The sequence below is a fragment of the Ranitomeya variabilis genome, chromosome 1 (assembly GCF_051348905.1).
Source record: "Ranitomeya variabilis isolate aRanVar5 chromosome 1, aRanVar5.hap1, whole genome shotgun sequence".
Taxonomy (NCBI): domain Eukaryota; kingdom Metazoa; phylum Chordata; class Amphibia; order Anura; family Dendrobatidae; genus Ranitomeya; species Ranitomeya variabilis.
The window spans coordinates 224,436,023-224,508,111 of NC_135232.1; the positions used below are offsets into that span (position 1 = coordinate 224,436,023).

Here is a 72,089-nt window from a genome sequence, read left to right on the forward strand (position 1 = left end):
CGCCATTTTTCTGCAACTCTGGTTTCCACCCTCGTATTTCCTCGGGACATGTGGAGCCTTCTGACTGTCCTGGGGTAGATTCTGTGGTGGATAGGTTGCAGCAGATCTGGAATCATGTGGTGGACAACTTAAAGTTGTCACAGGAGAAGGCTCAGCGTTTTGCCAACCGCCGCCGCGGTGTGGGTCCCCGACTTCGTGTTGGGGATTTGGTATGGCTGTCTTCTCGATTTGTTCCGATGAAGGTCTCCTCTCCTAAATTTAAGCCTCGCTTCATCGGTCCTTACAAGATATTGGAAATCCTTAATCCTGTGTCCTTTCGCTTGGATCTTCCGGTGTCGTTTGCCATTCACAACGTGTTCCATAGGTCTTTGTTGCGGCGGTACGTTGTACCTGTGGTTCCTCCTGTTGAGCCTCCTGCTCCGGTGTTGGTCGAGGGCGAGTTGGAGTACGTGGTGGAGAAGATCTTGGATTCTCGTCTCTCCAGACGGAGGCTTCAGTATCTGGTCAAGTGGAAGGGCTATGGTCAGGAGGATAATTCCTGGGTGGTTGCCTCTGATGTGCATGCGGCCGATTTAGTTCGTGCCTTTCACGGTGCTCATCCGGATCGCCCTGGTGGTCTTGGTGAGGGTTCGGTGACCCCTCCTTAAGGGGGGGGTACTGTTGTGAATTAGACTTTTTGGCTCCCTCTTGTGGTTACTAGTGATATGACTCTGGGATTGTCTTTCCTCAGTTTGGCACCCACCTGGGTCGTTAGTCCAGGGGAGTTGCTATATAAGCTTCCTGGATCCTTAGTCCAGTGCCTGGCATCATTGTAATCAGATCCTTTCTGTTTGCTCCTGTCTGCTGGTCCGGGTTCGTGCAAAATTAAGCTAAGTCCTGCTTCTTTGTTTTTTGGTTATTTGCTTGCTCTCATTTTTGTCCAGCTTGTACTAAATGTGATTCCTGACCTTGCTGGAAGCTCTAGGGGGCTGGTGTTCTCCTCCCGGGCCGTTAGACGGTTCGGGGGTTCTTGAATATCCAGCGTGGATATTTTGATAGGGTTTTTGCTGACCATATAAGTCATCTTACTATATTCTGCTATTAGCTAGTGGGCCTCTCTTTGCTAAATACCTAGCTCATTCTTTCGTTTGTCTTTTCCTCTTACCTCACCGTTATTATTTGTTGGGGGCTTGTATCCAACTTTTGGGGTCTTTTCTCTGGAGGCAAGAAAGGTCTTTCTTTTCCCTTCTAGGGTTAGGTAGTTCTCCGGCTGGCGCGAGACGTCTAGAACCAACGTAGGCACGTTCCCCGGCTGCTGCTATTTGTGGTGCTAGAATTAGATATATGGTCAGCTCAGTTACCACTGCCCTATGAGATGGTTTTTTGTGTTTGCAGACTTAGTAATTATTTCTGAGACCCTCTGCCATTGGGGTCATAACACTAGCCCCCTTAATCCTGGCAAACAAATCGGAAAGCAAAGGTAAAGGGTATTGAAACTTGACCGTGATCTTATTCAAGAGGCGATAATCAATACAGGGTCTCAAAGAGCCATCCTTCTTAGCAACAAAAAAAATCCCGCTCCCAACGGTGAAGAAGATGGCCGAATATGCCCTTTCTCCAAAGACTCCTTAACATAACTCCGCATGGCGGTATGTTCCGGCACAGACAGGTTGAAAAGTCGGCCCTTAGAAAACTTACAGCCTGGAATCAAGTCAATAGCACAATCACAGTCCCTATGCGGTGGAAGGGAACTGGACTTGGGCTCATCGAATACATCCTGAAAATCAGACAAAAACTCTGGAACTTCAGAAGAGGAGGAAGAGGAGATTGACATCACAGGAACGTCATTATGAACCCCCTGACAACCCCAACTAGTCACAGACATAGACTTCCAATCCAACACAGGATTATGTATCTGCAACCATGGAAAACCCAGCACAATAGCATCATGCAAATTATGCAACACCAGAAAATGACAATCTTCCTGATGGGCTGGCGCCATGCACATGGTCACCTGTGTCCAAAACTGGGGTTTATTTTTAGCCAAAGGTGTAGCATCAATGCCCCTTAAAGGAATAGGGTTCTGCAAAGACTGCAAGGGGAAACCACAACGCCTGGCAAATTCAAAGTCCATTAAGTTCAATGGGGCGCCTGAATCCACAAACGCCATGACAGAAAATGACGACAATGAGCAGATCAAGGTCACAGATAACAGAAATTTAGGTTGTACAGTTCCGATGGTAACCGAACTAGCGATTCTCTTTGTATGCTTTGGGCAGACTGAAATGACATGAGAAGCATCGCCACAATAAAAACACAACCTATTCTGACGTCTGAATCCTTGCCGTTCCGTTCCAGACAGAAACCTATCACACTGCATAGGCTCAGGCATCTGCTCTGAGGACAACGCCACAGCGCGCACAGTTCTGCGCTCCCGCAAGCGCCGATCGATCTGAATGGCCAGAGACATAGAATCACTCAGACCAACAGGCGTGGGAAACCCCACCATAACATCTTTAACAGATTCAGAAAGACCCTTTCTGAAAATTGCCGCCAAAGCATCCTCATTCCATTTAGTCAGCACAGACCATTTTCTAAATTTCTGACAATACAATTCTGCCGCTTCTTGACCCTGAGACAGGGCCAACAAGGTCTTCTCCGCTTGATCCACAGAATTTGGTTCATCATATAATAATCCTAGAGCCTGAAAAAAGGCATCTACATTAAGCAAGGCCGGATTCCCAGATTCCAGGGAAAATGCCCAATCCTGAGGGTCGACACGCAGCAGGGAGATGACAATTTTAATCTGCTGAATGGGATCACCAGAGGAACGAGGCTTCAGAGCAAAAAATAGTTTACAGTTGTTTTTAAAACTCAAAAATTTGGACCTGTCCCCAAAAAACAAATCAGAAGTAGGAATCCTAGGCTCTAAAAGCGGAGTCTGAGCAATATAATCAGAAATACCCTATACCCTAGCAGCAAGCTGGTCTACACGAGAAACTAATCCCTGAACATCCATGCTAGCACAAGACTCCTCAGTCACCCAGAGGAAAAGAGGGAAGAAAAGACAAAGCAGGCTACAGAAAAAAAAAGGCTATTTCTTCCCTTCTTCTGAGATGCATTTAACTCATTGTTGGCCAGTTGTACTGTTATGATCTGGTAACCTTGGAGCCGCATGAGAGACTTTCTCAGGAGTAGGTGGTACCTGTACTGACCGCAAACCCTAAACAGTCACCGCAACTAGAAGTAGCCGTGGGATGTACCTAACACGTCCTAGACATCTCGACACAGCCGGAGGACTAAATACCCCTATAGATGGAATTGGGAATTCTATCTTGCCTCAGAGCAGAACCCCATAGGATAGGCAGCCCCCCACAAATATTGACTGTGAGTATAAGAGGAAAGACACACGCAGGCAGAAAAACAGGATTTAGCAAAAGAGGCACTTCTAGCTAAATAGAAATGGATAGGACAGAATTCTAAGCGGTCAGTATTAAAATCCTAAAAATATCCACAGCAGACAATACAAATATTCCACATCTAACTAAAGACATAGAAAGTATATCTGCATCTCCTGAGAATCCAGCATGACTGAAAAATCCAAACAAAGTCTAAGCTGGACAAAAACACAATAAATTGCACTGAATTGCAAAGCACACTGCATGTGTGCACAGAGACAAAAAACCAGACACTTATCTTAGTTGAATTGGCAGCAGGGCATGAGGAGCCAGAGAGAGATGCAATCCCTCCAAGTACAATGGACAACTGGCACAGACTCATGGATCCTGCACACCTAAATACCTAATAGAGCTGCAATCAGCAGAAACACCTGCCCGGATTACAACCCCAAGACAACTGCACTACCACCAACAACCACCGGAGGGAGCCCAAGAGCAGAATTCACAACAGCAAGCGCTGCATCAAGTGGCCTTTCATCCTCTTCCTCCACCTTAACATCACACACAGTACAATCCTCAGAGGTGGCAGCCCAATTATCATTGTTTCCCTCCATTTCACAACTCTCCAACCGGCCAACTGACTGTGGTGAACCACAGATAAGTTTGCAGAGCTGTTAACACATTCTATTCCATTGCATCAGAGGTCTGGTCCAAAGATTCGAAGATTCCACAGGAGGAAAGCATCCGCACCAATGGCCAACATTTTTTCCTGTAGGATCTGGGGCCAGGCGAAGTAGGGTCTGAGCAGAATCCAGACCCTCATCACCAGACGTTAACTCCCAGGGATGGGAGTGATCCTCATGACACTCAGATACCTGAGGCGCACATGGACTGTACTCTGCTGTCAGTGTAGGAAGAGGAGGAGGGATACTGATAATGTCTGTAAAGAGATGCGGAATATTTTAGCGCTCTATAAAAATAAAGATTATTATTATTATACTCGCAAGCAAAGAGTGGGAGAACAGAGAGAGGATGACGATGAGGTTGTAGATCCCTCTTGGTGTGAACCCAGAGGCACACAGCAGAGGTGGAGGAGGAAGATGAGGAGGTTATGTTGTGTCTTCACGCACAGACATGGAGTGATGCAACCACAACAAGCACTGCATCCTTAGCCACAACTCTGGCTGTGTCCAGTAGCCTTCACAAGTCTGCAGTTTGCAGGGGCAGCAAGGGTTGCCCAGCTTGGGCCTTTATTTTTTTTTATAGTGCAGAGGATAACCAAGCTCACATTATCTGTCAACTTTGCAAAAAATGACTCAGTAGAGGCAGAAATTGCAATAATTTCACTACTACATGCATTAACCACACATGCGTGATCAACATGCGTTAGTCTGGGAATCTCACTGCACAAAAATGCAAACTAGAACGCATGAAAAAATGGAGTTCCGTACACGAGAAAATGTTTTTCAGTTTTAAAAATTAGTATATTTTATTATAAATACTGTTAACATAATTAAATTACAAAATAATGCAAAGAATATAACAAAGACGAAGGCCCAAGTTTAGAACTGAGCAAATCCCTGGTACAAACAGTGTATTAACCATGGTACTAATAACACTCCGCTATGTGTAATGTAATGTGTAATAGCTATCTGACACCCAATCCATATAGTATACACATGACCTCAGTGTGAATTTTAAAGTATTGGTTGCCCGTAAAGGAGTGCCCAACCTCAGGGCTTGTAAAAAATGACGTGCCCATATAAGGAAAGGGAAACAGTAGCGGTAAATCTAGTAATAGAATATCTTACCCATGGTGAGTGTAGTCATGTACCAGGGAACCCGATCAACCCCCTGACGCGCGTTTCGCATAGGCTTTGTCAAAAAGAGGGAATGTCAAAGCCTACGCGAAACGCACGTCAGGGGGTTGATCGGGTTCCCTGGTACATGACTACACTCACCATGGGTAAGATATTCTATTACTAGATTTACCGCTACTGTTTCCCTTTCCTTATATGGGCATTAGTCATTTTTTACAAGCCCTGAGGTTGGGCACTTCTTTACGGGCATCCAATACTTTAAAATTCACACTGAGGTCATGTGTATACTATATGGATTGGGTGTCAGATAGCTAATATTACATATAGCGGAGTGTTATTAGTACCATGGTTAATACACTGTTTGTACCAGGGATTTACTCAGTTCTAAACTGGGGCCTTCGTCTTTGTTATATTCTTTGCATTATTTTGTAATTTAATTATGTTAATAGTATTTATAATAAAATATACTAATTTTTAAAACTGAATAACATTTTCTCATGTATGGAACTCCATTTTTTCATGCGTTCTAATGTGTATCAGGAGTATACACCTACTATTCAGTTACTTTATGGGTAATTACATGAAGCTACTGTGGCATTACTTACGATTATATGGGACCCATATTTTTTCTGTGAGTTTGATTGTATTACAAAAATGCAAACTAGTGGGCCTCGCCAACCAGCAGCCATCCCATCAAACGCAGCTACTGCTTCTTCCTCCTCCATCACTGTGGCAAGTGTTCTCTCACAGATCTCCGGCCCCAGAACCTCCACTTGTTTACCCCCTACAGTCGGGGTGAGTGAGAGCCCATCAGCTATTACAGAAGTGGGGATACCTGCTGTTTCCTCCTGCACATGCCAAAGCTAAGAGCTTGAACTCCACCATCTCTAATCTGTTGGCCACGGAAATGCTGAATATCCCCCTGGTGGAAACAGATAGCTTCCGAAAAGCTGATGGCCATCGCAGTCCTGCAGTACCAGTTGTCTAGTCTCGATTACTTCTCTAAGAAAGCTGGGCCCGCGCTACACCAGCATGTCGCAGACAACATCACCCATTCCTTGAAAAAAATCTATGTCTACCAGGGTGCATTTCACTACTGACACCTGGAAGAGCAAACATGGCCAGGGGCGCTACATCTCACTGACTTGGCACTGGGTGACTCTGGTGGCTGTGAGGGCAGGCAGCAAGGGGCTGCTCCCCAAGTCTTGGAATCCTCAAGGCTTGCAGGACAAAGCTCGGTATTTAACGCTTCCTCCACTGCTTCTGCCTCCTCCACCTCCTGTAGGGCATCCAACTGCGCCCTCAACCTGTCCCTTAATGATACACGCATTCCAACAGTGCAAAGATAATTCTCTCCCACCTCCTTACTGCACAGCCAGACCTCACCTCAATTAGGCGGTGTTTAAATAAGTATGCCTTGGAGTTGGCAGTCACACAGCTTAAGAGTTGTGGACAGCTATCCAGGCAGAGTTTGAGCAATAGCTGTCTCCACTGTACCTGGAGCCAATGAAGGTAGTGTGTGACAACGGTGCGAACCTTGTGGCGGCCATACTCCAGGGCAGCCTCACACACATGCCTTGCATGGCTCACGTCCTCAACCTGGTGGGACAGCAATTTCTATGCCACTATTCCAGCCTGGATGCAATTCTGTAGAAAGCATGGTCGCTGTGTGCTCACTTCCACCCTGCAGGTCATCGACTTGAATCATAACAGAGGACTTTTGGCCTACTGGTTAACCATTTGATTTGCGATGTGCCAACATGGTGGAATTCCACTCTGCACATGTTGCAGCAACTGTGGCAGCAGCGATGAGCCATGGTGCAGTATGTTCTTTTGCATAGCCTGGGATAACGCATTACGGACGTGGTGCAAATCATGCTTGCAGAGTGGGCACAGTTGAAGGACTTCTGCACAAGGTCAAAATGGCTACTAAGATGGTTAGCGCTGACAAAGCCATCATCAGCATCACTATTCTGTTCATCTACATGCTGCAGCACACTTTGAATAGTCTGTGGGAGAAGGTGGTGGTCCCAGAGAAAGAGGTAGAAGCAGAGTAGGATGTGGAAAGGATAACAATATCTCTAAGTTCTTGACAGTCATAGCACAGGCAGGTGCCATGGGATGGTGGATTACAGCATTCGATGGGGCTCATGTTACCAGAGAAACTTACTGAAGGTGCAGGAACCGAAAACAAATGGAGGAGGAAGACGTGATGAAGAGGCTAATGATCCCCTCTCTGTTGTCCGTGTTTGGTGGGAGGGGACAGAGGAAGCAAGCTTGAGTGTTACCCCGCCACCAACACACCATGGACTTGGACCTCATGGAAGCACCCAACACATGAGCGCATTCTTGCTGCACTACCTGCAACATGATGCCTATATTGTTAGGATTAGAAATAGTGCTGACTACTGAGTTGCCACTCTGCTAGATCCACGGTACAAGAGCAAAGTTTGCCAGATGCTTCCCTCCTGGAAAGGGACGCATGCATGCTGTGTAGATAATCTTAACCCCTTAAACGCCAGGGGTATTTCCATTTTTGCGTTTACATTGTTTGCTCCCCTTCTTCCCAGAGCCATAACTTTTTTATTTTTTGGTCAATATGGCCATGTGAGGGCTTTTTTTTACGGGGCGAGTTTCACTTTTGAACAACACCATTGTTTTTATCATATTGTGTACTAAAAAACGGGAAAAAAGAGCAGTGAAATTGCCAAAAGTGCAATTCCACAATTGTTTTCTTGGGGGTTTATTTTACCATATACACTAAATGCTAAAACTGACCTTATGATTCCCCGGGTCATTATGGGTTTGTAGATACTAAACAGATTCTATTTTATTTAAGTGGTGAAAATAAAATCCAAAGTTTGTAAAAAAAAAAAAAGTTGCCATTTTCCGAAACCCGTAATGTTTCAATTTTTTGGGATCTGGGTCTGGGTTTGGGCTTATGTTTTTTGCGCCGAGCAGACATTTTTACTGGTACCATTTTGGGATAGATAGATACAATGCTTTGATTGCTCGTTATTGCATTTTATTGCAATGTTGCAGCGACCAAAAAAACATAATTCTGGCGTGTAGATTTTTTTTTCTTGTTACGCCGTTTACTGATTGGATGAATTTTTGTATCATGTTAGATTGGGCATTTCTGAACACGGTGATACCAAATATGTGTATTTTTTTAGTTTATTTAATTTTTACTTGCTTCAATAGTTTAGTATAGAAGCTGCAATCTTCTGATCCCTTGTATTACACATACACCGGGCAGCGCTCATAGCAGTTCGTCAATGACAACCACAGAGGTCTGCAGACCCCAGGTGGTCATGCCAAACTATTGGTGCCCTGCTATTATGTGACAGGGGTGCCGATGGGCGGAGCTGAGATGCGCATCTGGTTTGCGCGAGTTAAATGCCGCTGTCAGAGATTGACAGCTGCATTTAACTAGTTAACAGCCGTGTTAGGGGCACATGACAGCTGATCATATCACCTGTCATGAGCCGGAAAAGGTGTGGGCTCAGAGCCGAAGCCCACACCAAAGAGGGGTAAGCGACCTATGATGGATATACACGTCATAGGTCGTTAAAGGATTAAGAGTGGTTTTCACCAAGGCAGCAGTGAGGCATATAGTATGCATCGCAATTGTAGACTTCCAACCTTGGGAACATCAAGTTGTCAACGCAAAAAGATTAGCAGCAGCAGTGTAAGTGGCATAAGAAATTTCTCTGAGTCGTTTCAAATTTTTTTTAAACCAGCCCGTGCACCAGCAGAAGAGTACAAGTCTGACACGTTGTGAACGACTGGAGAGGATGGTGCAGGAGTATCTCGAGCTCAATATCAATGCCATCAGGGGGGAATTTGGACCTTTTAGCATTTTGGTCTTCAAAAAATGTATGAGTGGTCTGAGCTAGCCTGTTACGCTTTGGAGGTTTTGTCATGCCAGGCAGCAAGTGTTCTCTCAGAACGTGTCTTCTGCACTGCTGGTGGTGTCCTGAGCCTGACGGATAAGCGCATCTGTCTGTCCCCTGAAAGAGGCAGACCACCTCACTTTCATCAAGATGAACAAGTCATTAATTTGTGGCTGAACCCCAGTTGCAGACTGGGCAGACTAGGCGATGGTGTTGTTTTTAGTGTGATGCATTGATCTTGCTTTATTGCAGTCTGTGACACCTTTGTCATGGCTTTTGTGCCTGCTGTGCTACTGCTGCTAATCTTACAAACATTTTTTTTGAAATGTGGAGACTCCATCTGGTGAATTGCCTATAGTGGAAGGTGTCTCAGAGCACCATTATGCTATTTCTACTTTGGGTCAATTGATGCAACTTGTCCTCATGTCTACCCCTAATTTGAACTGTTTGGGAAGCTTTTTGGCCCAACTTAAAGTGTTGTCTATGCATTTGCTTTTGCCTCCCATTGAATTCCATGGGGCCCAGGTATGTTTGGCGAAATGTTCAACGAACATCAGGACATTCGCCGAACCTTGAAAGGCTTGCTCATCTCTGTATCTATCAAGTTTTCACAATGCTTTATGGCTTGTCGTAAAAAAAAACCTCATAAGCATGGTGGTTCAGTGGATAGCACTGCAGCCTTGCAGCACTGGAGTCCTGGGTTCAAATCCCACCAAGGACAATATCTGCAAGGAGTTTATATGTTCTCCCCGTGCTTCCGTGGGTTTCCTCCGGGTACTCTGGTTTCCTCCCACATTCCAAAGACATACTGATAGTGATTCTAGATTGTGAACCCCAATAGGGACAGTAAATAATGTTTGTAAAGCATTAATGGCGCTATATAAATGTGTAAAATAAATGAATAACTGGTAGGATGCCACACATTTATTCACAACCTGCTCAGAGACTTTTTATTTATGCTGTGATTTTAAGGGCAAAAAAATAAAGTAATGGCATTTTTTTTACAAACAAGAAAACAAAAACACCTAAAGGAAGAAAAAAGGAAGCTTTAAAAATTTTCTAGAATGGTTTGAGGCTCATGATAAAGAGATAAAAGGTGTCGACTTGAACAAGCATCTCTGAAATGTGATGGACAAACCAAATCCAATGCATGAGGCCTCACCTTGGAATCTACAGAAATTGAAATATCTGCTGTTAATGTCTAGGTGCCAGGGGATACTTTGATGTACTGTGGCCAAAAGTCCTAAAGGCTGAGATTTTGCCTGAGCATATATGAACTTTTAGCATTTTCTTGTTATCCTGGCTTCTGGATCAGTTAATTTGTAGCTTTGTTTTAAATCCTTATGCAAATCACAATGTGCTGTGTACATAGAGCCTGTACAGCTGCCCTCAGAGTCCCTCCAGCTCTGTACTACTCAACTCTTGCCTAGTGTTTATTTTGTTTTGTTTTTTTGCTTCATTCATTTACGGTGCAAAAGTTTTAAGAAGGGTTTGAACAAATGCTGCAAGGAATGGTTTTAAAAATAGAAGTGTTAATGTATTATACAAAATGCAAAGTGAATGAACAAAAGAGAAATCCAAATCTAAACAATATTTGGTGTGACCATCCTTTTCCTTCAAAACAGTATCAAAGCACCAGTTCTTTTCGGTACACTTGCACAGAGGTTTTTGAGGAACTCGGCAGGGAGCTTGTTACAAACATCTTGGGGAAAGAAAACCCACAAATCTTCTATGGACGTAGGCTTGTTCAAATCCTTCTGTCTCATCATGTAATCCCACACATACTCAATGATGTTGAGGTAGGGGCTCTGGGGGGGCCATTATCATCACTTCCAGGATGCCTTGTTATTCTTTATGCTGAAGATAGCGCTTAATGACATTGGTTCCTAATTTTTTCTGTAGCAACAGCCAATCAGATGCTATTCTGATGATATTACATGATGTATCAGTATCTGCCTGCCTTTATCAGCATTGATAATACCAAAAACTGGGCAACATTGAGAGCCGAAGATGCACTGGTTGGCCAAGTAAACATCAAGCTTACTTCCCTTCAAAATCAGGAGGTATCCAGTAGTGCCATCAGTTCTGAACTGACAGCAATTGGTGGGACCCAGCCAACCACATATGCAGTTTGGAGAAGCTTGGCCAGAAGTGGTCTGCTTGGAAAAACTGCTAGCAAAAGGAATACATTGGACCAGAAACAAGTTTTAGTGAATTAATTATGCACAAAAACATAGGAATTGGGTACAGAAAAATGTCAGCATGTGATCTGGACTCAAGTCAAAATGTGAAAGATTTAGCCATAGCAAAAGGCAGGATATTACAGTTAAATAATAGGTATCTGCAGGCAGCAGCGAAGCATGGTGGAGGTTCTTTGCAAGTTTGGGGCTGCATATCAGCAAATGGAGTCAGGAATTTGATCAGGGCCCACGTGGTTTTTAAAAGAAAAATTAAATAATTTAAAAAAAAAAATTGAGGTTCCTCCCATTTTTGACAACCAGCCAAGCTAAAGCAAACTGCTGGGGCTGGTATTCTCAGACTGCTAAGGGGCCATAGATATTGCCCACTCAGCCGAAAAATAGCAACCCACAGCCACCCCAGAAAAGGCATATTTATTTGATGTGCCAATTCTGGCGCTTTTCCTGGCTCTTCCCACCCACCCTGGTGCGGTGGCAAGTGGGATAATATAAGACACCCCCATTACTAACTCCATAGTTAGACTGTAAAAAAGACACAACTAAAATAAAATCCTTTAATTAAAATAATGGCATAGATGCCTGTATTTGAAATATAAAGCACAGTTATACTCACCTTTATACCTAATCCATTGAAGCCCATGTCACCTCTAAAGACAGAAAATAAACAACCATAATAGTCACCTTCACGCCTAATCCACAGATGCCCATGTCCCCTGGAAAAGAAGAAAAATAGTAAACAACCATATAACTCACCTCTCTGACGTGAAGATAGTTGACACTGTCCCACGACGGTCTGGGTGATTTGGATAGTGGTCACATCAGTGATGCGACCGCTATCCCCGCAAGTCGGAACACGTTGACACAGGAGCGTAGCGAGAAAGTTCACCAGAGTTCAAAGCAGATGAATCATTGTGACCTCACTTACGGCACCACTCACTTCGTGTTATCAGCAACAGCAGGCATAGTTTGATGTAAGTAGTACTCTCTCATCAGCCGACGCCTGTGGCTGGCGGTAACCTTTTTACCGTCAGTCATTTGACAGCATGAGAACGCAGCCCTCTGATTGGCGGTAATGATCCTGCCGCCATTCAGAGCCCATGTTTGCTACGCTGTCATACAGATGACATCATGGAAAATAACGGATGTTCTGGCCCCCCTCTGAATGGGGTCTGGGTTCGAGTACCGTTCTGATACCTGAACCAAACTTCTTTTTTTTTTTAGATGTTCGGCTGAACCTGCTGGACCTGAGCATCCACAGGTTTGCCCATCACTAGTGGTTAGTTCTCCAAAATATTTGAATCAGCCTCCCTGCTGATTTCTTTTAATAACTGTATGTAATTGTAATTACAAGAATTATTAATTATTGGATGCTTTTTGGAAGACAAAGGGCAGTCACCAAATATTGATATGATTTAGATTTCTCTTTTGTTCATTTTGTATTTTATTGATGAAAAACAACTATTGACATTTCTACTTTTCAAAGCATTCTTATCGTGCAGCATTTTTTTCTATAGCTGCCTAAAACTTTCACAGTACTGTATAACTGAAGTATAGAGGTACGGTAGTGGCCAGCATGGGTGTGCAATCAGAGGTGTAATGCAATCATGTACATCAGGCTTTAAGCTGAGATATGGCAGTGGACACAAGCCTGTGGCTCAGATGCTGCTTTTTGTGTCCTGTACATTTCTCTTCAAAAAAAAAAATAAAATACTACAGACCAAGTACACCTCTTCATAGCAGCAGAATTCCCCAATTTTAGCAGCACAATGCTTCTCAACACGCTGTGAAGGCAATGCCTATGCCAAGTTTGTAAAAAAAATAAAAATACTGTAAATGTTCTTTCACTAAACCCAATCAATTATAATAGACTATGGTTTCATGGATGGAAATAATGTGTGTAAAAATGCAAAAATATCTTCACTGGTGTTTTACATCAGCATGCATCTGCATCTGACCACAGCACGTAAGAATAGGATAAGATTAACATTTCCATTTAAAGTCCAGCACATCACAAAACCTCAATGAATCCTTAAGTGATGTAACATTTCTAAGTTTCTCAATCTGATGCCATATATAAAAGCTTCTTTGCTACCGGATGCATCATTTGAAAGGAGTTGTCGCTGAAGAGTCCATCTTCGTCATGAATAGCAGCTGCTGCATTTTTGAGGAACCCATCATGGATGTTGTTCTACCTCCCTTGCTTCTTGTGGAGTTCATCTGTGGCATAATTGGTAATTGTATTGGCCTGTGGATGATTTACAAGGAGATGAAGTCCTGGAAACCAAACTCGGTGTACATGCTGAGCTTAACTTTGGCAGACTTTGTGGTTCTCCTGTGTGTGCTGTTACGTGCAGATTATTACATCCGTCAAAGAAACTGGATCTATGGAGATATCCCTTGCAGACTAATGCTCTACATCATCGCCGTTGCCAGAGCCGCCGCCATGATTTTCCTATCACTCATTGCTCTCACTCGTTATTATCGAATCCTTTTCCCATTTCACAAAGTGAATAACATCACTATAAAGCAGGCGGCCTATATCTGCAGTACTCTGTGGGTATGTATTTTCATACTGCACTCATACATATTACCTAATCCACACTTTTTCTACCTTAATAATGCAATACAGTGTGAAAGCTTCACGGTGTGCCCACACGCCTCCATTGCCTGGCAGGATGTGTTCTACGTCTCATTGTCATTCCTGTCCCTGCTGACTATCTCATACTGCACAGTCCGCATTGCTTTCCACCTAAAGTACAATGCTATTGATACCAATGGAAAGGTAGGCAGAGCAATGAGATTCCTTACATTCATCGCAACTGTCTTCAATGTGTGTTACCTGCCCGGCGCTTCCGTCAGAGTTGGCATCTGGGTATTGAAGACCATGAACTATGAAGATTGTATGCACTTTAGATTGTCCAACCTTGCCTTCTTCCTCACTATTTGCCTTACGTACTTCTACAGTGCAATCAATCCCGTATTATATTATTTTTCAAGCCCATCTTCACATAAGTTATTTCCATGTCTGTGTAAAGACTCTACATATAAGGAGAGTGAAGCCCAGTAAGTACCGTATATCGGACCGCATCGAAAAAAATCATAGGGTCCCATTCATGATTGCATTTCTACCTTTTTTTTTTAGTTGTTTTCCACCTGTTTTTATTTACACCTTATTCTTTACATTTGTGCCTTTTTTTAAAGTCTATTGTATATGTATTTGCCGGTTTGTTTTTTATCTTTGTCATTGTGGGCAGGCTTTGGAGCTTCCCCTTTTTCAGCTGATTCATCAATTGCAATTTTTTTTTAAACCCTTTCACCACCTTGGGATTTTCTGTCTGTGCATTTCCGTTTTTCGCTCCCCTTCTTCCCAAAGCCATAACTTTTTTCCTTGTATCAGTCAATATGGCCGTGTGAGTTGTACCTTTTGAATTACACCATTGGTTTTACCATATCTTGGGAAAAAACTGTAAAGTGTGGTCAAATTGCAAAAAAAGTGCACTTCCACAATTTTTTTTTTACCATGTTTAATAAATGCTAAAACTGACCTGCCATTATGATTCTCCAGATCATTACGAGTTCACAGATACCAAACATGTACAGTTTTTTTTTTTTTATACAAGATTTGGATTATTTTTCACCACTTAAATAAAAAAAAGTGTAATTTTTCGAGACCCGTGTCGTCTCTATTTGTCAGGACCTGTGGCTGGATGAGGGCTTATTGATACCATTTTGGGGTAAATATGATGTTTTGATCGCCTGTTTTGCATTTTATTACAAGACTACAGCGACCAAAAAAAGAACGTAATTCAGGCAGTTTTATTTTTTTTCTCATTACGCCATTGGATTAATCCTTTTTATCTCTTGATGGATTGGGCGTTTTTGAACGCAGCATTACCAAATTTTAAATGGGGCAAATGCAGAGTGCTTTTAAAAATATTTAAAAAATATACCGTAATAGTTAAAAACTTTTTTTTTTTTTACTGGCTTCAATAATCTCCATAGGAGACTTAAAGCTGCTATCATCCGATCACTTTTGTTGCACATAGCAGGGCATCAGCCCTGCTATGTGTAGCTAAAATGATCATCTGCTATGAACGCCAGCATCGGGCCGGCACTCATAAATCGGCAATGACAACCACAGTGGTCTCCTGTAGACACCGGGATGCTATGCCAACCCATCAGCACCATGCAATCATGTGACAGGGGTGCTGACGGGCGGGAATAGTGATGGCGTGCTCATGTTAAATGCTGCTGTCAGACCGCGGCATTTAACATGTTAACAGTTGCGGGTGGATTGCGATTCCACCCACGGCTGTTAGGGGCACATGACAGTTGATCAAATCAGCAGTCATTTACCGGAAAAGATGTGGATTCAGCACCGGAGCCCGCACCAAAGGGGATACACGATCTACGACGTATATATAGGTCGTGAAGCCGTTAAAAAGGCAATCCATTTTGGTGTAAATATATTCCTGTAGTCCCCAGGAGTGATTTGTAGTGATAGTGATTATGTACGCTAGATACGTTGGAATAAATTTTGTGACGATTTAGCATAACATTCAACTTTTTATGCTAAAAAGCCCGCAAAATTGGCAAAAATAGAAATAAAAAAGCATTTTCAATTTTGCGGAAAATGTTGGAACCACATGTGCCATTTTAAAGAATTTGCCACAAAAACCATGAATAAATACTACAAAACAAAAAAAATGAAAAGTGAATTTAAAAACGCAAAAAAAAAAAAAGTAAATGATGAATCAGTGCTATAGAGTGATCTTTAGAAGATATTGCCTATAGAATAATATACAAATATGCCGGCTATGGCCATCGGCTCCATAAAAATATTCAGTACTTGCAGTGTAATGAGTAGATTGGACCTTTGGATAATAATTATTTTTCTTGTAATCTTATTAGCTGCTGTTTTAACAGCTTTTTGAGAACTTGAACAAGAATCTGTGATGCTATAAGATACATCTGATAACTAAAACCAACTACTATAAATCTTTAAAGGGCTATTCTGGTCTCATCAAAAACATGTATTTCAAAACATAAGCAAAATTTCACCATCCATCTTGTTTTTTTTTCAGTATCTCTACTAACTGGCATTATATAAGACCTTTATTTACTTACTTTCCAAGAATAAATAGGGTATTTGTCCCGCTGCATGGCTTGTTACAAGACGATCAGATACATATATTGTAGCTGTAATCAATTCTACATATTGTGACTGTCAAATAACCAGGACAGATTTTATTCACTGGAAGTGAGCACTGGTTAATATTACATGACAGCATGCAGAGATATTGAAGGAATCAATACAGAAAATAGTTTTGCATGGTGTATACTGTATATCTAACATTTGCATGGTGTATATATCTGTAACATCCCTTTAAGGCTTTGGCAGTTGTTTAACCTGAGTGTGAATGAGTGTTTTTACTTTATGAACCTATTATACGATCCATATATTTATCTATTGTATATTCCTATGTATGATTATGTCGCAATTAAAGCTTTAGGACCAGAAGTTTCCATCTGGACTATCTGATATCTGTGGTGGATGTGTCAATCTAAAATGAATGATGAATATGCCATGTTAAAGAGAGAGAGCTACAAAGGTAAAGAAACAACAGAGGCCTCATTCACACATCCGATTTGCACGTACAAGCGCTATTTGACCGGCGTCACACTAGAGAGAAATCCGGACGAGGGAGAGGCGCAAAAACTACACATTGCACATGGACCAATGTTTCTCTATGGGGCAGCTTCCATCAGCCGTATATTTCTTGGTCGTATTTTAGGGGCTGATAAGATCGCAGCATGCTGCGATTGTCAGCGTATTCCTCCAAACATCCGCCAATGAAAGTCTATGGGTGCGGGAAAATACGGATTACACACAGACCACACGTCTGACTTGCGAGAAATACACACCGGTGTGCTATAGAGAAGCCGGTAATTCAGTGCGGTGTACAGTAAAATCACACTGACAGGTTAGGATAGAATAGATAAAATAAATGTCTACACATAGAATAGATATATATATACACTCACTGGCCACTTTATTAGGTACACCTGTCCAACTTCTTGTTAACACTTAATTTCTAATCAGCCAATCACATGGCGGCAACTCAGTGCATTTAGGCATGTAGACATGGTCAAGACAATCTCCTGCAGTTCAAACCGAGCATCAGTATGGGGAAGAAAGGTGATTTGAGTGCCTTTGAACGTGGCATGGTTGTTGGTGCCAGAAGGGCATTTCCAGAGTATTTCAGAAACTGCTGATCTACTGGGATTTTCACGCACAACCATCTCTAGGGTTTACAGAGAATGGTCCGAAAAAGAAAAAAAATCCAGTGAGCGGCAGTTCTGTGGGCGGAAATGCCTTGTTGATGCCAGAGGTCAGAGGAGAATGGGCAGACTGGTTCGAGCTGATAGAAAGGCAACAGTGACTCAAATCGCCACCCGTTACAACCAAGGTAGGCCTAAGAGCATCTCTGAACGCACAGTGCGTCGAACTTTGAGGCAGATGGGCTACAGCAGCAGAAGACCACACCGGGTACCACTCCTTTCAGCTAAGAACAGGAAACTGAGGCTACAATTTGTACAAGCTCATCGAAATTGGACAGTAGAAGATTGGAAAAACGTTGCTTGGTCTGATGAGTCTCGATTTCTGCTGCGACATTCGGATGGTAGGGTCAGAATTTGGCGTAAACAACATGAAAGCATGGATCCATCCTGCCTTGTATGGAGCATCTTTGGGATGTGCAGCCGACAAATCTGGGGCAACTGTGTGATGCCATCATGTCAATATGGACCAAAATCTCTGAGGAATGCTTCCAGCACCTTGTTGAATCTATGCCACGAAGAATTGAGGCAGTTCTGAAGGCAAAAGGGGGTCCAACCCGTTACTAGCATGGTGTACCTAATAAAGTGGCCGGTGAGTGTATATCTCTATAATTGACACACACATACATATATATATATATATATATATATATATATATATATATATATATATATATATATATATATATATTTAATACAGAGCTAGACAGCATAAAAGCCAGTAATTCAATTGCCGGCTTTTGCTATCTCATCAAACCCGACAGGATATGAGACATGGTTTACATACAGTAAACCATTTCATATCCGTTATGTTTTTACATATTCCTCACTAATAATGTTAGAAGTGTCTGTGTGCAAAATTTGGGAGCTCTAGGTGTAAAGGGTTAAATCACGGAAAAAACTGGCATGGGCTCCCGCGCAATTTTCTCCGCCAGAGTGGTAAAGCCAGTGACTGAGGGCAGATATTAATAGCCTAGAGAGGGACCATGGATATTGCCCCCCCCCCGGCTAAAAACAGCTGCCCCCAGCCACCCCAGAAAAAGGCACATCTGTAAGATGAAGCCCACACCAGTTTTTTCCTTGATTTAACCCTTTATTTTAACTCCTAGAGCTCCAAAATTTTGCACACACAAACTACTAACATTATTAGTGCGGAATATGTAAAAATATAAGGGATATGAAATGGTTTATTGTATATATGTTTTCACGAATATTTGAGCCCATGGATCCATTCTATGTCCATTTTGCTAGCCGGCGAGAAAATCTCGCTGTACGGATGCCATACGGATGACACACGGATACTTTTTGGAGAGGAAAAAAAAAAAAAAAAAAATCGCATCCTCGCATTGAATACAGATCACTGCTCAGGAAATTTTCTGTGTATCTCGGCCGTAAAAAACGGACCGTATTTTTATACGTTAGGTCTGACCCCGACCTTTGTCTTTTTCCAGGATAGCACTAGTACCTGTGATAGTCTATGGGGCCATTCACACGTTCGGGATTATGCCAAAGGTCGGATCAAAATTGGCAATGCAAGTCAATGGTGCCGTGAAAAAAAAAAAAAAAATCTGATGGCATCAAGAGTGCGGTCCGATTTTCACGGACTGTCAGAATGAAGGTTGTGACTTTTTTTTTGTATTTTCACCACACACCACACTCTGATCAAACCCTAATCCGAGTCTAAGCAGAAGAAATCGGTCTGTTTTTCTCGTACGCTGAAAAATCAAATGAGTGACTGTGTCCTGACAGAATCAACCAAGTTAAATCCCAATTTACAAATTGGTAAAATCAAGAGACCCATTTTAAATTTTGGGGATCTAATTGAAGAGTGGATTTAAAAAAAAAAATTGTATTTTCAAAATGCCATACACTTCAAGCATTTTTCACAGCTTTTTATTTATTTTTAACCAGTGACCAAAGCACAGTATGACCCCTGTAGATATAGTCAGAGGATACTTTAATCCCCCTCCCACCAAAGCCTGTTTACACCTTCCTGACTAGGCCAAACTTCTCAAATCTAACTTCTCACTTTGTGGTAAGAATTCTGGGATACCTTCTACATACTTCAGTGTTTCTGAGAATGTTTTTTTTTTTTTTTTTTTACACATCGTACTTTATATTACTGGTACATTTAAGGTGATAAAATGTGTGAAAACATTGGAAATTTGATTAAAATTTAGAAAATTTAGCACTTTTTACATATGGAATTTTATGCCCTTAAAACAAAATAGTCATATTGCATAAAATAGCAAATTTATAATTTTTTCCCAATCAAATTTATGAAAGCCGTTTTTTTAAGTGCAACTTCACTCTTGAAGTGACTTTGAGGGGCACATACAGTACAGACCAAAAGTTTGGACACACCTTCTCATTTAAAGATTTTTCTGTATTTCCATGCCTATGAATATTGTACATTCACACTGAAGGCATCCAAACTATGAATTAACACATGTGGAATTATATACTTAACAAAAGTGTGAAACAACTGAAATTATATCTTATATTCTAGGTTCTTCAAAGTAGCCACCTTTTGCTTTGATGACTGCTTTGCACACTCTTTGGCATTCTCTTGATGAGCTTCAAGAGGTAGTCACTGGGAATGGTCTTTCAACAGTCTTGAAGGAGTTCCCAGAGATGCTTGCACTTGTTGGCCCTTTGCCTTCACTCTGCGGTCCAGCTCACCCCAAACCATCTCGATTGGGTTCAGGTCTGGTGACTGTGGAGGCCAGGTCATCTGGCGTAGCACCCCATCACTCTCCTTCTTGGTCAAATAGCCCTTACACAGCCTGGAGGTGTTTGGGGTCATTGTCCTGTTGAAAAATAAATGATGGTCCAACTAAACGCAAATCGGATGGAATAGCATGCCGCTGCAAGATGCTGTGGTAGCCATGCTGGTTTAGTATGCCTTCAATTTTGAATAAATCCCCAACACTGTCACCTGCAAAGCGCACCCACACCATCACACCTTCTCCTCCTCCATGCTTCACGGTGGGAACCAGGCATGTAGAGTCCATCCGCTCACCTTTTCTGCATCGCATAAAGACAGGGTGGTTGGAACCAAAGATCTCAAATTTGGACTAATCAGACCAAACAACAGATTTCCACGCGTCTAATGTCCATTCCTTGTGTCCTTTAGCCCAAACAAGTCTCTTCTGCTTGTTGCCTGTCCTTAGCAGTGGTTTCCTAGCAGCTATTTTACCATGAAGGCCTGCTGCACAAAGTCTCCTCTTATTAGTTGTTGTACAGATGTGTCTGCTGCTAGAACTCTGTGTGGCATTGACCTGGTCTCTAATCTGAGCTGCTGTTAACCTGCGATTTCTGAGGCTGGTGACTCGGATAAACTTATCCTCAGAAGCAGAGGTGACTCTTGGTCTTCCTTTCCTGGGGCGGTCCTCATGTGAGCCAGTTTCTTTGTATCGCTTGATGTTTTTTGCCACTGCACTTGATGACACTTTCAAAGTTTTCCCAATTTTTCGGACTGACTGACCTTCATTTCTTAGTAATGATGGCCACTCGTTTTTCTTTACTTAGCTGCTTTTTTCTTGCCATAATACAAATTCTAAGGGTATGTGTCCACATTCAGGATTGCATCAGGATTTGGTCAGGATTTTGCATCAGTATTTGTAAGCCAAAACCAGGAGTGGAACAATTAGAGGAAAAGTATAACAGAAACATATGCACCACTTTTGCATTTATCACCCACTCCTGGTTTTGGCTTACAAATACTGATGAAAAATCCTGACCAAATCCTGATGCAATCCTGAACGTGGACACATACCCTAACAGTCTATTCAGTAGGACTATCAGCTGTGTATCCACCAGACTTCTGCACAACAACACTGATGGTCCCAACACCATTTATAAGGCAAGAAATCCCACTTATTATACCTGACAGGGCACACCTGTGAAGTGAAAACCATTCCCGGTGACTACCTCTTGAAGCTCCTCAAGAGAATGCCGAGAGTGTGCAAAGCAGTCATCAAAGCAAAGATGGCTACTTTAAAGAACCTAGAATATAAGACACATTTTCAGTTGTTTCACACTTTTTTGTTAAGTATATAATTCCACATGTATTAATTCATAGTTTTGATGCCAGTGTGAATGTACAATTTTCATAGTCATGGAAAAACAGAAAAATCTTTAAATGAGAAGGTGTGTCAAAACTTTTGGTCTGTACTGTACGTCAGAAGACCCTATTTTAAAAACTGTACATCTCAACCTATTTAAAACTGCATTCAGGAAGTGAACCTCACTGGAATGGATGCAAAGTGAAAGAAATAAAATATTACATTTTTGTTTCGCTAAAATGGTGCATTAGCCTCATATTTTTATTTTTCACAAGGGTAAAAGGAGAAAATGGACCTCGGTGTTTGTTGTGCCATGTCTCCTGAGGACACAGATACCCCATATGTGTATATGTGTGGTCAAACACTACTTTTTTGGCACAGGATACGGCTTGGAACTGAAAGCGTGCTATTAGACTTTTACACAATGTGCATACATCCAGTATTTGGGGAGTTTTTTACCTCAGTATTTGTAAGCCAAAAACTAGAGTGAGGCTGCCGTCACACAAGCAGTATTTGCTCAGGATTTTACATCAGTATTTGTAAGCCAAAACCAGGAGTGGAACAAATAGAGGAAAAGTATAATAGAAACATATGCACGACTTCTGCATTTATCACCCACTCCTGGTTTTGGCTTACAAATACTGATGTAAAATACTGACCAAATACTGCTAGTGTGACGGCAGCCTGAATCTGAGAAAAAGTATAATAGTAACACATGTACCATTTCTGCATTCCTACACACACACAGGTTTTGGCTTATACAGTAAATACTGAGACATCATGTGCACTTGGCTGTAATAAATTGTGAACGCCATGTTGCATTTGAAGAGCCCCATAGATGGCAAAAAAACAGCAGAAAATCACCACGAGTGACTCCATTTTGAAAAACACACCCCTCAAGCGATGCATCTGTTGTGTCATGAGCATTTTAAACCCAGTGGTGCTTCAAGGAATATATATATATTTTTTACAGTACGTTTCTTTCTCTAAAATTTTGAGTTGGCTCCAAATTTTTCATTTTCACAGGGAATAATGATAGTAATTTCATTACAAATTGTAGGGTCCATTTTTTTCCCTCAGTATGCAAATCCCCAATAAGTGGTCAGAAAGTGCTGTTTGGTCACATTGCAAAGGTCAGAAGTTAAGGGCACCATTTTGGGATGCATATTTTGCTGGAATGGTTTGTGGGTGCTTTGTCATATTAGCAAAGGACTTAAGGTGTCAGAACAGCAGAAACCCACCCAAAAGTAACTCCATTTTACATACTACATCCCATAATAAATTCATCTGCAGTGAGTATGTTGATACCACGTGTGTTTCACTAAATGTTATACCACTGGGCGAGGTTTTGCACAAGAAAAAACACTTTTCTAAAACAAAAAAACAAACATTTTATATATTCTATATTCATGTAAGTTTCCTCTGATAGCTAAATGAGGGCTTGTTTTTTGTGTGTGACAAGATGGTGGTGTTTTCAGAGTTAATATTTTTAATTACATAAGACTATTTGATATTGTGTTTCATTTTAAGGTAGTGGAATGTTTAAAAGAAAAAAAAACAAAACAGCATTTTGCCCTTTTTTTCGGTTCTCACTGAAGGGGTTAAATAATGTTTAGAAGATCAGGTCATCCTGGACACTGAAATTCCAAGTAAGTGTTTTGTAGTGCAGCGGGGTTGGTTTAGTGTGACAGACAGTGAACACAGGAAAAGTTCACAGCAAAACATCTTTAATGTCCCAAACTCACACAGAGCACAGCACACGGTATCCTCTGGATCGCAGCCGGGAAACAAGACAGTCCATAAGTGTGTCCGGTTGCTAAGGGTGACTGCACCACCGGATCACGCTGCGGGGTGCCAGGAGTTTGCTCTGCTTGGCTCTGTGTTCCCTCACACAGGCTAAGCTTTTGCATAGCCGACTGCTCTGCTTGCTACAAACTCCACACTGACACATCCAAATCATATAATGCAGGGTTTTTAACAATCAACCTGTGGCCGTAGGCCACATGGAAAACCCGGCCGGAGGAAACGGACCAACCCCACTATCTTCCTGTAATCAGTTTCAAAAATAAAAGCCCACAAATGGTTTTTCTAAACATGCCTTGACCAAATAGCTTGACCAGGTCCACACTTTTACTTTGCCTTGTGACTCACAGGCTTCCTGCTGTGAATACAAGGCACTCCTGCGGGTCTAATAGGACTCCGCCTGCATCCTATATTTTATTTTTTTAAATTTACTTACCGTAGTACTGCTACGGGACTTGAACATTTTATCACTTGTCTAATACCCTACTCATGGGTCGTTACTTGTGTGTAAATAGGACACTGACAGGAGGCCTGTTAAGGCCCCGTCTCACTTAGCGAGATCGCTAGCGAGATCGCTGCTGAGTCACAAGTTTTGTGACGCAACAGCGACCTCAGTAGCGATCTCGCTATGTGTGACACGTACCAGCGATCAGGCCCCTGCTGTGAGATCGCTGGTCGTGTCGGAATGGCCTGGGCCGTTTTTTGATCGTTGAGGTCCCGCTGACATCGCTGAATCGGTGTGTGTGACACCGATCCAGCGATGTCTTCACTGGTAACCAGGGTAAACATCGGGTTACTAAGCGCAGGGCCGCGCTTAGTAACCCGATGTTTACCCTGGTTACCAGCGTCAATGTAAAAAAAACCAAACAGTACATACTCGCCTTCTGATGTCCGTCAGGTCCCTTGCCGTCTGCTTCCTGCTCTGACTGAGTGCCGCCGTACAGTGAGAGCACAGCACAGCAGTGACGTCACCGCTGCGCTCTGCTCTCACTGTACGGCGGCACTCAGAGCAGGAAGCAGACGGCAAGGGACCTGACGGACATCAGATGGTGAGTATGTACTGTTTGTTTTTTTTGGTAACCAGGGTAAACATCGGGTTACTAAGCGCGGCCCTGCGCTTAGTAACCCGATGTTTACCCTGGTTACCCGGGTGCTGCAGGGGGACTTCGGCATCGTTGAAGACAGTTTCAACGATGCCGAAGTTGTTCCCCTGATCGTTGGTCGCTGGAGAGAGCTGTCTGTGTGACAGCTCCCCAGCGACCACACAGCGACTTACCAACGATCACGGCCAGGTCGTATCGCTGGTCGTGATCGTTGGTAAATCGCTATGTGTGACGGGGCCTTTAGATCCCGCTTATTACAGGGCCTAACCAACCACCGCTTCAGATATAAAAATCCAATAGGTACATTCGTAATTTACTTAATAAAATAGGCCACAAGTAGTTGAAAATTTTACCTAACACTGTCACAAAAAACAGCAACTTCATGATAAAACATTAAAAAAAAAACTGAGAAAAGAATTGGAGTATAATGCTGAATAAATCTAGATTTATTAGTACAATTATTTAAAAGAATTACCATAGGCATGCCTAATGCCATGTGTAGGCTGCCAGAAAAAACAAAGGACCCTTTAGAGAACCCGAAGCGCTTTTCTCATATGAAGGCATGCAGCTTTTTCAAGGGGTATGTGTGCTCAGATTGAAAAACAAAACCTTAGATGTCAACCAAAAGTAATGATAATCGAGGTGCACGCACACTGCGCCACAAATACCCAATAGTCACCACCATAGGCATCATTGAGCGAGGAGAGCATGCGCAGGAGCGTGGACGCCTCACCATGGCGCCTGGACATGCGCACACACCATATAGACACCGAGAGGTGAAGGAGGTATAAAGCAGCAACAGCTGCGCAAATCAAGTCTAAGGTATGGATTAGTGTTACATCTAGTGGCTAAAGTAATATAAAAATGTTGTACGCTACTTAGCTATTTAGGGATAGGCTTAAAAGCACCACTAGAATGACATGTGCAAATGGGCAATTTTAACAATATATACCTGTCACGCTTCGGCCAGAAGCAAGACGGCGCAGTGAGATGCAAAGGAAGGGAAGCTCTGCCACCAGGGAAAGATTAAGGGGGGCACCCCTGACACTTGTGCAACCCTAAGCTCCCTAGTCGGGTTCTTTCACTCCGTGCAGTGATCACGTTCCTTTCCCTGTCTTACCCTGATAACAAACCTGACTAGTGCGTAGGGCAGAAAAAATGCTAGTCCTGCTCTAACATAAAGGCACAAAGGGAAACAGACCAGGATAAAATAAACAATAATCACTCACTGGGCACCCAGACTACAAAAAGGGGAAAGGGTAAGGAAAATGTCAGGCTAACATAAGGTAAAGGAAGACACTCAAACTTCCAAACAGTAATCTCCACAGACAACCTCTCTTTACATATCTCACACCTCCAAACCAGGTTATAGAAAGTTATCACTGGCAACTAGTATTGGGACCTGTTCTCTTCAACATATTCATTAATGATCTGGTAGAAGGTTTACACAGTAAAATATTGATATTTGCAGATGATACAAAACTATGTAAAGCAGTTAATACAAGAGAAGATAGTATTCTGCTACAGATGGATCTGGATAAGTTGGAAACTTGGGCTGAAAGGTGGCAGATGAGGTTTAACAATGATAAATGTAAGGTTATACACATGGGAAGAAGGAATCAATGTCACCATTACACACTGAATGGGAAACCACTGGGTAAATCTGACATGGAGAAGGACTTGGGGATCCTAGTTAATGATAAACTTACCTGGAGCAGCCAGTGCCAGGCAGCAGCTGCCAAGACAAACAGGATCATGGGGTGCATTAAAAGAGGTCTGGATACACATGATGAGAGCATTATACTGCCTCTGTACAAATCCCTAGTTAGACCGCACATGGAGTACTGTGTCCAGTTTTGGGCACCGGTGCTCAAGAAGGATATAATGGAACTAGAGAGAGTACAAAGGAGGGCAACAAAATTAATAAAGGGGATGGGAGAACTACAATACCCAGATAGATTAGCGAAATTAGGATTATTTAGTCTAGAAAAAAGACGACTGAGGGGCGATCTAATAACCATGTATAAGTATATAAGGGGACAATACAAATATCTCGCTGAGGATCTGTTTATACCAAGGAAGGTGACGGGCACAAGGGGGCATTCTTTGCGTCTGGAGGAGAGAAGGTTTTTCCACCAAAATAGAAGAGGATTCTTTACTGTTAGGGCAGTGAGAATCTGGAATTGCTTGCCTGAGGAGGTGGTGATGGCGAACTCAGTTGAGGGGTTCAAGAGAGGCCTGGATGTCTTCCTGGAGCAGAACAATATTGTATCATACAATTATTAGGTTCTGTAGAAGGATGTAGATCTGGGGATTTATTATGATGGAATATAGGCTGAACTGGATGGACAAATGTCTTTTTTCGGCCTTACTAACTATGTAACTATGTAACTACTCAAGCTAAGAGGTAGGTGTTTGGAGAAATCCAAACAACTGAGATAACTCAGGACGGAAAGCTCTACTTGACAAAACTGAACTGTTTAAACACTTGCAACAGCAAAGCAAGGTAAACCTGTACAGATAACTGGAAGGTAACACAGATCCAAACAGTGCAGGTTTACAGGTAGCCAGACAGCTCGATCTTCTGACCCCTCTCTGTCGCAGTATCCCTGTGACAACACCACTTAGGCCAGGGTCACACTTGCGAGTGCAATGCGAGAAACTTGCGTGAGTCTCTCGTCTCAATACCCGGCACTGGACCAGAGCGTTCAGCTTCATAGAAATACATGCAGCCACACGCTCCGGTTCCGAGTGCTGGCAGCAGTGCTGGGTATTGAGGCGCGAGTTTCTCGCATTGCACTCGCAAGAGTGACTCCGGCCTTAGGAGAAAGATAACAATGTACAATAGAAGTATACCTACGCAAACAAATAATTTCTGATACAGAGTATAAAATAATTAAGAGACCACCGCATCAAAACCCTGTCATGGGCAGCCCAATCTCCAGACCTGAACCCCATTGAAAACCTCTGGAATGTAATCAAGAGGATGATGGATATTCACAAGCCATCAAACAAAGAAGAACTGCTTACATTTTTGCGCCAGGAGCAGTGTGAAAGTGGTGGAAAGCATGCCAAGACGCATGAAAGCTGTGATTAACAATCATGGTTATTCCACAAAATATTGATTTCTGAACTCTTCCTCAGTTAAAACATTAGTATGTTGTTTCTAAATGATTCTGAACTTGTTTCTTTACATTATTGGAGGTCTGAAAGCCCTGTTTTTTTTTTAATTTTGACCATTTTTCTTTTTCAGAAAAAAAATACAAAATTTATTGCTTGGAAATTCAGAGACATGTTGTCAGAAGTTTATAGAATAAATGAACAATTAACATTTTACTCAAAACTATACCTAAAGAGAAAAAATGAAAATTTTGCTGTGGTCTCTTAATTTTTGCCAGAGCTGTATGTGATGTAACCCAGAGTATTTTTCTTTAGTGCATGTAAGCACTAGGATGTTTACTGCACCTGGGTCCGTGTTGCGGGTAGCTATGAGAGATGGGCGGGCCTGGCTACCCACATACCTCACCTGTGGGTGTGGCTACAGCCTACATAATGGAGGCTGTTTGGCACATGGTCTGTGTGTTGGGAGGGAGAAGGCCTCCTGCGTGTGTGGCTCCAGACCGAGCTAGAGTGCTGGACATTACCCCAGCCTTTGTGCCCACAGACCTGGTGGAGCAGAGCCCTGCTAAGAACATTTATGCTTTGTTTTTGCCTGCTCTAAAGGCAGTTTACCTTTTGTTGGTGCTTCTGGGTATATGAAGCAATAAACCCACATGAAGGAAAATGTGAAAAAATTGGAGTCTGGACTGGATTTTCCTTTTCTTTTTCAAAAGAAATTCTAGTGCATACAAAAGAAAAATGTACATGGTCGACATGACCAAGTCGACGCGTTTCAACTGCACTAGGCATCTTACTCATGCCTAGTGAAGTCGAAACGCGTTGACTGGGTCATGCCGACCATGTACATTTTTCTTTTGTATGCACTAGAATTTCTTTTGAAAAAGGGAAAATCCAGTCCTTTTGAGCCGGACTCTAATTTTTTCTATTTTCCTTGATGTGAGGCCAGAGTCTGAGCCCCAGGTGGATGGTGGATAGAGCAACTAGGTGAGCTGGAATAAAGTTTCTATAAATCCACATGAACTTTTAAAGAAATGTGCCTCCTGTTTTCCTCCTGTCGCACCTGAATACGATGTCTACAATTGGTGCTAGACTGCGGGGATCGGTCCAGGAGGTACCTGGGAGAAGTAAAGCAGGTGATTGCTGTGGATTGGCGGGTCCACGAACTCCGGGCAGCTTGCTGTGGATCGGCAGGTCCACGAACTCCGGGCGGCTTGCTGTGGATCAGCGGGTCCATGAAACCTGCAGAGTGGAGCCATGCAGAGCAGTGTGGAGCCTCGCTGTGGGGAACTGTTGGGGCAGATAGGCTGCCATGCACAGGCGGTGAGGGGCCTGTAAGGACTGGCGGAACGCATCGAGTTAATATAGATGTTATAATTGGTGCGTTTGCAGCCCGGGGTCCACTGTGCAGGAGAGAACCTAATCTAGGGGCTTATTTCAGCCAAACCCTATCCACCTACAGGCGTGACCACAAATAGTAAAGCTCATAACATGAAGTGATACTAGCGCATGGCTGTGCAGCCATGCAAACCTTTTATAGCTGCAGCAGCTTCAGAACCTTCCTAGAGGACCAATGGAAGCTACTACAATACCAGAGCAACTTCAGGACCTTCCTAGAGGACCAAGCTGCAGCAGTACCTGCATGTGACCCCTGACCTCCAATGAGAGGTCTTACCTTGTGCATGCTCAGAAGGGAAAAATCAGGACTTAGTCCCAAAGACGTCTGCTCGCTGCTGACCAGTACTGGCTACAATGGCTGAGCCTGGGAAAGCAGCAGAAATCATCCGCACAGTATCAGGCTGAAAAAAGACCAAGACCCAAGTGACAGACTAAAAGAAAGAGAAATACTAAGCTAGGATATATATATATACATATCTTTATTTTAATAGCAGATGGTCAAATTACATAACAAGATAAAAAAAATAATATAAAAAAGAAGTGCACCACAGGACATATAATAGTATTAATAATTAATAGTTAATAATTATGTAATTAACCCACAATATGATTCAAAGGAGACCGGATGCTGAAAAACGTATAATAATAAGTGAAACAGTGAAAATCATCCAAAATGATAAAATATTGTTTAAAATTTACAAAAGTGCATCAATCAGTAGCGAATAAACAAATAAATAACAAATAATAACATAGTGCATCAATAAATTAAAGTGCACAAGTGCCAACGCAAACATAAGGTATTCACACCGGTCAAGTATAGATATCAGAGCCAGTATAGATATCAGAGACACTGCTCTGCCAAAACCAAATTGGTGATTAAATAATGGTAATAATATACACATACAGGATACCTTTAGGGGTTAAAGGGCCACTGTCACCCCCCTCCAGCCGTTATAAACTAAAAGAGCCACCTTGTGCAGCAGTAATGCTGCAGTCTAACAAGGTGGCTCTTTTAGTTTTAGGTTCAAATATACCCCAAATAAAACGTTTTTATACTTAGCCACAATTCCTGTCTCTGGCCACGTAGGCGGGTCCTCACTCCCCAGCTAGGCCAGCAACTCTGCCGTCACTCACATCTTCCTGCGCTTTCGGCGCCGCCCCCTCAGCGCTGTTATCGTTTCAAATCCGGCGCCTGCGCTGTGCACTGGTGTCCTGCGCAGACGCAGTAAGCTCTGGCCGTCTGATGTAATGGCTGATACCAGAGAACAAAAGACATCCACAGAACACCAGGATGGATCTGCTGCACAGCAAATAGCTGTAGGACCTGCGATGATGTCACTGCCATGTGATTGCCCTAATCGCATGGCAGTGACATCATCGCAGGTCCTACAGCTATTTGCTGTGCAGCAGATCCATCCTGGTGTTCTGTGGATGTCTTTTGTTCTCTGGTATCAGCCATTACATCAGACAGCCAGAGCTTACTGCGTCTGCGCAGGACACCAGTGCACAGCGCAGGCGCCGGATTTGAAACGATAACAGCGCTGAGGGGGCGGCGCCGAAAGCGCAGGAAGATGTGAGTGACGGCAGAGGAGCTGGCCAAGCTGGGGAGTGAGGACCCGCCTACGTGGCCAGAGACAGGAATTGTGGCTAAGTATAAAAACGTTTTATTTGGGGTATACTTGAACCTAAAACTAAAAGAGCCACCTTGTTAGAATGCAGCATTACTGCTGCACAAGGTGGCTCTTTTAGTTTATAACGGCTGGAGGGGGGTGACAGTGGCCCTTTAATGTTCGTGTGCACATCGCGCAGGACAGTCTAGACCTTGAGAAGAGAAGAGGGGTGAAGACAGGGTCAGGGGCAAACAAGGTTAATGTCCTTGATAAGGAGGTCATTTTACCACTGACAAACCCCAGCAAAGTGGTAGTCGATGATGTGCGGAAAATAAAACTGACCCAGGGTGGTGGTAGGGATCCAACAGCTAAAATCGAAGTTGGGAGAACTCCAATGAAAAACAGAGAGCCTTGCAGGAGAAGCTGTCCGAATCGACCACTGCCACCTGACAATGAGAGGATCAAATCAACAAACTGACAAAGGAAATGTACACGTGGAAAGAGCGAGTCGACAGTTTCCGCCAGGAGAAAGCACAACGAGGTCTGTCAACAGCTGGTGAACGAGAGGTTGAAGGTGTCATCAGGATCAGGTGCGTCCCATGAAGTCCAAGCTCTCAGCAGCCAAGGCTCAGCTTGGAGAGAAGGAAGCGCAGGAGCAGAAGCTGCTTCATACCATCAACTCCACCGAGAAGCTGCGCTCTGCTCGGCAGGAGGACACAGAACACGTGTCTCAGCTGAAAATCACCTGCTGCAACAAAGCGTAGGAGTTCCAAGACCTCGCCAAAAAAGTTTTCTCGTGAGAAGCAAAAAGTGGCAGATTTACAGGCCGAATTAAAGCGTTTGACAGAACAGAAAACTGAGGAAATCGCGTCTTTGAAGTAAAAAATAAGTTCAATGCAAAAAGAGAGGACACAAAGGTAACAAGCCCTCCAGGAACTGTCCGCAGACTTGGAGAAGAACGCATGTATCAGAGAGGCCCATGAGAAGCATCAGCAGGAGCTTCTCCGGACAGAGGACGAGCGGCACTGCCTGGCAGAGGAGCGGGATAAAGTTCTCTGAGAGCTCAAGATCGAGCAGGAGGCTGAGCAGGAGGCCAAGGCCCAGCTCCAGAAATAAGTGGACGGCTGCAAAAACGCGTTCTCCGCTCTACAGAATGAACTGTCGCGCCCTCTCGATCTCATCGCAATGAAGGAGATTGACCTGGAGAGACTGACCAAAGAAGAGGCCTCCATGGAGGAAGAACTCCAGCAGGGAAAGTGCCATGCAGACGGCCTTACAAGAGAGGTCGACGTATTGGAAAACCGCTCTGACTCTCAGGATGAGATCAAACACTATATCCAAGAAGGTGAGACTTCGCTCTTCCAGTGCATGGTAGAGGTACCCGAGAATGTGCGGGAAGCTTGTGCCAGTGAGGCCGTGCATGAGGCATTTAGAAAGGCAGTGGAAGTGTGTAGAGTGAACTGGGCGCCAGAGTCAAAGCAATTAGTTATTCTGTCAACTAGGGAAGTCACGGTGAAGCGTGTGGCTATCCTAAGTGACATGCACCTACATGGTCTTCGCACGAAACGTTGGATCTTGTTGAGGAATGAGGAAGCCGCTTGACGTCTGGAGCATGCAAAGAAAGCTCAAGGTCTGTTGGAATTGGTGGAGGGCATCGTTCAGGTGCCCAGGAATCTGGTGAAAAAAATCATTGGAAGACTTGGAAAAATAATGCAAGAGATCGTCGATAACCCTGGTGTGGCGAGTATGAGGATTCTGGCTGATGACAAAGCCCAGGTAGCTGGTGAAGATGGGACGGTTCCATTCTTCGTTGTCAGATCAATAGAGAGCCTTAAGAATATCCTAGTACTCCTTGAATATCGCATGGCGTACTTAACAGAAGTAGAACAGCTAAAACGTGACAGGTGGCAGATCAATAAACAGCTGCAAGAAATGCGAAGAAGATGGCTGCCACTTTCAACCCGAGGTCTGGAGAGACGAAGGGGTTCCCTAAAGGATAGAAGAGTTAGAAGTAGTGACTCCTCTGTTAGCTCAGGGCTGAGTGGCCTAGGAAGGAGACCCTGTAGGATATATGGGAACAGAGAGTCAGACTTCAGTCCCAGGGACTGTGGACTGCACGCAGGTCTCCTGGGAGAATGCTTACGGCACGTGCATTCCCTGCTTCTTAAAAAGGATGTAAGCATGCTTCTAAAAATGTCCCCAGCCAGTGGTTGGAGACTTCAGGTATTTTAGGCAACTTTCCCAAAGGCACACTTCAGTATCCTCTGTGTTACCGGTTTCCTCATTGTATCGGTGTTCTCTGAATCCGATCCAGTCTGTACCTAATCCTGCCTTCCCTCTCTGAACCTGACCCAGTCTGCCCTGCCTGTACCTGACTCTGCCTGCCCTATCTGAACTGGTTCCTGCATCTACCAAGTCGAGAACCTGGTCCACCTTGTCAGCACCCATCACCGAACACCAACCTCTCCCAGTAGCCCAGGAAAAGGTTGGCATACAAAGGCATGCAGGCAATGCTTTTGTAAATAAAAAACATTGAAAACAAAAAAATTGTGTGAAGACAAAGTGGAGCAAATCGAGTATTAGATCACAAACATGGCTGTCCCCGTTGCTAGTACCCAGAAAGAGGCGGACAACCTCAAGAGCATCCTCATGTTTAATACAGGTATATAGAGATTCAACATCAGCTGTTACGGTAATAATCCAAAAGTCGTTGTACAACTTCCAGCTATCTTGACAATTATGGTCTCCAAGCAATTGCAGATAGGGTGAGAGAGGGATCCCCCTCACAAATTGCTAAATGTCACAACCGCTTTTGATGGCAGTCTTTGAAAAGGTTAAACAGCCAGGGGCAGGGCTGGATTCAGCCTTGAGCCTCTCCAATTATTATTGCATAGACCATCAGGGTTGGAGAACCACGATGACCTTTTCTGCGGCCCCAGCATTTCCTATGTGATGTATATGCATTATAAAATTTATCACAAGGGGTTGACTGTGTTCCAGACCACCAATGTAACACTGGAAAAGCAGTTGTGAGAATCAACATGTTCATTATCACTTAACATCACAGCACCACCAAAAAGAAGCAGCTCCAGCCGTCACATAAGGGGTGAGTCAATTAATTGTTTGACCAATTATAGCAGGGTCATTTTCAAGTTGATAATTTTCTGTGGCACCCGAATGATGGTATAAATACCCAAATGGCCCCTGGCAAAAAAAGGTTCCCCACCCCTGATTTATATAATGCAATACCATAGTATTGTAGTATACAATGTATATCTCCTTCTCCTTTGAAGTTCATTATCTAGCTGAGCTTCAGAGGGGTAAAAGGATGGCAGCAATGGGGGCTTTAGGCAGGTAGTAATCAGAACCCCATAATTGCATTGCAAGGTGCTGGTAAGTGTGAGCAGCGGTGCGGCTTCCTTTTAAATGAAACCGTCAGATTTATATTTGGCATTTAAAATGGTTAATATCCCTGAACAATGTTCACCTATGGGCGCATCTGTTAAGACAGATGCTGGCTAGTTAATATAGCTGGTATCTTTAGTGTGTGGAGAGAGAGCAGCTCCTGAGCCCTCTTATTATTATAGCGCCATTTATTCCATGCAGGGCCGGCTCCAGGTTTTTGAGGGCCCCGGGCGAAAGAGTCTCAGTGGGCCCCCCTCTTTAACACATACCACAATTCATGATGCACAGATACAGCAGAGAAATATAGCACAGCCCATGTAGCATATAGCACAGCCCACGTAGTATATAGCACAGCCCACGTAGTACTGTATATAGCACAGACACGTAGTATATTGCCCAGCCACGTAGTATATTGCCCAGCCGCGTAGTATATAGCTCAGCCGCGTAGTATATAGCTCAGCCGCGTAGTATATAGCACAGCCGCGTAGTATATAGCACAGCCGCGTAGTATATAGCACAGCCGCGTAGTATATAGCACAGCCGCGTAGTATATAGCACAGCCGCGTAGTATATAGCACAGCCGCGTAGTATATAGCACAGCCGCGTAGTATATAGCACAGACGCGTAGTATATAGCAGACGCATAGTATATTGCCCAGCCATGTAATATATTGCACAGCCACATAGTATATTGCACAGGCACATAATATATTGCACAGCCACTTAATATATTGCCCAGCCACATAGTATATAACACAGGCAGCCCAGGCACGTACGTAGTATATAATACAGGCAGCCCACGCAGTATATAACACAGCCTGAGCCCACGTAGTATATAACACACACAGCCCACGCAGACGCAGTATATAGCACAGCCCATGCAGTATGTAGCACAGACTGCCAGATCCATCATTACAAACAGGCAGGTCAGGCCGCACAGATGAGGCATCTAGTCATGGCCGCCCACCTCTTTACAGTGTGTTTTTCTCTCTTTGCAGTTGCATGGCCAGTGCTATGTTAATAGCGCCCCCTCTGACATCAGGGTCACAGCAATGCTGGAACTTGGATCTCCCCTGGAGATGATTCAGCTCCTGCAAACCCCCTGGGAGGAGAGATTTAAAGTGAAGGCAAACAATAGTGATTGTTCCAGTGGCCATGCATGGAGTGGCCATGCATGGAAGGTGATAGTACCCATCCAAACAGGGGGGGCTGCATGCAGCACATTGCACCTCTGCCCAATGCAATCTGCCTCCAGCTGTGCAATAGTTAATAAGGCAAGGAAAAGGGAGTACCATAGAGGTCTGTGCTAACAGCCTGCAATGTCCCCTCTGCAGGACACAGGTGCTGGGGCTGCTATTTACGATTCACAGCTCATATCTGTGTTTGTGTAAGTGGCCTGTAAACAGGTCAGAGGTCACGGGAAAGCCATTATACTGTAAGATGCAGAGGGCAGAAAAGGAATTTTTATGGCACCCCATTCCTCCTATTAACTTATGACACCTGACTGCTGCTCCTGCTCCGCTCGTCTTTCTGCTTGCCGCTGTCCCTGTGTCTGCGCTGCCGCTGGACGCCTGGACCTGTCCTGGACGCGTGGATGACAGCAGCTGGATCTCTTCTCTGAGCTCTTAGGAATCTGACGAGCTCTCACATCCGGAAGTGACAGGAGAGAGCGACCGCCGGCCCGGATTCATGGTGATGGCGGCGCCAGTGGTGACTGGTGAGTATTGCAGGCGCAGCTGTGTGAAACTCAGTCCCAGCAGCAGGCCCGGCCCGGAAGTGACTCTGGCTGCGTCGTATCCATGGTGACGGACGGCCCGACTCCCGGAGGTGAGTATTCCGGCTGCAGCTGCGCACCGTAAATGGGCCCCCCCGTCTCGCCAGGGCCCCGGCACTTGCCCGGGTACGCCGGGTTCTGGCGCCGGCCCTGATTCCATGGCACTTTACATGTGAGGAGGGGTATACATAATAAAAACAAGTACAGTACAAGTCACAATGGTACAGGAGAGAGGATCCTGCCCACGAGGGCTCACAATCTAGGGTGATGATACAATAGGCGAGGGTAGAGCTGGTCGTGCAGTGGCTTGGTCGAGTGGTGGTTACTGCAGGTTGTAGACACACGCGAACACCAGCTTAATCACGTACATACATGTGATATTTCATTAAAGGGTTAAGCAATGAATAAAACGCTTGCGATGTTTGAATTGATAATGCTAACAAAACACTCAAAGAGATTCAGGAGTTTTCTGAGCTTGTTTTAGTCTTCCCATTGACTTCTATTGTAAAGTATGGGGCATCTTTCTAGCAGAAAACACCCGAAGAATGGATGTCACTTTATTTAAAACCCCTTCACCACCTTGGGATTTTCCATTTTTGAATTTCTGCTAACCTTTTCCCCAGAGCCGTAACTTTTTTATTATTCTGTCAATATGGTCGTATGAAGGTTTGTTTTTTTGGCGGGACGAGTTGTACTTTTAAACGACACCATTGATTTTACCATACAGCATACTGGAAAACGTGAAAAAAAAATTCCAAGTGTGGTGAAATTGCAAATAAAGTGCAATTCCATGACGTACCTATAAGTCATAGGTCATGAAGGAGTGAAATATTTGGAGTTTTTAAAAGTCTGAATCATTTAAAAGATGCTCAGAGCCTAATAATGTGTACAGCAAGTTGTTTTTGCATAGAAATGAATAGGAAGAATGTTTTGCAAGCGTTTTTTCCAGTGAACCTATTCAAGTGCTGGAAGAAAAAGCGTAGCGTCAACCTATCCAAATACATACAAAATATATAAAATTGTATGTGTGTATAATTATATATTTTACACATCAATAAATTAAAGATAAATATGGTTGCAATAGAAATCCGACATTGAGAATATAGACTTTCATGATGTTCACCTTATTAGAATCTACAGGAAACTTACCGTATATACTAGAGTATAAGCCGAGGTCCCTAATTTTGCCACAAAAAACTGGGAAAACTTACTGACTCGAGTATAAGCCTAGGGTAGGAAATGCAGCAGCTACTGGTAAATTTAAAAAATAAATACCAATAAAAGTAAAATTATCGTATTTTTCGGACTATAAGACGCACGGGACCATAAGACGCACCCCAAATTTTGGGGTGGAAAATAGTAAAAAAAAAAAAAAAAAGATTTTTATAAGATGGGGTCTGTCTTATCGTCCGAATTTGAGGGCAGGCGGTGGTAGAGCGGGGTCACAGGAGGCATGGTCCCTTCCTCAGGAAGCCGTCAACGGCAGAAGTAGGGCAATGCTGCAGTCCCGGGGTATCCCAGCTGTGCGATGCTGCGGGTCCGGTGTCGGCGGTGAGGCAGAGCAGAGTACGTTGCATGGAGCAGGGTCCCTTCCTCAGGATGCCGGTGGCAGAAATGTGGTGATGCTACAGCCCTGTGTCCATGGTGAGCAGAGCCGAGTGCATCATTGGTTTCTCGGAGGCCATTTTCCTGAAGCCGAGGGCCACCGAGATCTAAATTTGCACAAGCGCAGCCTCTGGCAGCCATTTTCTTGAAGCCCACAGGAAAATGGGGTCCCAGTCGAGATCTCAATCCACGCATGCACTGCCTCCAGCGGGCCACAGCTTCAGGAAGATGGCCGCAGGGAAAATGGTGATGCACTCTGAACTGCTGACACCGTGCTTCAGCATCGCCACACTTCTGCCGCTGCAGGTTCCCTGAGGAAAGGACGCTGCTACACCACTGCCGCAACCCCCGGAAAGCCTGCATTCAGACTGTTAGACGCACCCCCAATTTTCCTCCCAAATTTTTTGGGTAAAAAGTGCGTCTTATAGTCCAAAAAAATATGGTAATTGAGACATCAATAGATTAAATGTTTTTGAATATCCATATTGAATCAGGAGCCCCATATAATGCTGCATACAGTTCATGATGGGCCCCATAAGATGCTCCATACAAAATATGCCCCATAAGATGCTCCATACAAAAAAATATGCACCATGTAATGCTCCATAAAGGTTGATGGCCCCATAAGATACTGCTGCTGCGATGAAAAAAAAAAAAAATGACATACTTGCCTCTCGTAGCTGAGGACCAGGTGCTGGTGTCCTGAGTAGACAGGGACACCGGCACGCTATGGGGGCCAGGTGCCGCTGACTCAGGCCCCTGGCACTTGCAATATTCACCTGTCCCCATTCCACCGCCGCGCACTAACCATGGCATCGTGCACTCTGACCTGAACATTACAGCCAGAGGACACGGAAGACACAGCCCGGCGGTGGAACAGGGACAGGTGAGTATTGCATGGCTCACCCTCCTGGCGCGGTCTCCGCACTTCCTTGCTTCTCCATTGTCCCGGGCGGCAGCTCCTTCCAGTGCTGAGCGGTCACATGGTACCGCTCATTAAAGTAATGAATATGCGTTCCACTCCTATGGGAGTGAAGTCACGTGCATATTCATTACTTTAATGAGAAGAACGTGACCGCTGAACACAGGAAGAACTGCCAACGCTGGAGACTATCTGAGAAGCAGGGAAGTGCAGAGACCGCGCCAGGAGGGAGCGAGTATGATGTGACAGGCACCAACTCCTGCCGCTCCCCCTCCCTCACCGACCCCCTGGGACAATGACTCTAGTATAAGCCGAGAGGGGCACTTTCAGCCTCAAAAAATGGGCTGAAAATCTTGGCTTATACTCGAGTATATACGGTAATTATGGAACTGGAGTACGTAATTGGCTATTTACAGATTAAAGAAGAGTAAAGAACGTGAGAGACTCCTGTGATAAGGTTGTGATTTGCAAATTCCAAAATAAGGAGTAAAATTGGATATTCACTCTTAAGTTTGGAAACTGAAGCATCATCAGACAGTCCCATCCATTTGAGCAATAAAACTTTCATTGCATTGGGAAATAAGGCAGAAACCAATTCCTCAGCAGGCGGCAAGTCTGAAATGTGGTCAATATGTTTCCTTTTAAACTCCTCTACCTGATGACTGATGGGATCATTCTCACTGCGATATCGGCTTCCTAACCAGCTGCTAACCTCAAACAACAATTGGTTGTCATAGACATTGGATGCCTCCTTCTGTGGATTGTCGTTTACGTGACTTACAGCTTCCAGAAGTTCCATAATGCTATTAACCGTCTTATCCAAGCAACTGTATCCACAGAATATTTGTCCTACAACATCCAACAAAGCCATGATGGTCTTCAGAAGTTGGTTCTCTAGGTTAATCTCTAAACTTGAACACAAGTCCAAGAGAGATTTAATCCGCCGGATAATTAAATCGCTGCCCGCCGTATCCTGTGGTGGACGCACATTAGATCCACTTGGTCTGGTCATACAGTAGTTGTGGTCTGAGAACCTACAGGGGACTTTAAGAATCTCGCCAATTTGTGAAGAAGCAGAGACTGCAAATTTTTCATGGATTCCATGTTCCTTAGCCTGGTTACATAACGGAACAACATAATTTTGGCTTTCCAGGAAAGTACTTAGGTTGTAACATTTCTTTAGAGGCTCATCTTTAAGGCGGGATTTCCACAGCTCCTAGAAACAAGAAACAGAAACAAGGGCAGATATTGCTACTGAAGTATCATAAAAGCATATCAATTGCAATTTTATAAACTGGATTGTGAGTCGGTGCTGCTCCTAAAAGTGTGGATCTACAATCCCTTATATTCTTGGTTTAAAAATGGTGTAATATGCGCAATCCCCCCCGAAATGACACAGGTACATCTAATTAGACTGAAGCTATTATCTAGATAAGGTACATGTAAAAAAGATTTGATAGCCTTGGATCTCAACAGCTGATATATTATGCATGTTATAATATTACTGGAAGAAGTTTCAACTCTTGGTCGTCAACTTCTTACCGGCATATGACGTACTATTACGCCATATGTCAGGTTCCTGTCCTTCATGTAGGCTCAGTAATTGAGCCCGCATCATTCCAAGCAGATACTGGCTGTGTTGTTGAGTCATTATCTGCCTGTAACAACAGCAGGTGTAGCTCAGCTGCCTTTAAACACTTACATTTTGTTGCAAATCTCCAACTGTGACATTTACAGTGTGGTCTTGTGGGAGTGGCACACAGTTCCATGTGGCCGTCAGCCTCGTTGTGACGAAATTACATGGCGATGATGGGTTGCTATTGCAGTCAGAGGTATACTGAAAACCCTGTGCTTGCCATAATGGTGCTACCATGAAGACCAGCTTGTGGCTGTTCATAGGAAACCTTGATTTTCACTATATACTGCAATACCCTTACTCAGGCATACACATTTCTTCAGACCTCTAATATCAACCATTTGATAAAGCTCATCCTAATTGGGTGACTGATCTACTCAACCTTCCAGAAGAGAAATGGAAAGAGATGGAGGAGAAAAACTACACCTTGGTTATGAGTGATAAGACATTTAGTTTGGAACAAAAAATTCCTAACCGGGTCTATCACACCACTAAAAGACTGAAAGGGGAACCCCTTGGAGTACAAGTCTGCAGAGTCACTCCATGTCACGCACCCACCACCAGAAAATCCTCAGAGTGCACAGTGCACATGCTGTGAGAATTCGTAAGTATGCAGTCTCAGAGTGACTGCAGATTTGTAGCCTAAGATCGGACAACCCCTTGCCAGACAGGAGGACCCGGAAATGGTGCTGTTTTTGCCAACAAAAGAAATCAAGGTGCAGAAATTTCAGGTAAAATTTTATTTGAACTGAGTAAACTGATAAAAACTACCATATATACTCGAGTATAAGCCGACCCGAGTATAAGCACCTAATTTTGCCACGGAAAACTGGGTAAGCTTATTGACTCAAGTATAAGCCGGGTATGTATTGTCCCCTCTTCCCTGTCCTGCTACGTGTGGCTCCCGCCGTCCTGTTCTGCTCTGTGTGGCTCCCTCTCTTGTATGCTCCCCCCTGTCCCATCTTGTATACATGGCTTGGCTCCCCCTGTCCCATCCTTGCATGCATGGCTCGGCTCCCCCTGTCCCATCCTTGTATGCATGGCTCCCCCAACCCCATCTTGTATGCATGGCTCGGCATCCTCCCCCTTGTATGCATGGCTCCCCCCCGTCCCATCTTGTATGCATGGCTCGACTGGGCTCCCCCCGTCCTCTCCCATCATACTCACCCTCCTCGCAGGGTCACTGCACGTCCCTGCATCTCCGTTGTCCCGGCGAGGCAGCTATTCCTGTGCTGAGCGGTCACGTGATACTGCTCATTAAGGTAATGAATATGCATTCCATGCCTATGGGAGTGGAGATGCGGGCAGGGTGAGTATGGTGTCACAGCCACTGGCTCCTGCCGCTGGTCCCCTCCCCCTTTCTGGACCATGACTCGTGTATAAGCCAAGGGGTCACAATTACATCTATTTATGCATGAGCAGCTTGACTTTCCCAGAATCCTGTCTCCCCAAGTCTGCTTACTTGTTCTTGTACATGAGGTAGTATCCGGATCATAGGATGGGCTATTTTTTTTTAGATTTATACTTTTATGTGCATGAAAATAATTATGGCCTGGAAACCACACCAAGTGTAATATACTGGATAACGTCAATAAATATGTTCCAATGTATAAGATACTTTGCAATGTACCCAAATTTGAAAACTTGTGGGGGGTAAAAAGCCAGCTACTGTGGATAAGGCATTTACAAACAGAAAGGACCTGCGAATACAATGAATGGCGCAGTGTGTTGCATCTGGCGCGGGGGCTCGGGAGGAGGCCTGAGGGGGATCGGGCGCTTGGAAAGTTGTAATAAGATTTATATCTAATATCTGCACGTGTATTTACTCTTGCATACGATCTTTGTAGTCTCATTAACTTTTGCAGCTTGCACTGCTTGATTTGAGTAGAAACAATGTTCCAGTTACTTATAGGCTTTATTGTAAGCCTGACCATATAATTTGTTTAGATGAATGAAACTGATACAATGTTGTATTGATGAACTGATTTATAGAGTGTTGAAATAGCATAAATAAATCATTTAAATAACATGCCCATAAGAGGGTTAAGGCTACGCGATATCCCAGTCATCCAGCTAAACAGGACGTTTAGGAGAAACTTTGCAAAGTGCAATCTCTTAGCCAAATAACATTGATGAGATTTCTCCTGGGGATTCAGGTTAGCCTTGACAAGAAGACTAAAAAGCAGCTTATAAAAGTTCTTTCGAAAATAGCTTGTCAGCTAAATATAGGGAGCAATATTCTTGTCATAAGAACCATCAAGTCAGTGCTCCAGTCATTCAATAGTTTAAAGGGAATCTGTCATCACATTTGACCTATCTAAACTATTACTATGGGCATATAGGGTATAGGTTGATGAAAATAGTCCTCCCTGTGTGTTTCATATCAGATGTGTCGTTGCTGAGAAATCCTCTTTTATCACGTTATATAAGTGACCTCTTCTAGGCTTTGGGGCGGATGCTGCCTGGAAGATAACTTTGCCTCCAGAGCTTATTTTACATGAAGGGGAGTTACCAGTGTGATGTGTAATGGCCGCTCTCTGCTCTTCTGATCTCACTGCAGGGTAGTGTGTAATTATAATTGACACATCTGCAGATTCCCCTAAACTCCAGGTTCCATCTCACAGGCAGACAGGGCTGCAATATTGCTGAAATACAGCAGAGCTGAGAGAGAAGCAAAAAGTATATTTGCAAGAAGACAAATTTCATTTCTCCTGTTCTGTGTTCATTACTTGTCTGACACAAGGAACTCCCCTTCATGTATAATAATCTCTGGAGGCAGAGTTATCTTCCCGGCATCATCCACCCCAGAGCCTGGAAGGGGTCACATATATAAAGTGATAAAAGACGATGTATGCTCAAATCACCCCCCCCTTTCGCCCCAATCAAAATAGAACAGAAAAAAAAAATCAAAAACATACACATATTTGGTATCACCGCGTTCAGAATCACCTGATCTATCAAAAGAAAAAAAAGAAAAAAAAGGAATTAACCTGATCGCTAAACGGCGTAGCGAGAAAAAAATTTAAAAGGCCAGAATTATGTTTTTTTTGCATTAAAATGCAATAACGGACAATCAAAAGAACGTATCTGCACCGAAATGGTATCACTAAAAACGTCAGCTCGGCACACAAAAAATAAGCCCCCTCCCAACCCGAGACCTCGATAAGTGGAGAAGCTACAGGGATCGGAAAATTGAACAATTATTATTTTTTATTTTAGCAAAGTTTGGAATTTTTTTTACCTCTTAGATAAAAAAAATAACCTAGTCATGTTTGGTGTCTATGCACTCGTACTGACCTGGAGAATCATAATGGCAGGTCAGTTTTAGCATTTAGTGAACCTAGCAAAAAAAGCCAACCAAAAAACAAGTGTGGGATTGCACTTTTTTTTGCAATTTCACCGCACTTGGAATTTTTTACCGTTTTCTAGTGCACGACATGCTAAAACCAATGATGCCGTTCAAAAGTACAACTCGTCCTGCAAAAAATAAGCGAAAATTGACGAAAAAATTAAAAAGTTATGGCTCTGGGAAGAAAGGGAGCAAAAAACGAAAACGCAAAACCGAAAAAAGCTGGGGTCATTAAGGGGTTAATATGTTAGATCTGTCACCACATTTGACCCATTTCCTTTAAACCCTAAAAAGAAACCTGAACCTGTCAAAAGCTTTACGATAGGGTTCCCCCCACCTAGCGTTACCATTAGTGATGAGCGAATATACTCGTTACTCGAGATTTCTCAAGCACGCTCGGGGGTCCTCCGAGTATTTTTTTTTAGTGCTTGGAGATTTAGTTTTTCTTGCCGCAGCTGAATGATTTACATCTGTTAGCCAACATAAGTACATGTGGGGGTTGCCTGGTTGCTAGTGAATCCCCACATGTACTTATGCTGGCTAACAGGTGTAAATCATTCAGCTGCGGCAAGAAAAACAAAATCTCCGAGCACTAAAAAATACTCGGAGGACCCCTGAGCGTGCTTGGGAAATAACGAGTATATTCGCTCATCACTAGTTACCATCATTGGCCGGATTGATATCTGTTCTGCGCTGCTGAACTGTCATATAAACTACCGAAGCTTGCAATTCTACGAAATGTATGTGTCCCAAAAAGGCATTATAGAAATAGAAAAATACAAAACAAGAAAAAAAAAAAAAAAACAAAGAAGGGGGATGTTTGTCAAGACAAAATTAATCATATCAATAAATAAAATCTAAAAAAAATACTTTATTAAAGTGTAATAAATGTGGATAAGCAGTTTCGCTAAGATCACCCCCCAAAAACCTAATGCGCATCTGACAAATGCTTCATCAGGGCCAGGAGACTGACGAAGCATTTGTGAAACACGCATCGGGTGTTTGGTGGATGATTTTAGTACAACCGATTATCCACATTTATTACACTTTACCTCCCCGTAAGCTACATTATCTTTTCTTGGTATATATTTACATATTATTGAATAGTGATTCAGATTTGCTTTTATTCTATATTTATCTATGAATTATACCTTGTATTAATGGGGTTCCCACATGTGCTCACCCACTAATTTTAATCCTTGGTCTGTAGCACCAGATTTATTTGTACTTTGTTGTTTTTATCAATTACACTTAATAAAGTGTATTGGATTTTAACTATTGATCTGACTAATTTTGTCCTTACACACATCCTCTTCTTTGTTTTTTTGACCTGTCATGTAGCAGCACTGAACGAATGTTAACTGAGCCTATGGGACTGGCACGTGCCTGAAAATAATGCAAAGGATTGGTGCACTGGCCATGAATGATCCCACCATCACTTACATAAACATTTAAAGTTGACATTTTAGTGATGCAATATTCCTTTGTGGCCAGGAAGGTATGCTTGAACTTGTCTATTACTAAGTAATAGAATTATTGAGCTGATAATACAGGTTTCCTTTAAAGAGCATTTAATAGACTTTCTTATTTACAAATGCATCATTAATGTATCATTAGATAATATTTAATTTAAAAACACCTTTAGGCTATGTTCACACTTTGCGGTTTTTGCTGCGGATCCGCTGCAGATTTGATGCTGCGGATCCGCAGCAGTTTTCCATGCAGGGTACAGTACAATGTTACCCTATGGAAAACAAAAACCGCTGTCCCCACTTTGCGGAAAATGCCTTTAAAAACCGCGCGGAATTGCTGCGGAAAAAAAGAAGGAGCATGTCACTTCTTTCTGCGGATTCCGCAGCGGTTTTCAACATGCACCAATAGGAAAGTGCTGTTGAAAACCCGCAGAAGAAACCGCAGGAAAATCCGCAGGGAAAACCGCTGCGGTTTTTCCATGCGGTTTTTCCAAATCCGCTGCGGAAAAATCCGCAGCAAAATCTGCAAAGTGTGAACATGCCCTTAGGGTATGTGCACATGCTGCGGATTTTGCTGCGGATCCGCAGCGGATTTGACGCTGCGGCAGGGTGGATTGATTTAAATCACGCCGATTTAAATCATGATTTAAATCACGATTTAAATCAAAAGATTTTTTTCTATATAAATCGGATCGATTTAAATCATGATTTTAATCATGATTTAAATCACTGATTTAAATCAAAAGGTTTTTTTTAATATAAATCACGATTAAAATGAGAAGTGAGAGCAGTGCGCATGTGCGCCCATAGTTACACGGACGAAACTAGGGGCAACGATCTAACGCCAGGGTGAGGGGGGGACCCCAAAGTAAGTAAAAATCTTTTTTGTTTTACTATATGGCAATAGGTAGGTGTTTAAAAGCAGCATGTCTTAATTGTATAAACTATTAATAGCCTCCACATTTTGTTCATACTGCCCCTTTAATTCCACACTTCTAGCTTGGTTTCACTTTTGGTTTAGTTTCTTTTTCCATTCAGTTGACATGCCCAAACTTGTTGGATAGTCAGCATCCTACAGAAACCTCTGGAAGAGCATGGCATTGTGAATGTTACACATATACAGCCTTTATTCTACTGAGTTAAACAACTCAGCTTTATCTCATGATGGAAGAACCTTTGGATGGTAAAATATTTTCCTCAAAAAGCAGTTTATTGAAAAAAATCCGATTTACCGTAAATCAAAAAAATCCGATTTAAATCAAAAAAATCCGATTTTTTTGATTTTTTTTAAAAAACATTGATTTTTATCCACCCTGCGCTGCGGATCCGCAGCAGTTTTCCCAAAGTTTACAGTACCATGTAAACCTATGGGAAAAAAAAAACGCTGTGCACATGCTGCGGAAAATTCAGCGCGGAAATGCAGCGGATTATTTTCCGCAGCATGTCAATTCTTTCTGCGGATTCCGCAGCGGTTTTCAACAAGCACCAATAGAAAAGTGCAGTTGAAAACCCGCAGAGGAATCCGCAGAAGAAACCACGATGAAATCCGCAGTGGTATTGCACTGCGGATTTTCCAAATCCGCTGCGGAAAAATCCGCAGCAGAATCCGCAACGTGTGCACATACCCTTAATCTCTATGATTAACACCACATACATTATATAGACAGTAAATGCTACTAAGGCCAGGGTCACACTTGTGTGTGCAATGCAAGAGACTCGCGCGAGTCTCACACATCAATACCCGTCACTGCCGCCCGCATTCGGGACCCGAGCGTGTGGCTTCATAGAAATACATGCAGCCGCACGCTCCGGTCCCAAGTGCCTGGTATTGATGCGAGTTTCTCGCATAGTACACGCAAGTGTGACCCCGGCCTAATACTTATTCACCAATAGCCATAGAACAGGTACCTGAAGACTTTCAATGACTGCAAGCTGCTCCTCTCTGCTGTACAAATCAAAGGCCAATTTAAAAACTCCCTGAATACTATAAAACCAGAGACTGTTCAATCCGGCAGGCAGCCGCAGCTTGTCAAACTTAAACTCTGCAAAGAAACAAAACATCTGTTTAACAAAATAAACCTTTCCACTAATGGTACAATAATAAAAATAATAAAACGTGAAATATCACATTTATTTATTTAAGTGTTAACTGAAAGATGATCACCTTTTCTGTGCTTAGGGATTTAGGTTTAACTAGAAAGGAGCATGGAGAGTAAAGCCAGCATCGATGGGCCGCAGGGATTATGACATAATGTCACACGATCCCTGAGAGAGCCAGTGCCGACACGGCTGGAATGGCACCGGAAGAGAATATAGGTGTTAATATTTTACAAGGGGGAAACCTAAGGATTGAGAAGGGGTTATCCGAGTAGTGGACAACCCCTTTAATTGCTGAGATTTGAAGTGCTAATCATAATTGACCAGGAGGAGTCTGTTGTTCAATGTGATTCATTATAGAAACAGCCATGGAGTACAAGCCTTTACATACAATGACAGTGGCATTCCCTTTCACTGGCAGAATTCTGGGGTTATCTGCGGTCTATATTTCTAGGTCTAAAGGATCAGCGGCTGAATGTAAAAGAACCAACAACAGTTACCGGGGCTGAAGTTCAGCCTTGCTGCCAGACCCTTCTTTGCAAACTTGGCATGGATTTTAGGATGATTTTCAGTTCGAATTCCAGTCCGTGAAACAACATCACTACCCAAGAAAACAGGGATCATGTCATCCTGCGAAACAAACAAAGTTACCGTAGATTCAAAAACACTTTTTACAGTTTTATATATTTTCCCCTCTCCCTTAGAAGTTCCAGTTAAAATAGTGTAGTCTAAGGATTAGTCTTGTTGTCAAAAACACTATGCACCCCAACTGCAGTCCTCAAGGTCCACCAACAGATCATGTTTCAGGATTTCCTTAGTATGGCACAGGGAATAATTCCATCAACTGTACAGTACTAAGGAAATCCTTAACACATGATTTGTTGTTGGGCTTTGAGGACTGGTGGTCGAAAACACTGCCTTAGGCCGGTTTCGTCCGGTACCGGAGATGTCAATGTCCGTGTAATACTTGTGGCACATGTGTGGCTCTCGTGTGCCGCATCAGTACCACACAGACAGGAGCTAGGGAAGAAGTGGTACAGTAAGTGCTGTTCCCCGGCGCCGGGTGCTGAAGATGCCTTTTATCATTCTCCCCTGCTGGTGATCAGCATGAATGATAAGTTGTATTCAAGTGAGAACAATGACAGCAGGTGGCGGCTGATGGGACTATTACTCCCATCAGCCTACACCTAATGCTGATAATCAGTGGCAGCAGCTGATGGGAGTATTCCTCACCCACCGCCAGCACTATAAATATATTGAAACATCCGGTGTGGGTTTCCCTATATTTTTTTTTTAACCAGCCAGGCAAAACTCACAGCTGGTGGCTGCAAACCTCAGCTGTCAGCAAAGCTGGTTATCAAGGATAGAGGGGTCTCCATGCTGTTGTATTTAAGTAAATGATTAAAAAAAAAAAGAAAAAAAAAAAAAGGTGCGTGGGTCCCCCCCATTTTTGACAACCAGCCTTGCTAAAGCTGACAACTGGGGGGCTGGTATTCTCAGACTGGTAAGGGGCCATGGATATTGCCCCCCACCCCAGCCTAAAAATAGCCTCACAGCTGCTCAGAAAGGGCACATCTATTAGATGCAGCAGTTCTGGTGCTTTGCCCGGCTCTTCTCAGTTGCCCTGTAGCGGTGGCAAGTGGGGTTGATGTCACCTTTGTATTGTCAGGTGACATCAAGCCCACGGGTTAGTAATGGAGAAGCGTCTATAAGACACCTATCCATTACTAGTCCTATAGTTATATGGTAAATAAAGACACAGCCAGAATAAAGTCTTTTATTAGAAATAAAACAAAACACAGTTTTCCATTTTTATTTAAAAATAAAACAGTTATACTCGCCTAACTCCTCTGAATCCCTCGTCTTCTGTAAAAAAAAAAAAAAAAGTAAAAAACAATAGCTCTCAACTATACAACTTTCTGTCCTACGCCGTAATCCACATCTGGGGGATAAATAGACGGTGATTGAACTGCTGTGAGAGCAGCATCACTGACCAGTGGTGACATCATCGAGGTTACCTCCAGTCACTGAGGCTGCGTTCCCAGTACGGCAGAACTGCAGTGACCTCAGCACCATGGAAAAAGTCAGTGATGAGGTCACTGCAGTTCAAGCTCAGTATCTTCACAGCAGATCACGTGAGAAAAAGGCAGAAAAGTTGCAGGCTCATAGCTGGAGCTCAAACAGGGGGAGGTGATCTTCAATGTATCTATACGTCCAAAGTCTTAAAGGGGTTAATTTATAAGGGTTTTACCACCAAAGTTAATTTTAATCAACATTTTAATCAATAGATCTTGGAATAATAATTTCCACAATTTGATTTTTTTTCCTGTCCTGAGATAATTTCCACAATTGGATGTGTTTAAATAAAATGTTCCTGTGCTGAGATAATCTTATAAATGTGCCCCTGCTGTGTACTGTGTAATGGCCCTGTCTGACCGTGCAGGGCCATGGTCTGATTATACCACAACTCCTGGGAAGGGTGGGGAGAAAAAGAGTATACAGACAAAACAGCAGAGGATCACAGCCAATTCTTTCCTTGAGGTAAAACATTGCTTAAACAGGCAGCGAAATGTTTTGCCTTACAAAAATAATCAGCTGTGATCTCGTGCTGTCCTGTCTGTATACTCTCCTGCCCAGGAGATGTGGTATGAACAGACCATGTCCCTGTACAGTCAGACACAGCCATTACACAGCAGGGGCACATTTATAAGATTATCTCTGCACAGTAACATTTTATTTAGACACATCCAATAGTGGAAATTATAATTGTTACAATATCTATTAATTAAAACGTACTTTGTGGGAAAACCACTTTAAGTCAATGAAATTAATTTACAAAATAAACCAGTGAGATCTGTTTAGGTGCCGAACTAAAGCTTGGCCGAGCGTTCATGTCTTCTCTAGAGGGAAGAGGGACCTGCTGTTAAACCACTGCCAAAGGTGTCACCAGTAACATTACCTATAGACATAGGGTTAATCTGCCGGTTAGCAGTGTTAGGGTACGTGTTCACGTTCAGAATGGCCGGCGGTTTGGACGGAACGGCAAACCCGCTCCGCCCCCTTCTGTGACGCGATGATGCCGGATGTGATCATTGCACACATCCGGCATCATCGCACCCCACACATAGGGTCCTGTAATTTACCTTGCGGCGGCGCAGCGTCGCTGCAAGGTAAACGGACATGCTGCAATCTTAAAAGAGGCGCCGCATGTCCGGAATTGCAGGGCCGCCGGGTGCGTGTTACCACGCATAGTGGAGACGGGATTTAATAAAATCCCCCCCACTATGCTGTAACATCTGGGCTCTGCGCAGCGTCAAACACGCAGCGTTTCCTGAACGTGGAAACATACCCTTACAATGCTGTCTGGCCCAGAATCACTGTACCAAGTACAGGCGCTCGGTGCTGCATGGAGGGGCCAATCGTTTAAATACACCTTTCCCTCTCGGACGGCGGCTGCTGCAGGCTCGCCTGTATGACTGAAAGCTGGCGGCTCCCAGCACGAATAAAGGTCATTTTCTCCTGGTAGCTGCACATTCAGCATTGGAACACTACTAAGCTGCACAGTAACCCAGTATCTGCAGGTCTGGGGACATGACCGGTCCCTGAAAGAGTTACAGCTCACAGGTCTGTGACTCTGGGGGATTTCACCCCAAGTAGAAAGTGCCTCTGCCTCCTTACAGTGAATGGCTCCATTGGGGGAGGGGGGTTCCCATTATTCATGGCTACAGGCGTTAGTCCTGATCTGTGGCCTGAATACAATGTGATCGTGGCCTAAGGGTCAGCGGCTGTATGAACTCTATAGTCACGGCCCAGGCTCTTCTTCATGCAGCTGATTATTGTACACCCTTAAGTCGCCTCCAAGTATCAGTGAGTGTAAGCAATTGTCCCACCCAATGCAGAGAGGAAAGGACGGCTCCCAGTCTGCAGCCCCCGACAGTCAGGGCAGAATACAGCATTGTACTAGCTGCAGCAGCTGCGGATACAGACCTCTGCCCTCTGGCCATGCTGCAGCCGGAACGAGCAGGGAGGACATAGATACAGGTACCGAAGCCGCCGCTTCCCGGTCTCCCACTCGGGAAACTGCACTTTCCTGCCTTCGGGCGACATTTCCAGGTAAGCGGCAGCGCCAAAACCAAACAGGACAGATATTTATAACGCGTCAGTAACCAGTGCTGTCACTACGTACACAGACTGATAAAGTTATCCGAAGTGCTGTGACTTTCCCTGCCCTCCTTCCGCCAAAAGAGGAACGTGTACGACTGTACGTCGGAAACATCCGCCCAGAGATGCAGAGGCGGCCATGATAACTACTGGCAAATCCGAGCTGCGAGAGAAGAAATTTAGTCAAGTGCAGTTAGCGGTTAATGCCGCAAGGGGGCAGCGCTTCCCAGTCAGTTACGTTTTGGTAATGGCGGCAATTACATTTGAAAGGAACTCTGACCCTGAAGACTACGGTCATCTCTATGGAGGAGAATTCACTCCACTGTCCTGTCTGGGGAGAGGTGGCATTTCAAGGTGGACAATGTTAATACACAGGCGTGGGATACACGGGCCTGCAACTATTGACTTCATCTCTATACACCGATAAATATATCGTCTTATAGGTCCCCAGCTTTTGTGATTCCCTGTAATTGTTACTTATTCGTTTATATGAGGCATCATCTTCACAGTTTCTTTGTCCTGCACACTGGTAGTTTATGTACCCCTTATGTACCGTGCTATATCAACTACTTATTCAGTATGTTCATATTGAGGGGTTTTTTGTATCTATAAAATGAGGTGAGCAGGTTCTCGAAGGATAAGTTTCAGGTGTGAATCCACAATTCGGAGGTCCGTGTTCTATCCATTTTTTTCATGGATAGAACTCGTACTCATTATGTGAACCTATACCGAACACTGAAGGAATAAATGATCCAAAGAAAATATAATATCAATATTTGTTATGCAATATGAAATGCATAGGTAAGTATAAAATAAACCCCTGACAAAACAGCGCACGTCGAGGTGTGCAGCAGCCCATATATTAGTCATGGTCACAGGTAATCATCATATTTGGGTTACCCTTTATTTTCAATTACCTCTATATGTGACGTTAGTGATATATATCAGCGTGTGCACCACCAGTCACAGGTAATCAGCACATTTAGGGTTATCCCTTCAACTTTATCATTTGCATATGTGCTATATCTTCTGTAATCTATAAGGTATATATAGGCTTTCAATTACTGTTCTACCATCTAGCATAGCATTACATGTATGCAGTATATTATATTGCATTTACTCCTTCAGTGTCGGTATATATGGTAATTGAAGGGATCCTCCTTACTTGTTGAGGGATATGCCTTGTTTTTACTTATTCATTATAATCTATGGTGCTATTCACACGTCCGTTTTTTTCTGGCAGCGCGGATGACAAGGGCCAATACAAGACTATATGGGTCAGTGAAAAAGACGTACAGCACACGCCCCTATTGTACAATCAGCAGATTTGGGTTCCAGTACCATCTCTATGCTGATGACACCCATTATACACTTCTTCTCCTGATCTCATGCCTGCCTTTTTAGAATACACCAGTGATTGTCTTACCGCTGTCTCGAACATCATGTCCTCCCTCTATCAAACGGAACCTGTCAAAAACTGAACTCGTGTTTTCTCCCTCTGCTAACCTATCTTTGCCTGACATTTCCATCTCCGTGTGCGGTTCAATCATTACTCCCAAGCAACATGCCCGCTGCCTTGGGGTCATACTTGATTCCAAGCTTTCATTCACTCCCCACATCCGATCACTGGCTCGCTCTTCTTATCTGCATCTCAAAAACATTTCTAGAATTCAACTTTTTCTGACTTTCGACTCTGCAAAAACTCTGTTTCTCTTATTCATTCTCGTCTGGACTATTGTAACTCCCTACTAATCGGCCTCCCTCTTACCAAACTCTCCCCACTCCAATCTGTCCTGAATGCTGCTGCAAGGATTATATTCCTCACCAATGTTACACCAATGCCTCTACCTTGTGCCAGTCATTACACTGGCTACCCATCCACTCCAGAATCCAGTACAAAACTATTACCCTCATCCACAAAGCGCTGCATGGCTCAGCACCACCCTACATTTCCTCTCTGGTCTCAGCCTACCACCCTACCCGTGCTCTCCGCTCTGCTAATGACCTCAGGTTAGCATCCTCAATAATCAGAACCTCCCACTCCCATCTCCAAGACTTTTCACGTGCTGCACCAACTCTTTGGAATGCACTACCCAGGTTAATACGATTAATCCCCAAAGTTTTAAGCTTGCCCTAAAAACGCATTTGTTTAGACTGGCCTACCGCCTCAACGCATTAACCTAACTATCACTGTGTGGCCCATTCAAATAACTTAAACCATAACCAGGTTCCTCGTATCATGTTCTCATACACTTCATGCAGTTAATAGCCCTCTGTGTCTGTACTGCTACATATTTAGGCTGTTAACTGGTTCATTCAGCTTTATATGAACACCCGATCCTTACACTATGGCTGGTCCGAACAACAAAAGCAATTGTTACCATCCACCTCTCGTATCTCCCCTTTTCCTCATAGGTTGTAAGCTTGCGAGCAGGGCCCTCATTCCTCCTGGTATCTATTTTGAACTGTGATTATTGTTATGCTGTAATGTCTATTGTCTGTACAAATCCCCTCTATAATGTAAAGTTCTGCGGAATATGTTGGCGCTATATAATATTATTATTATTATCCATGTGCTGTGGGTATACAACATCGCAAAGGAGAAGCTTTGTAATTGCTTTCTTTATCCATCCATGATAAACTGACACACTGATCCAAAACATTGTACTATTTATTCACATATGTGTTTAAACATGGACCTGTCAGATGTCCGAGTTTTTCACTGATGGGTATGTGCTCTGTTATAACTTACTAGCTATTGAACCCGTTCTACGCCCGGGTGGCGAGCATTTATATTGGTATATGGTCTCCATCCTAGTATGTGCTGCTCCCATCTTGCTCTCCCATCCTGTCATGTGCTGCTCCATCCTGCGCCCCCCCCATCCTGTCATGTGCTGCTCCATCCTGCGCCCCCATCCTATCATGTGCTGCTCCATCCTGCGTCCCCATCCTGTCATGTGCTCCCATCCTGCGCCCCCATCCTGTCATATGCTGCTCCATCCTACGCCCCCATTCTGTCATGTGCTGCTCCCATCCTGTGCTCCCATCCTGTCATGTGCTCCCATCCTGCACCCCCATCCTGTCATGTGTGCGCCCCCATTTTGTCATGTGCTGCTCCCATCGTGCGCAATCATTCTGTCTTGTGCTGCTCCCATCCTGCGCCCCCATTCTGTCATGTGCTGCTCCCATCCTGCGCCCCCATTCTGTTGTAATGTGCTGCACCCATTCTGCCTGTTCCGGTTTCCATTCTGCCATATGTTGCTCCCATCTTTCTCTCTCCGGCTCTACTGCCCGAGTGCGGCTGTGCTGAGTGCGGGCGGCTGTGCTGAGTGCGGGCGGCGGTGCTGAGTGCGGCTGTGCTGAGTGCGGGCGGCGGTGCTGAGTGCGGCTGTGCTGAGTGCGGGCGGCGGTGCTGAGTGCGGCTGTGCTGAGTGCGGGCGGCGGTGCTGAGTGCGGGCGGCGGTGCTGAGTGCGGCTGTGCTGAGTGCGGGCGGCGGTGCTGAGTGCGGGCGGCGGTGCTGAGTGCGGGCGGCGGTGCTGAGTGCGGGCGGCGGTGCTGAGTGCGGCTGTGCTGAGTGCGGGCGGCGGTGCTGAGTGCGGCTGTGCTGAGTGCGGGCGGCGGTGCTGAGTGCCGGCGGCTGTGCGTGGCGGTGCTGAGTGCGGGCGGCTGTGCGTGGCGGTGCTGAGTGCGGGCGGCTGTGCGTGGCGGTGCTGAGTGCGGGCGGCTGTGCGTGGCTGTGGTGAGTGTGGACGGCTGTGCGTGGCTGTGCTGGGCGCCGAGTGCTGGGGGCCTGAGCCGGCGGGGACACCGGCGCGCTGTGGGGGTCAGGTGCCGGAGTTGCCGCTAGCTCAGGCCCCCGGCACTTGCTATATTCACCTGTCCTGGTGTTCCACCGATGCGCGCTGCTCCATCCTCCACATCCTCTGGCTGTGACTGTTCAGTCAGAGGGCAGCGCGCATTAAGCGCGTCATGGCGCCCTCTGAACTGAACGTCACAGGCAGAGGATGTGGAGGATGGAGCAGCTGAGTGCCGGCAGCTGTGCGTGGCTGTGCTGAGTGCCGGTGGCTGTGCGTGGCTGTGGTGAGTGCGGGCGGCTGTGCGTGGCGGTGCTGAATGCGGGCGGCTGTGCGTGGCGGTGCTAAGTGCAGGCAGCTGTGCGTGGCGGTGCTGAATGCGGGCGGCTGTGCGTGGCGGTGCTAAGTGCAGGCAGCTGTGCTGAGTGCGGGCGGCTGTGCTGAGTGCGGGCGGCTGTGCTGAGTGCGGGCGGCTGTGCTGAGTGCGGGCGGCTGTGTGTGGCTGTGCTGAATGCGGGCGGCTGTGCGTGGCGGTGCTGAGTGCGGGCGGCTGTGTGTGGCGGTGCTGAGTGCGGGTGGCTGTGCGTGGCGGTGCTGAGTGCGGGCGGCTGTGGGTGGCTGTGGTGAGTGCGGGCGGCTGTGCGTGGCTGTGCTGAGTGCGGGCGGCTGTGCGTGGCGGTGCTGAGTGCGGGCGGCTGTGGTGAGTGCGGGCGGCTGTGCGTGGCGGTGCTGAGTGCGGGCGGCTGTGCGAGGCTGTGCTGAGTGCGGGCGGCTGTGCGTGGCAGTGCTGAGTGCGGGCGGCTGTGCGTGGCAGTGCTGAGTGCGGGCGGCTGTGCGTGGCAGTGCTGAGTGCGGGCGGCTGTGCGTGGCTGTGCTGAGTGCGGGCGGCTGTGCTGAGTGCGGGCGGCTGTGCGTGGCTGTGCTGAGTGCGGGCGGCTGTGCCGAATGTGGGCAGCTGTGCGTGGCTGTGGTGAGTGCGGGCGGCTGTGCTGAGTTCGGGCAGCTGTGCGTGGCTGTGGTGAGTGCGGGCGGCTGTGCGTGGCTGTGGTGAGTGCGGGCAGCTGCGTGGCTGTGGTGAGTGCGGGCGGCTGTGCGTGGCTGTGGTGAGTGCGGACGGCTGTGCGTGGCTGTGCTGGGCGCCGAGTGCTGGGGGCCTGAGCAGGCGGGGACACCGGCGTGCTGTGGGGGTCAGGTGCCGGAGTCGCTGCTCGCTCAGGCCCCTGGCACTTGCTATATTCACCTGTCCTGGCGTTCCACCGATGCGCGCTGCTCCATCCTCCACATCCTCTGGCTGTGACTGTTGAGTCAGAGGGCGGCGCGCATTAAGCACATCATCGCGCCCTCTGAACTGAACGTCACAGGCAGAGGATGTGGAGGACGGAGCAGCGCGCATCGGTGGAACAGGACAGGTGAATATAGCATACTCACCCTCCTGGCTCGTCCCTGCTTCTCCGTTGGAGATCGCGGTGTGCGTTCAGTGCTTACGCATACCGCGATCTCCTGGGAGCGTCACTCTGTGGGGTCCAGCTTGCGCAGTCTATAAAGGCTTCGGACAGAGTGACGCTCCCAGCGTTATATTATAGATGGGACTATGCACATGATTTTTCACAACTGGTGATGAGCATGGCAATGTTGTAGGTGCGCAAGATCAATCCTATCCCATATAGTGTAATATAGATAGCTTGGCACTCCAGAAAATTAATTTTCTTCAAAAAAATGAAAGAAAAATCTTCCCATGATGAACATATCTGGTGGCACCACACAGCTGGCATGATCTAGTGATGTCATCACACCTGCTGCCACTGAGGCTCACAGGCTGAATGGTGAAGAAGGGACCTGAGAACTCTCTTCCACCCTTGTATTCAACTACACATGCTTCCTGCGGACAGTTATAATTGTCCAATCTCCCAGGACAGTTTCCAAGCTCCAAGAATTCTGGATCCAGGATGGTTGGGAAGCAAGGACATTGATGGTAGACTATCCTGGAGAAAGTATTTCAGAAACGGACAACCTTGTGGGGTTTTCTCAAGCAGTGGTGTTGAGAGTATACAGAGAACGGTGTGAAGAGGAGACCATCCAGGAGAATGGGACCTTCTGGATGCAAAGAACTCGGCCATGAACTGGGTCACAGGAAGAAGCCAAGCAAATTACAGCCCAATACAACACTAGTGCTCCAACTAACGCACACAACTCGTCATTCCAAAGCACAGATGGGCTAGGCAGAGCAACTGATGGCCAGTTTGGCTCTCAAACAGGAAAGTAAAACTACAATGATTAAGTTACCAGCTGTGTCTGCAGCAGGAGCACCAGGTATCAAACCCTCACCTATGTGATATCGAGGACCTATGGATAAATGAATAAATGACAAACCCCTTTAATCTTTCCTGTCATGTTTTCAATACTGCTATTCAGTCTTCCCTGTATGACTACAGGCAGCGATAGCGGTCAGTCACTGAATAGCGCCACCTACTGGACTCATATGCATGAATAAAACAAGTTATACGGAACATGTTCCCAAAAACCTATATAACATACCGCTCAGTGTCTCCTCCTCTCACCATGCTGATCACAGATTGAACTGCATGGACAATGTGACAGGTTCCCTTTAATAAACGGGGAGTGAAGTGTTCACAGCATGTCAGTACCCAGGGGTGTAACTACAACAGGTGCAGGGGTTGCAATCGTACTCTGGCCCTGGAGTCTAGGGGGCCCTAAAAGTCCCTTTAGTCTATAGAAAAAGACTATTGCTATTAAAGATTTAAAATATTTGGGGGCCCCATTGGAGCTTTCACATCAGGGCCCATGAGTTTCAAATTATGCCACTGTCAGTACCTCCATCTAATTTGAGACAACTGTAGGCAGCGCTGTCTGAATGGACCGATAATCCCGCAGAACCATTTTAACATCTCGTGAAATCTGTGTCATGACAAATTTCTGCAATTCTGAGAGCCAAAAGAGATTATAAATGCCAATCTAGTAGCACAATAGTGTGGCAGGCCAGTGTATTTGTGACCAAGATGCTATATCAGAGCCCTGTGTTTAGTGGGTGTGCTGGGAAAGCTCCTAGTGAGTATCTTCAACAGAGCTGATGAGCAGTGTTCACCCAAGAGGCCAAAAGATTATCCTTTTGCGCAAAGTTGGAGTGGCACATGTCAGATCTAATTATTTTTCAACTGTAAAATAAATTATATTACGATATATACATTTACCATGAGATTTATTTGTGCAATGTTTGCAAATGCACGCCTAAACAGTGGCATACACTGGAAGGTTTATCTTTTAAGTATACTGCCAATAAATTTTTTAGGATGCAGTGTGCAGAGATTAAAGGGGTGGTCCAGTACCTAAAATGTCCTTTCTAAATATCCATCTTTACACCCTAATCACTTTATTTTACCCTTCACTTTTCCCTATCTATTGAATACCTAAATTTGTTTTTTTTTCTTTACTTTACTACCTGTGACTTATCGTTTGAGATGAGTCTCAAAGAAGACGTCACATGAGGCTGGGGGGTTGCACTGAATTCTCTGCAGCTTTGATCAGCCCTTCTAGAACACAACATCATCAGGGAGCAGAGCTGCAGTTACTTACAGTATTACAGTTTCTTGTGTCGCTGCCCCCTGAAGATGTCCTGGTTCCATGGTAATGGTGATAGAAGCAGAGAGCGAGTGCTGCACTCACCTCTCCTACAGCGTCTATTTCTGCTGCTTCTACCTGTGAAAGAAGATGTCGCCAAGTGACAGAGATAGAAGCAGTGAATGACACCAGGACCACTCCACAGCTTCTAGCTACACCCTCAAATAAATCATCATCAGGGGGGCAATGATAGAAGCAATGAAGGACACCAGGGCTGCCCCCTGATCGATCCTGTAAATTCATTTTGAGATATAGTCCTGAATCCAGTGCTACTATTATACCGTCTTTGTCTGCTGGACTTATAAATCTTCATATTTTTAAGTTTCCCAATTAGAAAGATTATTAGTTATATATTCTGATTTGTACTCATCTAACGTTATAAGTTTTCTACTAGTTTTTAAAATTGGTCCAATACTGCAAGTCATGACTAAAGTGTGTAGAAATAAGGGTTTCCAGTAATGAAACTGTAATTTAAAGAAGTGCATCAACAAATTGTATCACCTTAATATACTGCAATCATATTATATGGCACTGTGTACTTACAATTGCTCATATTGCCTTTCTATGCAGCTAGTTCTTATGTTTTCCATATGACATTACTTGATTAAAAATTGACTAACTGAATCCGTCTGAGCTTTATGTAGAAACAGGAGGTCAATTTGTGTGACTCATCAATCACTGCAAAAGTCAATGGCAGGGCAGAGCAGCTGGGTCAGGAGTTGAAGACAGGAATGCTAAATGCGGAGACAAGAGACTTCCTGTTTCTATATAGAGCTGAGAACACAGAAGAATAAACTGGGTAGAAAGGCAAAATGAGCAATTGTAAGTGCACGGTGCTATATAATGTGATTGCAGTATATTAAGAAGATAAAAACTTTGATGGGAGTGCTTCGTTAATATAGTTTCTGTTGGACATGGGGCGACAGGGACATGCTGTAAACCAACCTTCATGTATGTTAGCATTGTATGAAAATTTCTTTACTCCCGACTTGTACGATATAGATTTCATTTAAGGGACATTTACCCGGTACAATTAGGATTTCTATCATGCGGTTCATGCTCTTGGTAAATACATGAATTTCATCCAGTTTTCCCACATATTGTTTCCGATAGTGCATAACACCTTATTACTGTTTTATATTTTATGATGTGCTAGTTTTATCACTAAAGTATTTTTGGACATAATATACTTGTTTTCCTGGGCTTTTTTATGTTTCATATGTTATTTTGAGTTTGATTGCCCTCTGGATCACTTAGTGAGTTTTATGGTGAGACTATTTTTGTATTATTTAGGGAAGATCAGAAGGTAGCAAAATTGTCAAAGTAATGTACGAGATATACTTGGTGTGCTTGTCGATGAAATGCCATGTTTCACTCTGATGCACTATTTTGGCCATCAGAATTCACTGGGATCTATCAGTTGTCATTGCTACAAAATGACCAACATACTCTGCTACTGGGAACAGACCCATGGTATTTTAATATGGAGGTAACATGTCGTGCAAGAAAATCATCTCTCCTAATAACGAGGATGACATGTTGATTCTTATAAATGTGAAGAAGGTTTTATATAACAAAGAACAATTACACATATCCATAGGATAAATGGTACATGTCTCATCACGGGGGAAGCCAATGATTGCTAGAACCAGTTTCTATTCACTGAATGATCACAGTGAGGATTCTGAAAGCAGCAGAGGTCGTGTATCCCCCTGCTGAACTACCACTACAGATAAGCCCTTTAAAATATTATTACACCCTTAGCAATTCTAATATTTGTAATGTGAAGAATATTTGTTTTACAATTTCTTACATTTCATCTTCTGAGGAATTAAATCAGTACATAAAACAGAGCATATCCTCAAAAAATTTATTTATTAAGTTAATACAGCCTTTATTAGCCAATTACAAATGTATCCATGGAAAGCCAGGTACAGAATTCTCAATATAAGAAAACTCACTTAAGAACATACATATTACATGAACAATAAATATGTACTGGATTATTAATACATTATATGGATAGAAAGAATTTAATCACCTCTTTTAATTTGGAGAGAATATGTATATTTACATTCATCCATTCTTACATCTACTATACAATTAATAGGCAACAGTCACGTTCATATACATATTCTGAGAAATTCCCTGTCCAATTTATTAAGTTAACAACGTACTCTATAAACAAACTTTACACAGTTATATAACAAGGTGTCAAGTACAACATTGGTAGAATGAATATTGAAAATTTCATCTTCTTACAAGTTGGGAAGGGGCAGGGGGATGAGGGTTAAAATTAATTCAAGAATAAGCAGGCATGGGAAAGGGAAATACTGAAGTCATCTCTACTATTCCAGGGACGCTTACAATACAAAATGCAATCCTCATTGGTGAATGTTAAAATTAGATCCTGGAATATTTGTAAAGATGTTAGAGGCACAAAATGAACCAGATTTGAGGGTTTTATTATCTTGTAGACAGTGTCAGCTGTTTTACCCTGTAATAATTCCCTAGCAGGTTGGAATGCAGTCACAGGCCGGCATATCTGTGATGCTCTAATAAAAGTCATGGCTTGAATATTTTGGGAAAATATATGTAATAAGATTCTCCACCTAATCTTTTTCCCTAAAAAAGTCCGAGATGGTGCTTTTTTATTTTTTTTTAAAGAAAATAAATGGGAGAATTGGAAGGCTATGCATTAAAACAACCATTACTTACCTGCTGAATCCATTGCCACTCAAGCATCACCTCCCCACTGGTCTTCCTTTACAGGACTATAGTAGTGACATCCAGTCTACAACACGTGACCACTACAGCCAATCACTGGCCTCAGTGGTCATACAGAGGTGGACATCACAAGATTGCGGAGGTCAGTGATTGGCTACAGAGGTTAAGTTTTGTGAACGGGCTGTCTCTGATATAATTCTGTGAAAATGGTCCACCAAGGAGTGGCTGTGGTGGAAACACAGGGGCTTCAATAGAAAGTTCGTTTGTCATTTGAAAACATTACATTCACGTTTTTCAATTTTGTTGAAATCAGGTACACTGTGTTAATACATTTTTAATGAATTTCTTAGGTAGCACATTACTATCAACAAGTCTGACTCAACTAAATTATAGAGGTTATCCAGGATTCAGATAAACAGGTCATCCAAGATTGTGTGGGGTTTTTTTTTTTTTTTAAATAAAACTTGTCCCCCCCCCCCCCCCCCCCATCATAAACGGCTCCACTTTTTCAATGGCTGTATCTGGTATTGCACCTCATTTCTATTCAAGTAAATTGGGTTGAGCTGCAACACCAGTCACATGTCACAGACAGAAGTGGCATTGGCAATGGCAGAAACCAAGCCAATTTTTCTAATTTTGGACTAACACTTTGTTCTCCCCTCTATTCTTAGCTCAATAGCAATTCTAGGAAAGGGGGGACATCGGCTAGGCAGGCCCAACATCGTTTTCTTTACCTTCGGATATGGACAGGCATGGTTGTCAGGGGTCAAAATGTTATACCGTTTTACACTAAAAGAAAAATTAGGTGGAGAATCTCTTGTGCTCCAGATTTACTGGCATGTTTCAGCCAAGAGTACTGTACCTTTGTAATGCTCACTCTGTCAAATATTACCAAGAGGGCTACACTGTATGGACGCCCGTATGTTTCGTTATGCATACATGCAAATCATAATCTATGGATTTGTTGCAAACACAGTACCAGAATATATGTGTTGCATGCATAGATTTCTGTGATGTGTAGAGCAGCATGTAAGACTCCACCGTAAAGTACAGACCCCATGGTATTAAAGGCACACAGTGTGCATTAGTACGCAACATATTGAACCAAAAGCAGCTTGTAGTCTGATCTATATTACTATAAAGAAACACGACAGAAGAATGAACAACCTACCTTCACCTCTAGGGTCATAATCTATGAAGATACAGTATATAGTAGGTGCGGAGATAGAATCCCCAGTGGTTAGCTCCACAGTTACCTGGCTGAGAAAGGTCAGCAGCACATGATGTTAACATGAAAAAGTTGACACATCAAAGTAGCCTGATAGAGTAAATAATAAAATACAGTAAAATACAATAAAACTATGGATATTTGTTTTCAGACCCTGAATGCAGCAGTCATATCTCATACAGGTGGTAGACATCTCACACAGGACAAAGGTATATAGCACTTGTTGTTACCAAACATAACGTGACAGCGGTGTTTCCACAATCCCTGGGGGAAATATGTACAAGAACGTCACTTCTCTGATCTGAGGCAGTAAAACCAACATGTTCCTCATCTGTGTATGGAGTCTTCTGTATAGATGATCCCACTAAATCCTACACCCTTGAATAACAGTTTACAAAACAGTTCTAACAGCTCACCATACCTGCAAGTCTTCATCATCTGGAGCCTGGTAGCTAAAGCCATAGCCACAAATCCAAATGGTAAAAAAAAGCCGGCATGTGATCCTCCTGGTAAGAAATTACCACTTTATTTCTTCACAAAAATCATTAAAAGATCACAGAAATCCATAGATCTATTAAAGATTTAATGGCAGAAATAAAGTGGCTACTTTGTGTTCTTTTTTAACAAGGAAGATAGAGTGGTAGCTTTTTACATAATATCTGAATAAAAGCGGAGCTAGGAAAGAGGACAGACAAGTGCTATTCTCACCTTAACATACACTCTCACCCATTCAGGTTATATGTGCAACTGTCGGCATTTTCAGTACTGGTAATCACAGAAAACCAGTGTTATCTTTCATCTGTTCACCATACTTGAGACTGGTGAAAGAAAAGTCCGATATGTAGTTTACATCCAGTGTCACATTAAAGGCATTAAAAATGTTCAAATGTAGATACGATAGTGCAAATATGAAACAAAAGCTTCCGATAAATGTAATGACATATGGTGAATGTTAGAACACGCATAGATTACATGAGGTCTTATTCTCATTAGCTCTAATACCTTTGCAAGCCCTTAAATGGTATAATGAAGCAATGATTTCATTGGTAGACAATAGCAGCCCCTTTTCAGCCAGTGCAGGGAAGCGATATGCATAATTGTAACTGAAAAAGTAATAACGTTCTTCTGCAGACGGTTCCCAGAAGCCTGTGCACATGAATGCTGGTGCGGTCGATATACTTCCAAGGATAAAGTGAATATTTCCAAGGATACAATGAGGCAGAGGTGTCATTAAAAAGTCTCATCGTCATTGCAGCTGCTAGTCCAGTGGCCAAAAACCTCACAGATATCGCAATATGGACGCTCTTCTTTTCTGTTACCGTGGAAGTTGGAATGAGGTGGAGAGTCAGGCAACTGAGTTTGCGTAGGACAGTCTTCCGTGTCATGGAGATCAAAACAGTCACAAATATCGCAGAACAGACGAGGGGGCACTTTCTTTTTGGCTTGGGTACCATTCAAACTGAAAGAGAGACAAAATATGTACTTTCAGTGAATAGAGAGATGGGAATCTCCTTTTGTAACAAAGGCTTAAGCATGTTGAAATCCAACGTGTACTTCTGGTCCCACTGATTTCTGCAGGTTCGGACATCTAATGTCACCTCAAGGCTGGAGCTAAACGGCAACTTTAGCCACAACATCAGTTTCACAGCCAAAGATTGCCAGGTGTTGCTGCTACATCACAGCAAATGGGGTCGCATTGCAATACCAGTGTTTTCACATCAGTTTCCCCCAGTTAAGCTAAAATGGGTAGAGGGAGGAAGTGACGCCACAGCTTGAGAAATTCTTGACGAGCTGTGGCATTCCTTACATCAAAAATCTTATTCCAATCCCTGACTGGAGTAAGATTTGTTGCGAGATGCATTCATGAACCTCCTAATCAATCAGGAGCTTCCTACCTCAACACACCCCTCATCAAGACTGACGGGAACAAGATATTGACAACAAAGGGCCAAAGTGACTAAGAGAACTAGCCAAGGTGGCACGTCAACACCCAGGTTTTGCTTGACTGACTGGTATCTCCCTGTGTGTGTATATGGAGAGACTGGTCAGTGAATTGATACCAGAGGAGGAAGCAGGCAGGACCTGCCCTTCTTTAAGTAGTCGTCTTAGTCATCTTGTGCCAGGCTTCAAAGTACAGTTGTGCTCAAAAGTTTACATACCCCGGCAGAATTTTTGCTTCCTTGGTTAGTGGTTGGGTGAAGCCATTTATTGTCAAACTACTGTGTTTTTTTTTTTTTTTTTTTAAATCATAATGACAACTCAAAACATCCAAATGACCCTGATCAAAAGTTCACATACCCTGGTGATTTGAGCCTGATAATATACACAGAAGTTGACACAAATGGGTTTGAATGGCTACTAAAGGTAACATCCTCACCTGTGACCTGTTTGCTTGTAATCAGTGTGTGCATAAAAGCTAAGTGAGTTTCTCTGATCCAGACAGACTCTTGCATCTTTCATCCAGCCACTGACGTTTCTGGATTGTGAGTCATGGGGAAAGAAAAAGAATTATCGAAGAAGAAGAAGCAAAAGAAGATATCGAAGGAATTGATAATGCCTGTCAGCAGCGTTCAAACTGTGATTAACAAATGGAAAATCAGGGGCTCTGTAAAAACAGAACCACGGTCAGGTAGACCAACAAAAATGTCGTCCACAACTGCCAGGAAAATTGTTCGGGATGCAAAGAAAAACTCACAAAGAACATCAGCTGAAATACAGGACTCTCTGATAACTAGCGGCATGGCTGTTTCAAGATATAGAATAAGGAGGCACTTGAAGAAAAATGGACTGCATGGTCGAGTTGCCAGAAGAGAGCCATTACTGAGCAAATGCCACAAAGCATCTCGCCTACAATACGCAAAACAGCAGAGACCAGACTCAAAACTTCTGGAACAAGGTAATTTGGAGTGATGAGACCAATAATGAACTTTTTGCCAACAACCATAAACGTTACATTTGGAGAGAGGTCAACATGCAAGGAACAACACCATTCCTACTGTAAAGCACAGAGGTGGATCGCTGATGTTTTGGGGATATGTGAGCTTCAAAGGCACAGGAAACTTGGTCAAAGTTGAAGGAAAGATGAATGTTATCAGCAAATACTAGATGCAAATTTGCACTCATCAGCCCGGAAGCTGCGCATGGGACATACTTGGTAGTTCCAACATGACAACGATCCAAAACACAAGGCCAAGTCGACATGTCATTGGCTACAGCAGAACAAAGTAAAGGTTCTGGAGTGGCCATCTCAGTCTCCTGACCTCAATATCAATGAGTCACTCTGGGGAGATCTCAAGCGTGCAGTTCATGCTTGACAGCCCAGGAATTTACAGGAACTGGAGGCTTTTTGCAGAGAAGAGTGGGCAGCTTTACCATTTAAGAAAATAAAGAACCTCATCCACAACTACCTTGAAAGACTTCAAGCTGGCATTGATGTTAGAGGGGGCAAAACACGGTATTAATAAATGGGGCATGTGAACTTTTGATCATGGTCATTTGGATATTTTGGGCTGTCATTATGATTTAAAAAGAGAAAACACAGTAGTTTGACAATAAATGGCTTCACCCAACTACTAACCATGAGTGGAGAAAAAGTTTTGGTGTTATTCATATTCTCTGAAAAAAGGCGAAGAAAGCAAAAATTCTGCCGGGGTATGCAAACTTTTGAGCACAACTGTATGTCTTCTATAAAACTCTGCATCACTTCAAATCAAAACATAGATATTTGTAATGATGAAACCTGTCTCCGATTCTTGTGGACTGTGGTTAGGGCAGCTGGAGATACCTAGCAGAATCTTTTTGTCCTCCAATATTCACTTTATATGCAATCCTAAAAATACTAACCGAAGAGTTAAAGACTCTTTCACACTGCGGGGCTTATGTCTGAACTCCCCATGCCCTTGCCCCCAGCAAAAAACGATTTGGGCATATGTGCTGACAGGGCCATAAACTGTAATGGTGCCAACAGAGTCAACGCGTGCTCTTTAATGTTTAATTTTCCTGCCTATACCCCTACCAGAGGCGGACACTCAGTCAGACATACTAGACTGAGCGTGGGGATGAACGCAATGTAAAAGGGGCCCTTACTAGTCAAGGTATTAAAAACTACAGATACCTGTCATGGTTATCCATATCTTCCACATTGTTTCCATTCAGCGACGCTTCGACCATTTTGTCAATCTTTTGTTTTAGATCATCATTTTTTCTTTGAAGTTCAATGATGACAGAATTGAGAAAATCGATCTTGGAGGAAAAAAACAAGCGCATCAAAAGACAAATTTCATGCTCTCTCACACATAATACACATACTTAAGGATCATAAAATAATGCAATATTTTAATCTAATGGTTAATAAGTCCTAAAAATTATACACAAGATTATTGTTTAAAAATCTCTTCTCAGTTGATAGTGTCAGTGTTTGAAAGCGCACCATAGAAACAACGATTAATAGTCCCTTGTGATCACTGTATACAATAAGTTCCATTCCAATTGGGCTGTGAAAAGTACTATTGTGATTCAAGAGAACAAGAACAGCCAACAACTCTGCAGATCCGGCAGCATCTCCTGTGAGTACATACATTTTATCAATATACACTATTGGATAAATATGATTATGGGGTACCATCTATGCAGTTAATAAATGAATTCTGGATCCCCACTATTATGACAGTATGATTGAATCTCTAGTTGGGGTATTACGGACACAGTATTCATAGGAATGCTGCGGGTATCAAGGACTTTTCTTGTATGTGAGGATGTTTGCACTGGCAACAGTAATTGCAACTGCTTTTAGAAGAATCATCTGAAAGATCTACACAGTTTGGTGCATCTGTAAAAGCAACTCAATTGCTTTCTTGACCCCAATATTCAGCAAAAAAAAAAACATTTTTACAACTACAAACCATTCTTATGACTCTAATCTCTCACAACTATGTGCGGCTCTGCAACTCTTTCAGTGCAATCCAGATAGGAGACGTCTCCGTAAAGTAACCCATCCAGCTCCTGAGCCCGGGTTACTTATTTAATCCTGCATCCACAGATGTAAAAGACATCAATTTGCCAACATCACATACCTGGCTTTCCATGGGTGACTTCTCTTCCAGGTATTGGCTATTGAATGAGGCATCACCTAATTTACATAGAAAATAAGGATTAATAAATTAAAACATGGAAATGGAAAAATGACATAAAATGGTAAATACATTTCTTCTTTTCACATGAAAAAGCCTAAACAGAGGTTTGAATCGGGAAATAAAAGTCCCTAAAGTATAAATTCACAGCAATATTATAATGTCTCTCCGCAGTGGGAGGAGGGGGCAATTCTTCTTTGTTTTGAGAATGAATTTAAAGTTTCACGCTTTCACGCTGTGTTACATGTTGTCATGTGTTTATAAAACATAAAAGGTTTAAGAAAAAAAAAAAGGCATAAATAAAATTATTTTATGGGTAACAAAAATCAAAATCTATATTAAGAAATAATCTATCCATAACAGGAGCGGCCAGGCTATTTATGATGTGTTCATACAAATTAGATGAATATCAGCAGAACCACCCGACCATCTAATGTGTATTAGTATGATCCAACTGACTTACAGACAGCAGATGTCGAGGGAAAAAGATAGGGCATGTTGTATTTCAACATGCTTGATGTTTACTTCTCAAGGGGTGTAAGATATCACCAGCAGTGCCGGACAGCAGCTTGCTCCTCTCTCCACATTGATAACTTGTGCATATACGGATTTGTATACGGTGTGAATTGTTTGAGTAATAGCAGCAGCTACAGACTCATGCTGGAGGGACTATGGAACAGAGAGTGCTGCTAACGGTTAGGCTTTTTTCAGGCTCTCTCTAGATTGTAGTGTATGACCTCTTAGGTTTGTGCATGCCAGTTCTCTCCGGTTATTAAACATGTGATGATAAATATAATTATGGTTGCTATATGTCCCAATTAAAGAGTAACCATAATTTTATTTCATAAATCTATAGTACACATACAAATAAGAAACTGTGTAATATATATTATTTGAGAAATGTGCTTCTTTCTCCTCCTGGATTGATCTTTCACTCAATTCAAGAGTAGACAGATTTTACCAATACCCAGATATGAGAAGACATTTAGTGCTTATAAAATTCCATAGAGGGGGCAAGATGAGGAGAGAGGAGCTAGAGGCAGACACATATTCTGCTGCAAATTCTCCTGAAACATCAGTTATACTTCTCCATAGAACTTTATGAGCACCACCGGTCATCTATCTCAGTAATGGAGAAAATCAATGAAGACAGATTATGCCCATGAACTGAGAATTTTGAGAAAGAAACAGCAGTTCAGGAGGGGAAAAAAAAACAGAATTCTCTGATGAAGATATATTACAAAGCTTTTTATTTTCAAGTGTGCTAAATATAAATTAAAATGATGGTTACTCTTAATGGGTGAAATTTCTCTTGCAGAGACTCGCGTCTCCGCAAGAGAAATTGACATGTTGTGGTCTGGAGAGACGCGCCGCATGTCCTTTTCCGCAGGTGTCTCTGTACACATAGTAGGCATGGGATTTCTTAACATCCCATCCACTATGCTGTAATATCTGGACGCTGCGGGTTGGACGCTGCACAACCTGAAGTGTTTACTGATCATCTGCACATACCCTTATTCTTCCCAAATTCCTGAAGTCTGAATGATTCTGCTGAAATGAGATGTCTCACCAATGCTGCTTCCCCTCATGGTATGTCACAATAACTCAGCGAGAAGCAGCATTCTCCTGCTCCTCATCTTTACAAAAAAGCTGTAAACACTAACAAACCACCATAGACTTTCGGAACGTGAAGAAAACACATAACATCTATTATCAAGCTTCAGAGATTCACATGTGCTAAGGATTTTTGAAAAAGGCTTTGGTCTGAATCCCTTTGACAGAGTATCGTACATCAGGAGAGCACTTAGTTGTAGCAATGGGAGTAAAAATGCCGAAACCATCTCATTAAAGGTTTCTACTACCAGTAGTTCAGAGAAGTAATAAAGCAATTAAAGTTATTCTTTAAGTCATTACAACAAACCAAGATAACATTGCTTCCCATTGCTAAATGCAGCATGTTGATATGACTGAAGGATTTGGGGACAATAGTGTCATAAACCCACAGCTCATTTCGCTCTCACCGGATGAGTTTGACAGGTTGCTGAGTTGCGTTTTGTTCTCATCCAGTTCTTTCTCCAGGCTTTGCACTTTTTTCTCCAGCTTGACTTTTTCAGACTCCAGTGACTTTACTGCTGACTGTAAGGTTTTTGCGGATTCATTCTCTCCCCGAAGCAATATAATCTAGAATAAAATACAATAAAATATTGAATGAGTCCTTATGCATTTTAATGGTCCAACTGTTTAATTAGACACCACTATATACAAATATTGCCACCACGTGAATATTGAAAGTCTTCAGTAGAATATTTGACGTAGTCTGACACGCTCATTTTCAAGTGCAAAACACAAAATTAACACCACAATAGTAATTATGCCACGTTCCAATAAAGCCAGAAGAGAAAAAAAAATGATCCTTATTGGCTAACCCATTATATAACAAAGCTTACATTTCTCAGGATACTAACCTTTGCGTTCATAGTACTGAAAGACTGAAATATTAGGGCTACAAAGCTTTAATCCTTCTTTCTCTCTATGCAGTACTTAAATAGTCTGCAATCACTGCTGTATATGGTGCCGCCTACAGCTCGTAATGATGGGTCTCTATTGATTCAAGGATAAAAAAGCTATTGTGCCATTGGCATGTCAGCTGCACTGATGGCTTCAGACACAGTATTCTCTTTTTCCAAAATGACAAATCTTTATTTACTCAGACTCTGAATATCAAGATCACAAGTCTGCACTTGTTAATTTTGGGCATGGTAGGAGTAAACTTATTTTGCTACAGTTTATTTATTAAGAGCACACCACAATTATACAGTGTTAGGCAACAGTATTTTCATACGTGTTTTAACATGGGTTTTCAGGATTGTATGGAAAAAAAAAAAAAAATTGCCTATCCTATTGTCTGCTTCTGCAGATGAGGCTCCGGACCAAGCAAAACACAAAGTAGAGGTAGAGTATAACAAAAAAACCAAACCTGTGTGTGCATGGTAGCACAATGAGGTGAACAACAAAGGATAAAATAAGAGTATCTGTCTGTATATTGGGGTTCGGATAAGATTTAAATTCTAATGACCGTAGTAAAATAGCAGTGGCTTAAAATGTATAAGGCACGAAAGGTGATCTCCGGTACCTACGATCTAGGAATTTATAAATAAAATAAATTGGATGCCGAATTTAGAAAGATGTATTTATTTTGAGAGAAACGTAATAACTAAATTTCAGAAACCATGGGCATCTCAATTTACAAATGGAGCATGGCTTCAAGAGAATTGTTAAGATACCACTTGGAGCTGTTTAAGGAAGATGGAGTGAAATTGTTTTAGCTGGACTTCAGTGTTGGCACTGTGTTTTATGGTATAGGAGTCTAAAATGAGCGTGGGGAGGGCTGGAAGGAGCAGTGTATCTGTCAGAAGACTCGCCGTATTTGTTGTTTGAAGTAAATACTGAATAGTGATGAGCGAATATACTCGGTACTCGAGATTTCCCGAGCACGCTCGGGTGTCCTCCGAGTATTTTTTAGTGCTCGGAGGTTCTAGGTTACAAAAATAATATAAAAAAAAGCCACCTGATGTAAACGTAAATAAATAATGTAAAAATATTAGTAGAAACTGAAGATGAAGGAACAGGATACTGTCACACCGCTGCTGCCGCCGCTCGCCGCGTCTTCTCATACTTACCTGTCCTCGGCGTGGCTCCTCCTCTGCAGCGTCTTCCTTTCAGCATCTGCTCTCACCCCCTGCTGCTCGTCGAGTGCGCGCGCACGCCAGGGTCAGCTCTGCGCGTGCGCACTTCTAGCTTCCCTCCTGCGCTTCCTGCTCAGTCCTCTCTATCACCCTGGAGGACTTTCACCCGGAGGTAATGCGCAGCACTGCTTTATATATCCGCCTCTTCCTCTCTCCTGTGCCTATGGTCGTTTGTGTATTCTATTGCCCTAGGCTCCCTTTCTCTCTTTACTTTTTCCGTGTTCTGACGTTTGACTTCTTTCTCCGTCTCTCCAGCGCCCTGCCCGTTCCTGTGTTCCAGCTTTGTTCCAGCCAGTCTCTCCGGTTCCCCGTCCGTTCCTGTGTTCCTGCCTAGTTCCTGCCAGCCCCCACTTCCGCAGTATCCTGAACCCCTGTGGTGAACCTGTCGGCTCCTGTTTTCCCTGCGGTACTCCTGCCTGTCTCTGTGCCCTTGCATCTTCTGTGTTACTATTGGGTCCCTGCCCCTTCCCTAGCCTCAGTCACTCCCGGCAGCTTAGTGTATCTCCTTTTTCGTACAGGTCCCCCAGCTCCCGTGGCGATAGTCCCTCACGGGCCTGCCCCTAACTCTCCCTGTATAGGGGGAGGTCCATCTGGTCAGCTCATCCGTGAGTGGTTTGTTGCTGCGGTCCAGAGGGTCCATTTTTTCCTCGCTCTAACGTCACAGTACCATAGGCCATGGA

At 43.6% G+C, this 72,089-nt stretch overlaps 3 protein-coding genes across 10 annotated transcripts in view; 1 reads left to right on the forward strand and 2 right to left on the reverse strand.

Moving 5' to 3' along the window:
• The first annotated feature begins 13,431 nt into the window (after nucleotides 1–13,431).
• On the forward strand, nucleotides 13,432–14,598 carry LOC143793879 (hydroxycarboxylic acid receptor 2-like). Its single transcript, XM_077280828.1, has one exon. It carries the CDS (start codon nucleotides 13,432–13,434, stop codon nucleotides 14,356–14,358), a length of 927 nt encoding a protein of 308 aa, XP_077136943.1. The 3' UTR covers nucleotides 14,359–14,598.
• Nucleotides 14,599–36,065: 21,467 nt separating this feature from the next.
• On the reverse strand, nucleotides 36,066–51,561 carry LOC143810481 (uncharacterized). Of its 2 annotated transcripts, none has more exons than XM_077293145.1 (4): nucleotides 50,975–51,272; nucleotides 47,488–47,617; nucleotides 46,799–46,932; nucleotides 36,066–39,649 (listed from the first exon to the last, which is right to left on the reverse strand). In XM_077293145.1, exons 1-4 carry the CDS (start codon nucleotides 51,092–51,094, stop codon nucleotides 38,840–38,842), a joined length of 1,194 nt encoding a protein of 397 aa, XP_077149260.1. In that variant the 5' UTR covers nucleotides 51,095–51,272; the 3' UTR covers nucleotides 36,066–38,839. The 2 variants fall into 2 exon arrangements, with proteins under 2 accessions (XP_077149260.1, XP_077149261.1); XM_077293146.1 differs by having other exon boundaries at nucleotides 38,579–39,649; nucleotides 51,174–51,561.
• An 8,874-nt stretch (nucleotides 51,562–60,435) lies between these two features.
• The window catches only part of CLIP1 (CAP-Gly domain containing linker protein 1), a 121,838-nt gene continuing 110,184 nt past the window's right edge, over nucleotides 60,436–72,089 (reverse strand). For all 7 annotated transcript variants that reach the window (XM_077293154.1, XM_077293152.1, XM_077293150.1 and 4 more), the window contains 4 exons: nucleotides 69,685–69,844; nucleotides 67,607–67,662; nucleotides 66,649–66,776; nucleotides 60,436–63,993 (listed from right to left, as the gene is read on the reverse strand). In XM_077293154.1, coding sequence (XP_077149269.1) covers nucleotides 63,765–63,993; nucleotides 66,649–66,776; nucleotides 67,607–67,662; nucleotides 69,685–69,844 — 573 coding nt within the window. In that variant the 3' untranslated portion in view covers nucleotides 60,436–63,764. The remainder of the gene's footprint in view (nucleotides 63,994–66,648; nucleotides 66,777–67,606; nucleotides 67,663–69,684; nucleotides 69,845–72,089) is intronic.

What these genes read in the sequence shown, in the direction of transcription:
- LOC143810481 (XM_077293145.1), bottom strand. Translation starts at nt 51,094, where the DNA reads ATGTCGCCCGAAGGCAGGAAAGTGCAGTTTCCCGAGTGGGAGACCGGG. An exon ending in AGCATGGCCAGAGGGCAGAG is followed by an intron (nt 47,618 to 50,974) that starts GTCTGTATCCGC and finishes TTTGTTTCGCAG; the next exon opens with GATGACATGATCCCTGTTTT. An exon ending in CAGTCATTGAAAGTCTTCAG is followed by an intron (nt 39,650 to 46,798) that starts GTACCTGTTCTA and finishes TCTTGTTTCTAG; the next exon opens with GAGCTGTGGAAATCCCGCCT.
- LOC143793879 (XM_077280828.1), top strand. Translation starts at nt 13,432, where the DNA reads ATGAATAGCAGCTGCTGCATTTTTGAGGAACCCATCATGGATGTTGTT.